At 32.6% G+C, this 71,312-nt stretch overlaps 9 protein-coding genes and 1 non-coding gene across 14 annotated transcripts; 2 read left to right on the top strand and 8 right to left on the bottom strand.

Annotated features, from left to right (window-relative positions):
• Positions 1-19: 19 nt before the first annotated feature.
• On the bottom strand, positions 20-113 carry LOC112997913 (small nucleolar RNA snoR126). Its single transcript, XR_003262965.1, has one exon. It is a non-coding gene; the product is annotated as a small nucleolar RNA snoR126 (small nucleolar RNA).
• Positions 114-1,685: 1,572 nt separating this feature from the next.
• LOC102667230 (basic leucine zipper 4) lies at positions 1,686-2,626 on the bottom strand. Its single transcript, XM_006573610.4, has one exon. The coding sequence runs from the start codon at positions 2,576-2,578 to the stop codon at positions 2,060-2,062; it is 519 nt and encodes a 172-aa protein (XP_006573673.1). The 5' UTR covers positions 2,579-2,626; the 3' UTR covers positions 1,686-2,059.
• A 10,865-nt stretch (positions 2,627-13,491) lies between these two features.
• Positions 13,492-15,704, bottom strand: LOC100811737 (protein PHLOEM PROTEIN 2-LIKE A10). Of its 3 annotated transcripts, none has more exons than XM_014776356.3 (2): positions 15,494-15,704; positions 13,492-15,259 (listed from the first exon to the last, which is right to left on the bottom strand). In XM_014776356.3, the coding sequence occupies exon 2, from the start codon at positions 15,094-15,096 to the stop codon at positions 13,876-13,878; it is 1,221 nt and encodes a 406-aa protein (XP_014631842.1). In that variant the 5' UTR covers positions 15,097-15,259; positions 15,494-15,704; the 3' UTR covers positions 13,492-13,875. The 3 variants fall into 3 exon arrangements, with proteins under 3 accessions (XP_014631842.1, XP_006573671.1, XP_006573672.1); XM_006573608.4 differs by having other exon boundaries at positions 13,492-15,217; XM_006573609.4 differs by having other exon boundaries at positions 13,492-15,139.
• Positions 15,705-15,885: 181 nt separating this feature from the next.
• Positions 15,886-20,287, top strand: LOC100781435 (ACT domain-containing protein ACR1). The gene is made up of 8 exons (XM_006573606.4): positions 15,886-16,278; positions 16,617-16,711; positions 16,837-16,882; positions 17,778-17,892; positions 18,131-18,198; positions 18,594-19,250; positions 19,397-19,504; positions 19,603-20,287. The coding sequence occupies exons 2-8, from the start codon at positions 16,641-16,643 to the stop codon at positions 19,978-19,980; spliced, it is 1,443 nt and encodes a 480-aa protein (XP_006573669.1). The 5' UTR covers positions 15,886-16,278; positions 16,617-16,640; the 3' UTR covers positions 19,981-20,287.
• A 1,874-nt stretch (positions 20,288-22,161) lies between these two features.
• Positions 22,162-24,461, bottom strand: LOC100780902 (uncharacterized). The gene is made up of 3 exons (XM_003517310.5): positions 23,795-24,461; positions 23,412-23,599; positions 22,162-22,986 (listed from the first exon to the last, which is right to left on the bottom strand). Exons 1-3 carry the CDS (start codon positions 24,333-24,335, stop codon positions 22,315-22,317), a joined length of 1,401 nt encoding a protein of 466 aa, XP_003517358.1. The 5' UTR covers positions 24,336-24,461; the 3' UTR covers positions 22,162-22,314.
• A 5,824-nt stretch (positions 24,462-30,285) lies between these two features.
• LOC100780361 (uncharacterized) lies at positions 30,286-31,387 on the bottom strand. The gene has a single exon (XM_003517309.5). The coding sequence runs from the start codon at positions 31,012-31,014 to the stop codon at positions 30,550-30,552; it is 465 nt and encodes a 154-aa protein (XP_003517357.1). The 5' UTR covers positions 31,015-31,387; the 3' UTR covers positions 30,286-30,549.
• Positions 31,388-38,940: 7,553 nt separating this feature from the next.
• LOC100779827 (U-box domain-containing protein 30) lies at positions 38,941-41,730 on the bottom strand. Its single transcript, XM_003517308.4, has one exon. The coding sequence runs from the start codon at positions 40,887-40,889 to the stop codon at positions 39,540-39,542; it is 1,350 nt and encodes a 449-aa protein (XP_003517356.1). The 5' UTR covers positions 40,890-41,730; the 3' UTR covers positions 38,941-39,539.
• Positions 41,731-56,084: 14,354 nt separating this feature from the next.
• LOC100779292 (uncharacterized) lies at positions 56,085-57,201 on the top strand. 2 transcript variants are annotated; one of them, XM_003517307.4, is made up of 4 exons: positions 56,085-56,334; positions 56,413-56,482; positions 56,563-56,771; positions 56,875-57,201. In XM_003517307.4, exons 1-4 carry the CDS (start codon positions 56,248-56,250, stop codon positions 56,902-56,904), a joined length of 396 nt encoding a protein of 131 aa, XP_003517355.1. In that variant the 5' UTR covers positions 56,085-56,247; the 3' UTR covers positions 56,905-57,201. The 2 variants fall into 2 exon arrangements, with proteins under 2 accessions (XP_003517355.1, XP_006573668.1); XM_006573605.3 differs by having other exon boundaries at positions 56,112-56,334; positions 56,422-56,482.
• A 3,542-nt stretch (positions 57,202-60,743) lies between these two features.
• LOC100778769 (galactomannan galactosyltransferase 1) lies at positions 60,744-62,799 on the bottom strand. Its single transcript, XM_003517306.5, has one exon. The coding sequence runs from the start codon at positions 62,144-62,146 to the stop codon at positions 60,797-60,799; it is 1,350 nt and encodes a 449-aa protein (XP_003517354.1). The 5' UTR covers positions 62,147-62,799; the 3' UTR covers positions 60,744-60,796.
• Positions 62,800-67,778: 4,979 nt separating this feature from the next.
• On the bottom strand, positions 67,779-70,892 carry LOC100778227 (ADIPOR-like receptor IZH1-like). Of its 2 annotated transcripts, none has more exon segments than NM_001255920.2 (3): positions 67,779-68,645; positions 69,094-69,370; positions 70,504-70,881. In NM_001255920.2, coding segments are annotated over 3 exon segments (1,143 nt in total). In that variant the 5' UTR covers positions 70,716-70,881; the 3' UTR covers positions 67,779-67,991.
• Between the last annotated feature and the right edge of the window lie 420 nt (positions 70,893-71,312).

The following is a 71,312-nucleotide window of genomic DNA, read 5'->3' as shown; positions in this document are numbered from 1 at the left end:
ATAAGTTGAAAGGAAATGGTAGGCTCAGACACGCACAAACACTATCATCGCATAGCTAACGACTTGCTTTGGTCCTTATCAGAATCGAGAAATGTTTTCGGTCACCATAGCCCTTGGTCATTATAAAATTTTAAAAAACAATAAAATCAGCATTAGAAGAACCTAATTCAAAATGTAAAGTTAAACAAACAAAAAAAATGCGCGCAACTAACAATAAGAATTGGCAAAAGATTTGCAAGAAATAAGACAGACATGTCCCGAGAAGGAAACGCACTATGGAGAGATAGGGAAGCAGAGCGATAGAGGGAGAGTAAAAAAAACTCATTCTAGATGATTTTCCCAATGGAACAAGTCCAAGCTTAAGGCCCATATTTCCCAATGGAGAAAACTATACTAATTAAAAATTTAAATGTTATAATTTTTACTATTAAATTTTAATGATGACATTATTGTTGGCTTTAAAAAATTTTCTGACCAACATTGTTCGAGATTATTTTTTGGTTGACATTAATTAGGATTTTTTTTTACGATGTCTGTTGAGATTATTTTTTGGTCAATGTCAAATAGATTTTTTGACCGACATCGATCAAAGTTTTTTGGGTCGACATCAGATAAGACTTTTTTTTTGTTAACACTAGGATTTTTTTGGCCGACATTGACCAACATCGGTAAAAAAAAAACCTAGCTAATTTTTGCCAAAATATTCCCCGAATTGACATTGATCAAAAAAAGCTTAGTTGATGTCAATAAAAAAATATCCCTAACCAACACCGACCAAAAGAAATAGTCATGATCGATGTTGACCAACAAACCCTAACTAAAGCCAATAAAAAAAATTTCAACTAGCATCAGCAAAAAAACCTAGTCAACATCGACCAAAATATAGTATCAACTGATGTTGGCAAAAAAATATTAATGATCGTCGTCAACCAAAAAAACCTTATCGATGTTGGCCAAAAAGACCCTAACCAACATTGACAAAAAATCAATCACGGTCAACACTGATTGAAAACCCCTACTCGATGTCAATCAAAAAATATTACTAATTGACATTGACTAAAAATCCTTGCCGAACTCAACTATAAAATAACTCTATATAAGATCGACCAAAAACATCCTTGACCGACGTCGACCGAAAGTGCACTTACAAACGTCAACTGGAAAAAAGTCCTAGTTGATGTCGGTCTAACAATGTCTAGGCCGATGTCAGCTCAAGTTGTCCTAATTGAGGTAGGCTGAAAATACCTAACCAAGATCGATTGAAAATAATTTTGATTGAGGTCAGTTGAAAATAGCTCTTAAATGGACCGATGCTAAGTTTTTACTTTTCAACATTTAATTACTAAATTTTGTAAAAAAATCTTTATAATATTTAAATCGATATAAATTGAATATGACTAAATCCATATCCACTTAAATGAATTGGATCTTAAATCTAAATTATTTTTAAAAAAATACAAATATAGATTTAAGATCCAATCCATTTAAGTAAATATGAATTACATTCTTAAAAATTCAATTCATCTTCACCGCTGTGATTACATGACGAACAACAAATTGTAGCTCAAGAAAGTGAATGGATATATGATAATAGGATATATTATCTGCATACATGATATTTTTATAATAACTTTTTATATTTCTCTTGGTCACAATAAATATTATATTTTCTTCTTATATTTCGCCAGTTAAAATATATAAATTATATCGTAATAATTTCCTATTAATATATATATTGAGCACCAAGCAACCACCAAAAGCAAGATTCACACCAGAATAACTGTAACACTAAGTAATAATTTACATTTTAATAACTATTAACCCTTCTGATTTTGAAAAAATAACAAGGATATATTTTCCAAAACCGTTACGGTTTTCTCAAAAAAAAAAAAAAGAAAAAGAAAAAGCACCGGTACACTTCCTTGCCCTACTTCACCTTTAACAACTCTTTTACACAGACATGAAACAACAAATTAACCTAAGTATTACTTCGTTTAGTTATTTAACGGAGGACGAATTGTGATTAGTTTACGTGGTTAATATAATGGTGATCAAAGGTTTATTCCGCCATGACAATATTGCAGGGCCATGCAGAGGAAAATGCTTGCAATTGTTGGAAAAGCAAAAGTTGATTTATGTTGGCCAGTTTTTGACGGAGCAGGGCTCGTTCGGACCGGAGCCACTCGTTTTCGGTTCGCAAGCGGTTACCGTGGTGAAGGAGAAACTGCAACCCATTGTTCAGTTCCCGGTTTTCAACCCTAAATAGGTTCACCTGATTCCGTAAGTTCTCTAGGTGTCTTTGTTTACGCACGCGTGACCTTCGGGCAGATTCCCGGTTCGATATCATTCGCCTCCGTTTTCGCTCCTCCATGATGGATGCAACGCGGTTCGACTCGTCCGAGGCCAGTTTTTCTTCGGCATGGGTTCGGTTTGGGTCGTCTGAACCGGAACTCGAAGTGACGTGGTTGGGGTCGGGGCTGGTGGGCTTGAAGCCCAAAGAGTGAAGCCCATCCCAAGGCGTGAAACCGTATTCCAACGCCGGGAATGGGTTTCCCTGAAAAGAAATAGCAGAAAGCATGGTAGGAAACTAGAGAGGGGAGAAAGGAAGGAAGGAGAAAGGGAAGAAATGCAGCGTAGGGGTTTCATATTTATTGACGTGTCGTAGGGATTGGACTACGTAATTGACGGCGTTTTGGAGGGGCATTTTGGGGGGAAAAAACTACTGGGAAACTACGTTCATACATCACTTAGCTTTTGAGTCAGTCAGCACTATAGGATGGTGGGGTTAAGGGTTATGCGCATTTTCTTTTTAATTTGGTGACGTCAGCGGACGGGTCCCAGGAAAATATTTGATTTTAAGCTTAGTGTTAACATCCACATTTTTCTATTATGAAAAAAATCATCTTTCACCAAGTATCAAGAAATAATCTTTTGATTGATTATTTTAAGCAAATGTTAAAATATAATCTTTTATTACTTGTACGTTAATAAAAGAAATGAATATTTAAATAGTAGTAAGATACTTGAATATATCAACCATAGAAGTTAAAAGATACACAATCAGTTAATTATTCAAAACACCAATACATTTATCATTGAAATTGACAAAAGTTGAATAGATCATTGTGTATATATTTAATTCTCAACTTTTACGGATTTATATATGTTTATTTTACTATACAATTTTAAATCCATAACTTTCTCCAATTTCTATTTCTTTGCAAAAAACTTAACTCTTTTAATTTCTATTTCTTATTATTATCAAAATTACTTACAAACTAATTATTGAATAGAAAACAATTTTATCAAAAGTTATTATATTATCTTATAAATTATAACCTTATTATAAATAAAATGGTTATGTTTATAGAAATTATTATCATAATTTGTATTAAATATTAAACATTTTTCTATTAAGTTAAGAATTATGAATTGTTTATTTAACGAAAAAAAACTCATAAACAAAAATAAATTTTATGTCTCACTTTTAAATATTTATTTATTAATAAAATCATTAAATGAATTTTTTTTTTACCATCTGAAAAAATGAAAGATATTTTCCTTTCGAAGAATAAATATAATTTTCACAGTCAACATTTAGTCATGAAGGAAACTTACCCCGTGGGGGCCATGCTTGACACGTGTGGGATTCCTTGAGTGTGTGAGTATGAGTGTCCAATGATTGGAAGGATTAATGACGTTGATCCACCGTTCTTAGCCAAGCCGGAGCTCGCACGTGTTATACTTATACATATTCAATAATAAGAGTGCTATAGCTATAATAATAGTGTGCACTGTGCAGTTGTGCACCACTCAACACAAGCTAATTGTTCATTGAATATCATGACATCAATGGTGAAAGCTCCGGTTAGCACTACGGGTAAGTGACGTCCAATTATTAACTTGTTTTATTTCAATATTCTTATAAATCGAATGCCAATAGGTTAATTTAAACACAAGTGGCCGGATTTCGTTGTAGGTCATCAGGCCGCATACACATATTGTGGAGTGAAAATAAAGTACTATCTCAGTATCTCTGTGTATATGATTTTTGTGAAGAATCGTGAATTTTATAGTTTGAGTTAAAGCTAGCTATTTTATTAGATCTATCCATTTGCCACTATGTTAAAGCCGCCAAAATCGTTAACAGCAACTGTCAAATTAATTAATATATGAATAGAAGTGGTTGACGAAATTCACGCTATTTTTCTTCTATTATACTCGGTGGAGGAGCTTCATGGGAGCCGGGGCAGTCATGAACTCATGGGCCATGGTCCCCCAATTTTTTTTCATCCCTTTTAGCAACTATAGAATTTCTTTATAAATGAACTGATTATACTCTTTGCTAACTCAGGATATGGATAACTTTTATTAAATAACATGCATGATATTTCCGTTGCACTATCACCTGTATGCTACCATACGCACGTATTAAATGAGACAGGCAATGCAGCTACGTATGCGAGACAGGAAGTTATGTTTTCTAATAAAGATTAACAATCAATAAAATTACTGATACATACTTTCCACTAATATCTTAGTGATAAAAAAAATATATAGGCTAAATTACAAGGGAGACGGCTTCACCTTTTGAATTCTTAGACTAGCTAGGCTACTTACGTGTATATATGAGTGGATGCATAATATTAAAGAATAATGATTATTATATACGTACGTATATTGTTTTTGTAAAAAAAATTATGGCTTAGTTTAAAGCTGTTTAGTAATTTTAAATTTCCTTTCCCGTCTATTTTTTTATGGATCGCTTACCCTGCTTCCCCGTCAAAGGAGGGCTTTTAATACCAAGCAGTCACTGGTGAGAATCACTTCATGATTATTATTATCAGGTATGTCAAAAAGTTAGGGCATTCCGCGCACGTAATTATATATTTAAGATTTTAAAACTATTTAATATATATGAGTAACATTCTAAGACAGAGTTTGTAAATGATAACTATAAAGCATTAAACCAAGGAGTCTAGCTAGCTCAGTTGCTTAAGCAAACAAAACTGTAAAGCATTAAAGCTGCAACATCCATTAAACAAAATGCCCTAGCAAATGGGCCATAGACCAGGCAACATTTTGAACCAATCTCCTCCACAGCTTAGTGGCTAATTCGAGCGACAAATATGGCAGTTTTTTTTTTCTTATTACGACCCCGTAATAGTGAAGAAGGAAACAAGTTGGTCATCGATTTCGAATGACTAATAAAACAAAGTGACCACATGAATACAGACTCACGTCAGTGGCATGGCTAAACAATATCTAAACAAGCTTCAAGAGACTTGGCCTCACATTGATAGTGTGGCTGGCTTTATATTTTGGCAAGGGTGAGAGTACAATAATTGCTGAAAATTATGGTAAAAGGAGGAACGCAGTAAGCAAACCATGTGAAACAGGAAGGAGATATAAAGTTGGGAAGGAAACAATTCATCAAAGAGGGGAAAAAAAGTAGCAAAGGACCAACAAGATATTTTGATGCAAAATAAAATAAAAAAGTGAAAAATTAACAAAGATGAAACTTATAGCAAAAAAGAGATAGATTTTCAAGGGATTACTTTAGCAACCTCTTTTGCTTTTGGCTCGGTAGCCCCGGTCCTATGATGTTTGAGGAATAGCATGAAGCACGAGGTTTTTCTTGAAATCGATTAGACCCCGCAAGTCCGTCACATTCACGTGGATGGACATGATGAATTATCTGTAAGGCATAAAATCATCGCGTGTCATCACCTAATAATTTGGATAAGGATCAAGAGTAACAAGGCTTGTATTTCTTCGGAACAGTGAGACTTTTAATTTATTGGTCTCTAATGGCAAAGGGACACTGGTGAGTGTTCTTGTAAATAAACATTTCAACTCATTCAATAAATATTAATAAGCATCAATTTTTTTTTTATAGAAATATTCAAAATAATGTATTTTTCAAAACGATCAAAGAACATATAATAGAGAATATGCTTACAATAAAGATAATTTTTTTTTTAAAAAAAAAGGCCTAAAGGTTACAAAATTGTCACTCATTGATTTCACATGCAACCAACCTCAATTTATAATTATATTTGGTATCTATTTTAATCATATTTTTTATGAAAAGAGGGAGGTATATTATGAAATGAGGGAGGTATAAATAATAATTGCCTTGTGTTAGCTGAGATTATGCGTATATATGCTTTTTTTTTCATTGGAATTGGTCCTGCAAGCAAGCTGAGTTTGTTTTGTCTTTGCTCGGAAGATGGGCTCTTATATTTTTTTATTTTTCTGTCGTCCTTGTACACTGGGCTGGAAAAAAATTGTCTCGATCGCACTAGACCCATCTGTATCCACGTTGAAAAATAATCCGGAAACTAACTCATTTAGATATGTAACTTTTGTTTATAACAAATATGTAATATTTAAAACCTTATAGAATTAAGAAACAAAAAGTCCCCCCCTACAATTTTGAACACATAAGCAACTCTTTCTTACAGCCTTATTACAATGGTTGAGCACAGATTATGTTGCTGTAAGCCTACAAGTACAAACTACTGTGGTAAATATGTTATTAGTTCATATAAAATGATTGGCTTAATTTTAGTCCTTATAAAAAACTTTTTTGATTTTTATCCTTCAAAAAAATAAGATACTTAGGAGTTAAGGTTGGCTTAGTGAGTGAAAAAAGGGAGAATTTTGAAATTTATTTCTTAAATCTCTCTCTAGGTTAATAATCTATAATAATTACTTTTATTCCATTGTTTGGTCAACGTTACGAAACAAAATTTAATTAATGATTATTTGTTTCTTTCACGTCCAAGAATAAGTATACATAACTGCTGACATCACAAGTCCTTTTCTATTGTTAGTTGAACATGTGATCAGTAAATTGGAATAGGCAGGATACGCTTGTCACGAGCGGTCTTAAATAAATATTGAATGAGAAATTGTATTTATGTATGAAATCTGTATAAGATATTACATAATAGTGCGCAAAAAAGAGATAAAAGAGAGCATAATTATGAAAAGAGAGACAGAAAAAGAAAAAAAATATATAATAAAAACTTGCAAATGACAATTTAGTTTCACCGAAAAAGTAACACACATGACACTCTTTTTTTTTGACAAATGAATTCAGAGGTACTACATAAGCATGAATGTTTTGGTTAATGGAAAAATTCCACGGTGACAGATAATCACAGGATCAAATTTCTGACCTTGGTTAAAAAATTCAAATACCAAATGACTTGTGCCACTAATGTTTGACTCTCTGTCGGGGAGTTTTATTTCTAGATTACATACAACTTTAGTTCATCTTTGCCGAAAGCTGTATCCTTAATTTGACATAACACATAAGGATATACGCTGACACTGAATGAGGATTTTAGTTTTAGATCCTTACGCGTTGGAATAGATTCTGTTTCTTTACACTTTTTATTTTTTGGTACAAGTATTTCGTGACATAATTTTCTAATACATGCCAAACACTCGCAGATACCAGAGCTAAGCCAAGTTCGATTCCATTCGTTAATTACTTGCATGTTAGTTTTCCTAGTTATATATGTTACTAATGACGCCAGTGAAATTTGTTATATATATATATGCATTAAGCAAATCAAGTATTATTTTTCTACCAGTTAAGACACTTAGTTTTAGAAACGAAAAAAGTGGCTAAAATTCACCTTGAAGAGATGCGCAAAGACAGCACTTATGATATAGACATAAACTAATTGTCCTTTGGTTATCATTTATGTATATCTATTTGCGGTCAATAGAGAATTAGGGATCATATTCCATTTTCAGTAACCTTGTCTAGTTTGTCAATACTTATCTCTCGTGCATGTACACTTCTATCTTACATGAACTTAGCAATTAGAAATCAGAGGCTTGATCGGTGCATATGATTGACAACTCATCATCACACGACGACAAGTTATGTGTACAAAAACGTTGAGGGTTACTTTGTAAAAATCTGTTTGCTCTTTAGATATTAGATTTTTTTTAAAGAGGCAAAATATCATATATTAGATATTATGTATGCAAAAATACTTGGCATCAGATGATGTAATTGTTATTAATAATTTTATAATTTTATTCCCATTATAGCAAAAACAGTGGTATTAGAGGCATGCGAAGAAATCATCACGACACGGGCATCCAATTAGTTGTCTTAAAAAAATACACGTGAAAAATAAAAACGAAAAATCTGTAATAAAATTATTGGTGTAATAAAAGAAAAAACCATTAATGTTATAAAAGATGTTATTAAAATTATTACATGAATAACATAACTCTCAATGATACAATTGTAGTAATCCAAATATATAATAATACCCATTCTTTTTTTTAAGCAAAATAATACCCACTATTATTATAAAGAAGACGATTTTTTCTGAAAGAAAAATGTTAGTAACATTATTTTTTTTATATATTCTTTTGAATATTTTATTATTATTGATTTAATTTTATTAAAAATTATAAAATTTCATAAGTTTTACTTTTTATTTAATGAGTCTAATTCATAGTTTTATATTTTTTTAACAAGTTTTAAGCAATAAAAAAAATGTATTACCACTTAATAGTAGTTTTTTGTGAGAAAAGGGAAAACAAAAACATATTATATAAGCTACTAAAATCTCTTACCAAACACATTGTATATCACCTATTAATAAATATTATTTGGAAAATTACAAATATAAATCAATAGATGATATTTGAATTGTCAATATTAAAAAAATGCACATATGAAAAATTATAAATATAAATGTCATATGGCTCAAATTTATAGTTCTTGTTTTTTTTTTTTTTACAATGAGAAGTGTTATCACTTGATACATCCTATACGAATAGGAAGAGTTCAACTTCGATTGCACTTCTGAATGAGGATATGCAGACTATGATCAATTTTATGACAATTTTTTTTAGATATGATAAAATAAATCATAAAAGAAAGATTAATCTTTTTATAGATTCATGTATGTTTTTTTAAAAGGAAAAAATCTTTAATAACAACAAATTTACATGAATAAACTTTCAAGTAAAAAAATACTATCATATCATATTCATCCATATATTTATGTCAAAACAAAGTTCATGATATTTCGCAATAATTCTGTTGTTTCGTTGTATGCTCAATTATTTCTTCTTCTTTTTTAAAGCACATCCATTATTATTTTTGGTAACTTTTACCAACTGAAGGTAGCTATTATAATTATTTTTTTTGACATAATTCCTGTACATTATAATCTTAAAAGACTATAAGGTCGATTACTACTTAGTTCAATGCACCTTATTGGTTTAATTGTTGAAAAGCAAGCCACTTGAAAGTAGAGCAGTATTATTCCCACTAGTATTTTATAACTCATTTTCTTTATTATTTTTCAGCACACCGGCCGTACACAACTTATTTATCTCTCCTAATTATAAAAAGATCATAAATTTACGAGTGAGAACAAAACTTTTTCTTAGATCACGTTCTAGCAACTGTTCATTAAGATTATCCATTGCAATAATTTTTAACTTTCTTTTATCTTAAAAATCTTGTTTGATTATTAAGTAAATAAATGTTTTTAATAATTTTTATCATTTTTTGAAACGTTATTTCACATGATATTTTTTAAAATGATAATGTCTAGTTTTTTATATATTTTTTATTTTTATCTTTAATATATTTATTTAATTTCTTAGTTATCTTTTTAAATAAAATATGATTTATTATTTTTCTTTTATTTTATATTTTTTAGTTTATTAATAACTAACTTTCCAGCTTCTAAATTAACTTTTCAACTAATTTTATTAAATATAACTAAATTTCACTTTTAAAAATATAAAATTTAACACCATATGTAATACTACTTCTACCTAATAGTACCCCTTGTTCATTTTTATCACTATACTTATTTCTTGTAAAAAGACAAAAAATAATACTAAATATAATTATTTCTATCTCATTTACGTATATACACATCTGAAAAATAAATCCAAAATTAAAGAGACATTTTTTTTTTGTTTTTCGAGAAAAGAGACCATTTCTTATTTGTCATTTTTGAGTTCAAGCAACATTTTAAGTGTGTGTTTGAATTAATAATGAATTCACTATGTTATCTATTTTTTTTTTTAAAACATGCATGTAATCTTGGCATAAATTTTATATGTTAACTAATCAAAATAGTGTTTAAAATTATTTTTAAAATAATTATTATAAAAATTAACAGATTTATTATGCATAATAATTTTTAATTAAATAATAATATAAAGAATCTATTCTGCTGTGTTCAGTGAAATCTTGTCTTGTTAAAAAATAGAAAAGCAACTGTGCAGTAAGTGGGGTGCTCTGTCCACGAGAAACATGCAAAATGAGAGCGATTAGTAACAAGTCATGCAGGAAAAAAATGCAAACATGGCATTACCTTTCGCCACTGCCACTGCCACTGCCAAACACGGCACATTGTTGCCTTATTCCTTCTACACTTTTCTCTCATGTAGGACACCTTTTCTGTTTCTCTCGTTAGCTAAAAACAGAGACAGACAAGTAATCCTACAAATAACAAAAAAATCCAGCAATTAATTATAAAGTGGGGAATTTCGAAGTTCGAACCTTTCTTTTCTTGTTGATTTGTTTTTCGGTTCATTACTTGTGGTTCTGCCTGCCTTTTGGTTCTGCTCAAAATTTCCCCACTATTGACATGACCGTTTATTTTTTTTCTTAAAAAAAGAAAAAGGAGAAAACTTTTTTTGGTTGTAGAAAATTTGATTACCACCTGCATTAAATAAATTCCCTCTTCACCTTCCAAGGTTCACACCTTCATTTTCCACCTTATCTCTCTGTATAAATTCCCAGCATCAATCCCTGCCTCCATTCAACTCACACAAACCCTCTCTCCTTTCTCTCACTAGCATAAAGCAAATATGAGCAAGGTCACGATCCTGTTCTTCACTGTTCTGTTCCTCTGCTGCATGATCACCCACTCCACACGCCCTGAACCAGCTTTATACAAGGAATCTTTGGTGTCTACACACCCTCAGGTTGGTTGAGTTTTATTTCTGTCGTTAGCTTTTACACTCTCTTTTTTCTTATTCTCAGTGGTTATGTTTAGTAAGGGTCTGATCCATATATTTTTCATGCGTCTAGGATGTTGAGGAAGTTGATGAAAGCTGTGAAGGATTTAAAGAAGAGGAATGTTTGATGAGGAGGACACTTACGGCACACATCGATTATATTTATACGCAGAAGCATAATAACCCTTGAAAGAATTTTCTCCCTTCTTGTATTGATGGTTGTTTAGTAATATTGTACATTAGGTTCTGGTAGCTTGTTTATTTGGACAAGGCTCGAGATGCTCTTTCCTTACTTTTATGCTTATATATTTAGAACTATATTTATATTATTACTGTATATGCTATGAAATTTAAACTACCATGGAAATACTTGTCTACCTGATAGTTGTGTGGTCATTTAAATCTCTTATATATCTTTGAAAAAAAAAACAAAACTGAAGAGGTAACACATAATAAGACCGTAATCCTTTTTTTTATCAGTTAAATTATGAGACAAATGAATAAAAAAAAAAAGAGTATGTGAGTATTGACTTGTAGAGGTAACCATAACTTTGAATTTAATGCAGGCTATAACTCTTCTCTGATTTCAGTATTCAATGTAATCAATAAGTTGTGTGCCTCTTTAGTCTGGAGGAGTAGTGATCATATTAGTTGACAGTTGAGCTTGATGATATAACTTCAGATATTATTTAAAACTTCCTACTACTACCATTTGAGTTGCATAGATAGAGAGGCCTCGAAGAAATAAGCTGCTGCTACTACTACTACTATACAGGAAAGTACTGTGCATGCCTTTGTTATATGTTACAGGCATTAACTTGCCATAATTCCTCAATAATTATGCTGCTGATGTTGTCTTCTCCAAGTAGCCTAAAGAAATCTAGCCATCTAGGCATACGTAGGAGAGAATCCATTCCGTGACTAACAAAGTAACGGGTACTAGTACTTAATAATTTTTTAATCAAGTTCGTCTATTTTTATCCCAACATAATGGTCACAGAGTATGAAATATTTTTAAATTTCTTAATTCGATTTATATTCTATTATCATATCTGTCCAAAAATCAGTTTAAATGAACTTCTCCAGAAACTTTTGAAAGAGAATAAAATAAGAAAAAAATAAAAAAAATCTTCCATAAATTTAAATTAGTTTAAACACAAGTAAATAAAAAATCACTTGGGAATAAGCTAATACAATTGAGTTTTTACCAATTAACTTACGCAAAGTTAATTTTAGGTCATGAAAAAGTTGTTTTTTCTTATTATTTTTCCCCCCAATAAATGTACTTTTCTCATAACCTCAAGAATTGATTTTTTTTAATCAATAATTATAATAACGTGTGGCAATGTTCCTATACCACGGGAGATTTTGTCCTCGAGGTCCATTGAAGCAATAGTTGGAGCTGTCTTTTTAGTTAATTAGTGATCACGGGTGAACTTTCCATCATAAATCGGAGCATGAAGCCTTCCTCGTGGCGTTTAATTTTAGGAAAATGTTTGGTCCAAGGACAGCTTGTTTACAGTTTATACACAAATAGATCCGTGTGATATGTTGTCATAACGGAAGAATTGAGCTTCACTCGTATAAACCGAGAGTGATGGGAGATAATTATTCATCACGCGTTCTTGCCGAACCGATATTTGCACTAGCATGTAAGGACTTGAGTATGAATAGTCTGATTTCACCAGTAACGTCGTCCTTCAATCTTTTATCCATCATGGTAAAGTTGGATCCAACCGATGAAAATTCTCAAATCATGTTCATCCAATTCATAAAAATACAAATAAGGAATGAGTGTTAGTTAATTTGGCACTCCCAGGTCCTTTTTTATAAATGAAACAACTAACTAGATAATAACTGACATAGCTAATCTAACGACAGATAGTGTTGCATTGCATGTTAATAAAGGTTTAGTTTTAGCTGATTTAAATGCTTACTAATATTAAGCTTGCAAACTATATACCAAACGTGCATAAGTGCAATTTCCTCTGCCATTGTTAGCCATATATAAACATTCCACTTCCACTGACGATGGAATGAATAATACGAAAAGAAGGATGTGCAGAGAATTTACGTGTGCAGGTTGGATGTCATGTTAGTTGCAATGCACTTTAAGCTCAAACACAGAATAGCTGAGGCTCAGTCAGTTAGTAATATGACAAATTTTCCAAACACAGATCAAGAAGTTTAACAGTAATTACAATTGAAGTATATGAAATGCCAGAAGAAGCATTGGCTTCGCCCCTCCAGCAGCAGTTTAAAAACATTATCCACGAGGGGAATGCTAGCCATAGTGAGCTAACAAGGCATTAGGAAATGTATTTAAAAAAAAAACAAAAAAACAAGGCATTAGGAAATCCCTCTCATTTAGTTTTGTCATGAAGCAGAGTTGTTATATCCAAAAAGGGGGGATGGGGAACAGAGTTCAAATGACCCGCGCATGTACCCCCAGCCAGTGGAAAATATCAAATCAATAACATATACAAACTGATGTGTTTACAATAAAATATTAAGATTCCAATTCAAGAATGGTTCTAAACTTCTAATCATGAATGATAACACCCAACACAGAAAGTACTGCTGTTTGCCCCATGAGTTTACATTGGTAAGAGAAGACACGACTTCCATGGTCACTGTACATTCTTTAATATTTCAGAATTTCAAATTCATTTAAAAAATTAATCGATGTATGTGTTATATATATATATATATATATATATATATATATATATATATATATATTATGATACAACTGCATGGCCAAGGAAGCAGCAACTACAGAAAACTTTTCAAGTTCAACTGCATGGCATTGACATCTATTTGGTGAATGAAAGTAGTCACAACTACTTAAGCTGTCACCAAAGCCCAACCTCCACCCATTATGTGCAGGCACAACGAGAGACATATTGTGACGATAACAGAGGATTTTGCTGCAACATATCTCACAATCTCAAGTACTGCCTCATGAACAATATGAGCACATCTTCTCACAGAAGCACAAAATATCTGCAAAACAAACTCCATGAACGACCTAACAGTCTCAAATGTCACCCTGCCGGTCACATCGAGAACAAGGCTCCTATTGCTGGGAACCGCCAACGTAGACGAAACCTTGCTCAGCCAACCACTCTTATTTTCATCATCACAAACATCCACTTTCGATTCAACCGACGACATTCCTACACCCAAGTCCTCATTTCTCACAGTTTCTCCGATAGATAAATATGAATCCGAACCAGAACCAACATCAGCATTTGAACTTGTTATCACTTGGTGAGATGTCTTGACGAGAGTCTCCACAGCGCCATTACAAACAGATAACAACATGTCCCTCACATTGGTCTCATGCTTTGGGTTAGTTAAGCCAGCAAAGAAATCATCATAGGTGTTGATATGCATGGTCTTGTCGAGATAAACCGCAACCGCGGTGCTCACAAACAATTGAACACAATTCCCAATTAGTTCCCCACACCTATCACCACAAACTACATCCACCCATGCTAGAACAGTTTCCGAATTGGAATTGCTCGAGTTAAATTCCCTACCTGAGTGGTTATGTTGGTCTGAATAGAAGGCAAGAACAAGGTTCCTAGCAAAGCTTCCAAGAACTACAGAAGCAAAACCTGACCCTGCTGATGTTAAAATTTTGTCAAGCACCCGGTCCACGACGGTTGAACCGGTTTGGTCACCACCGGTCCGGTTCATGGATTCATAGCCACGCAAGACTCCCACGGTCACAGCACGGGTGACGCTAACCAAAGACTCAGACAACTGTTCCGAGCGAGCTATCTTGGAAATCTGCTTCAAGCTGTTGGGGATTTGATCTGAATTGGATTCCAGAAAATCCTTAACGTCTCTGGAGACGATTCCAATGGTATCAGCAGATTCGGATACGGCTTCCGCTACGGAGACCAATGCACTGAGAAGATTCGAAAGCCTCTTTCTCTTGCGAGCTACGGAAGGCGCGTGATAGAGCTTGAAAGCGCTAAACCCACCCAAACCAACCGCACACAGAATCAAGATCCATTTCTTTTTTCTACGGAAATTATCAACTAACTGCACTTCCATTTATTACAATCGTAGCTGACCCACCCCAAATTGAGAGACGGACCTGGGAGAAGGTTTAAGGTAAAAAATTCAGAGTTCAAACTTTGCCTTTTTTGGTGGAAGCTATAGCCCCAACTGTCATCTTCAATTCAGCCGTCACGCCACATAAGAATCACAACCACCACTAAATATTTCTTTTTGTTAAGAAAAAAGAAGAAGATAAAACACAAGAGCAAACTACTACATCCAAATACATGTGGAAGGATCAACATTCAAGGTTGCTAATATTATTATGAGAAAAGTTGAAAGGAATATAACTGTTAGATAAAAATATAAGCTAGAGAATTGAATAAATTAAACTGAATCAACAAATTGAAAAAGAATACAGTTAAAAAGTCAAAATTGCTAATAATGTTACCTGAGGTTGTGACATGAGAATTTGAAGCGCGTGACTTGATGCTCGTATGAAAGGAAAACTAGAAGCTGCAAACAAGGTGTGATGCGTGGAATCCAAATCTCAGTTTAACGCAAATACGTGGATTCCGCTTGGAAGGGGGATATGATGAATGATGCCACCATAACATGTGTATTTTACTGCATGAGCAAGTCACCCAGAATACCAGAACTACCCACCTAGAAAACAAAAGACACGTGGCATTACCACAACAATAATTCTCCCTCCTAAGATCCTACCTATTTGGTTGGATGGAAGAAAAAAAAATAATTTTATTTTTATTTTTAGAAATTAACTTTTTTATTTTTATATTTTCTCAAACCAAATAGGGAAAAAAGTATCTATTTTTACTCTCGGGATGGATGGATCCATCCTAATTCCATTTCCGAAGCTATAGAAGCAACTCTCTTATTACTATGTCGTATCCCCAAAAGTCACGAACAAACATAGCTCCCAAGAAGTACAACAACATACCAAAGGGGGGAGAACCGAGATTTGCATTTTCAGTATTTTGGTCTCCAATATTGGATGCTATTCCATTTTGTTTAGGCTACGCGGGGTGTGTGAAAATTGAAAAAAGAAAACATTTGTATTCCTACCCAATAGAGCACGGAACACGCTGCCAAATATAGAAAATCAGGATTTGGCCCCGTTCTTTGTTCCTCTTCTCTCTCCAATTCTTTCTCAAACGTAAATCTCCACTCCATGCATTTTACATCTGCTGCTATTCCCTACACCCACCCGCACAGGTAACGTAACCGCCTTAGCTATCCTGTCTGTAATATTTTTCATGAATTTGCCCATACGCTTCTCTTTTTTTCTTTTTCCTTTTCCAAATCTCCCATAATGCTATTTTTTTATGATTTCCTTCAAAGTTTCAGTGCTTCAATGAGCGGAAAACCCTGCTCAATTTCCATACAACTTCCTTGTCTTTTTTAAGATAGAATTTTTTACGATAACTCACAATTTCTGTTTGGAAACAAGATATACGGCGCTCCATTATAGATATGCGCACTTTCTTTCACCGTTCATTCTTTCCGTTTAGAACATTTCAAAACTATACAGCGTGTGAATCTTTATTCTACAGATAGCAGCAAGGGTTCAGGGAATAATGGAAATATGTTACCATGCCCACATCGATCGCGAGATTGAATCGCTCATAGAAAGAATACATCCTCCCAGGTACTGCAGTACAATCTTCTTGTCGTCTTCTGATTCTTGTTTAATTAGATATCATTGTTTTCTTGCTTAGCTGATTCATCATAGATTAATTAATGGATTACACGTATTTAATTCTGCGCTGGCAGGGTCTGTATCGAAAATGATTCTTGCCCAGACTGCACTGTGGTGAAGGTTAGACACAATTCTCTACATACAAGTTGCACATGTTAAATAATCAATCTTGCCTTATTCATTGTGTGTTTGACTCATTAATTATGCTTGAATACGTGGAGTGTCCCCTACTTCGTCATTTATGGCTTTTCAGTGAACATCACCCATAGATTTTTAACCTGCAGGCATAGTACTATAAGTACTTTCATGAGATAAACCATTTAGTATATAGTAGGAAAATAATAATGGGAACAACATGATACATATTAGATTAATATCCATTGTGGACATTCCCACTTGGCGACTAAGTATATAGTAACTAATCATTGTCATTATATAATATTATATTATACAAGGTTCAAAGATATTTAGTTGTCAGTCTAACACTTAGTACCAAAAGCCAATGCAAATTGTGGTACGTGCTTGCTTTTTTAAGCATTATTACAAGGGGATGTGAATGAGAAAGGATAAAACAATTCTACTTTGTTGTCATCTTATAGGAAGAACCCAAGAAAAAAGTTCCTCTTAAAGAAAACCAAATTTTGAATTTGTTCTATCAAAATGACGTAACCGTTAGTAAAAAGTGTCTTTGCCTACATTTATATAATTTATTTGTTCAACAAAGAAAGATGTGTCGGATTAGAGCTAGAGAGAGGAAAAATAATATTATAGAAAGTATTATAAAATGTTTTGTATGAAATAGTATATAATCAAAAACAAGGACTCACAGAAATCAGAGGCAAAACCTGCATGCCGCACGCAACCAAAAAGAATAAAATGGTTAGGGCTTTCGGCTAAAATAGAGGTCTAAAACAACTACTAAGTACTAACGCGTGCGAATTATAAAAGTTCTAGTCTTCATCTCTTAAAAAACTTAAAGATTAAATTCAATAAAATGTGTGTTGTGGAAAAGCAGGTTGATAGTGCAAACAGGAAGGGCATATTATTGGAGATGGTCCAAGTGTTGACAGATCTTGACCTCATCATTTCCAAATCATACATTTCCTCTGATGGTGGATGGTGTATGGACGGTCAGTGTCTCCCTCTTGAGTCCCTTTTATATTCTCCAGCTTTCTACAATTTTCCAAATCCACCGAAATGGTGTAATTATTAAATACCTTATTAGTTTTTATATCATGTATATATGAGCTATGCATGAATCATATAACACCAAACCCCATAACTATCGCACTATCATCATCTGCAAACGTTAATGGCTCGGTTCTGATCCATGTCGTGTGGGTTTTTTTTCTTTATTACAAAATGCAGTGTTCCACGTGACTGATGAAGCTGGCAAGAAGCTCACAGACGAAACCCTCATGCTCCACATCCAGCAGGTCATTGTGTCTCTTTCTATTAGTATTATTTGCACTTAAAAATAATGACGTCATACTTCAAACTTACTTGTTAGAGAAATTAAAAAAAAAATGTGCTGAGACATGCACTTCATGTTTTATTTTGTAAATGCCAAAAACAGTGTTAATTTTGACTAATATAGCAAACACACATTTAAAGCATTACATTTCTCATAATTTGTCATGCTAGCTAAATTGATGTGATAAATTAATAAAAAGATGAACTTAGTTTAATAAATCAAAAGTGTTATTTTTTAAAAAGTGAAGAAACTAAATTGAAAAAAAAGAATGAAGCACCAAAATTATATTTTAACTATATCTAAGTTAATTATTCAAAAGAAATGGGTGATATGAAACTAAAAAGATTAGTGCTGCAGGAACTGTGCGCCACTAGAAGTAAAAGGGAGATTTCAAGGGATACAGAAATGGTTAGTCAGAAAGCACCACAGGCACAGCAACAAAACGTGCCAAAGGAGAACACAGCGTTGGAGATGAGTGTGACAGACCGACCGGGCCTACTATCAGAGCTATCAGCAGTGCTTGTTGAGTTGGGCTGCAGCGTTACCTCTGCTATGGCTTGGACCCACAATGACAGGGTGGCCTGCATTATATTCCTGGAAGACGCATCCTCACCTGGGCCCATAAGCGACCCAGAACGGTTGGGCCTAGTGGAGGAGCAGCTGGAGAATGTGGTTGCGGCTCACGGCGAAACCGGCCAGAAGAAGAGCGTGAGGGTGACGACGCTGGGCACCGGGCGCACCCACACGGAACGGCGGCTCCACCAGCTAATGTACGCCGACAGGGATTACGAGAGTTGCCGCGCTTGTGACGGGGACAGTAGCGGGGAGCACAAGAAGGGCTGTGATGGGACCCACGTCTCTGTTGGTCGATGCGAGGACAAAGGCTACTTGGTCGTCAACGTTAGGAGCAGAGACCGTCCTAAGCTCTTGTTCGACACCGTTTGCGTTCTAACGGACATGCAGTATGTGGTTTTTCATGCTGCCATTAGTTCCAAGAGATCCATGGCTCATCAGGTACCATGTAATCTACATCTACCAACCTACTTTCTTGTGGATTCAACTATTTTATTTTTTCAATTGAAAAACTAATAGTGTGAGAAATTCGAACCTATGACCTTTCCTACGCTAATACACTTCTTAATAATCTGTGTTGTTTACAGGAGTACTTCATAAGGAACTGCAAGGGTAGTTTAGCTCTTCCCAGTGAAAGGGAGAAGGAAGAACTCACCTTATGCTTAATCGCTGCAATTGAACGCAGAGTCTCGCATGTATGTATGCATGCTCTATATTAACCCAAAATAACAAAAAAGAATTGAAAGTAATGATTGATGTTGGGTTATTAATATGCATGTATGCACTGTTGCAGGGATTAATGGTAGATATTCGAACTGATAATAGAATGGGGCTTCTATCGAATGTGACCCGGGTGTTTCGTGAAAATGGACTATCCATATCAAGATTTGAGATTGGAACAGAGGGAGAAAAAGCGGTAGGATCATTCTTTGTCACGGATTCTTCAGGTGAAGAAGTGAACCCAGACATCGTGGAATTGGTAAGGCAAGCTTCCGGTGGATCTGTTGTTACTGATCACAAGTCGCCACATAGGGTGCATCAATCATCCTCCTCCTCGGATATAAATGAAACCATGGGCAGTATGGAACCTAAACCAAAATTCTCTCTAGGAAGCTTGCTATGGTCTCGATTAGAACGCCTTTCCGGTGGTTTTGGGCCCCTTAGATCCTGACAAGTTTATACCTCCGGAACTATTGTTCTACTTCAGTGAATGTCACTACCAAATATCTGTGTACATAAGATTTTTTTAGTTAATTAGCTTTTTTTTCCTTTCCCTCGTTTGATTTCCTTGTAGCTGATGTAGAAAGGTAACTGGGTAAGAGTGTTCTAGCTTGCATTTTTTATGGGCATTGTACATATTTTTTTTTTCTTCAATAGTTCGATAAAACTTACTGGCTCCATCTGGCTATCATCCTCCTACTCTTCTTACTGACACTAGAGGTATTGCTACGAAAATAAAATTGTATTCTAAATTTCTACTTGCATGTGCGGATAGAGTAATAAAGACAGAAGAGGACTACCAAAAAATGTTCAAAGGAGAAAAGGAAACAAATAAAGAGGCAAGATATTTTGACATGTTTACAACGATCAAAGTCTTTTCTACCGAGAAGAACGATGCAAGCATATTTATTTGTTACTTATAAAAATTCAAAACTCGTGTAAATTGAATACCACTAAATAAATAGGTCAAATTAAATAAAAGAAATCATTGACTGATAAATTTGGAAAATTCCACCCAATAATGAACAACACTTTAAAAATAGTGTTACAAATTTATTGTATATTTATAGCATTTCTCCTACTGATTAATGTCAAGCTGCACACTGATTTGCATACTTGTCTGACAGACTGACATAAAACAGCAACAGAATCAACAATGGACAAAACTTACATCAAGTAACAGGGACTGTACTGCCGTTACCACTATTCTCCAATGAAAATTGATACCACATTGCTTGCGTAATTGTTGCTTTCATCTCGATAACTAAAATTGGCAACAATTACGAAGCATTTAATTATTTTTTTTTTAAAAGTATACTGTTTTCATTTTTAATTACAAAATGCCACTTTTTATTTTATTTTTTTAAAAAAATAAACAAGAAACACAGGAGAAATAGAAAATAGAAAATAAAAACAAAAAATAATAAAATTATTTTTATTATTTTCTAGGTTGAATTAGTTTTTTAATCTTCTAATTTATATATATTTTAGATTCAATTTGATCTTTTAATTTATCTATTTATACAATCACAAAATGCACATTCTTCCAAAAAAATGGATCAATTTTAAAAATTAAAAGATCAAATTGAATTAAAAAAATTAAAAAATCAAAATGAATCAACTTTAAAAATTAGATAATCAAATTAAATCTAAAAAAAAATTAAAGGACCAAATTGAATCTAAATAATAAATTTGAGAAAAAAAACTAATTTAACATATTTTCTAATACAAACTTTTGAAAATAAACAAAATAAATCATGTATCATGTTTGTAATTAAAAACAAAAAATTGAAAATTGAAAACATTTTCTAAAATCAAACAGCTCCTCTTTACCTAAAGGTAATGTCAACTTTCATATTTATAGGAAAATAATACTAACATTATCTATGATACCTGTCCAATAACAATTAATCTAACATATGACTTAATGTTGTTTTCATGCCTTCTATTAATATTGGAAGGGTCAAATTAGTTATCATTACGGGCATGCGTACAAAACAATACGCAACTACCACTTTAGGATGCAACGTGTCAACAAACCTAATCCGGTAATTTACATCAAACGATAAAACGGAATTAATAACCAGGATAACTAAAGTAAATCAACAACCGCACTGGTCACTTTTCTTGTATTAACTATAATTTTTAAATTTAAAAAGAAAATAACACCAAGAAAAGTGTAAAGAACATGGAAGTTACAATTGCAAGACTGACGCGGCTTGATATCTATTTCAAATAGCAGGTTTCTTAACCCGAGAAGTGAGTTCCAAAAATAGTATTGAGCAGAAACTACTTAACATATCTGACTTTTAGGCACAACAGCTATGTTAATGCCTGTAATTATAGTGGTCAAAGTCAGTTCTTTGGTTTAGTGGTTAATCCTCAAGAGATACATCTAGGTAGCCCTAGTAAGGTTATGCATCACATGCTTAGAAATTTTGCAAACACCTGCCCTATAAGTTCATTGAGTGTAGTTGTCCTCACTATCTTATAAATAAATATTCATCATGACCGTTCAAGATCGTTTAAAACAAGTTAGGTCAGTTAAAAGTATTAATAACCTCAAATAACTTGGAATTCAGATATCAAATAGAAGATTTAGTTTATGTACGGTGCAATAAATAACCATACATAGCACAATGCCCAGTGGAGACTGGTTTTATTTACAGAAACACATTCTTCAGAATGTCAATCGTAGAGTACAGACTATATGCAGATATTCACAAAATATAAGAGAATCATAATAATAAAAAAACTTACCTCTAGGACATATTCCAAGGCATTATCATATTACATCAATATCATCAACATTAAGCCAATCATTGGAATCCTTGGTCACAGAATTACGAGCACTTGAATGCTGGGAGCCAACATGTTTGCCTTCAACAGAGTTTATATCCTTATCAGAGTTAGGCGAACTTCTACCTAACTGAACCCAATCTCGAGAGTCTTTTGTTGAAGAATCAGAGCCTGATCTAGTTTTTTTATAACTTTCATGTACATCACCATCATCCTCCTCAAGATCACTGAATGACACATCCTCGTCATTCCCGGTGTGAACTGAAGTTCCACTGGGACCAACCATTTCAGAAGTATCCTCTTCTTTCAACCAATCATCAGCATCATCGTCATAGGTTTCATCCAAAAATCTATTGGTTGAACCAGATGATGATTGTTCTGCAGATGAAATTACTGGTGCTTCTTTAACCACAGACTTGTCAATAATCTCCGGAACAACATGTTTCTCCATCTCAACATCAGAAACAACCACAGATGGGGCAGCTTCAGCAGCAGATGTCTGGAGAGGTACTGGTTCAAGTTGAGCATTGCTTGGCACAAAGAGATGCTGTTCCTCCTCTTTTGAGGGAATATTCCCTCCTGCAGATAAGTCAGATTCTTTCTTTTCCTTACTTCTTTTGTCTAAAGCCTGAGTCAACATCGCTCTAGCTTCCATTATCTGCACACATACCATGAATTGCTGATAATACTTGCAACCACAATAACAAATAATACCAAAAGTACCAGGCAGGTAGTCAACATCAAATGTGACAAGCATGACAAAGTTTATTTGGAAGCATGCAGGACACATTTCTGGAGTGATACAGAAGGATCACCAATAACTTGCAACTTCACAATGGACTTTCATTATAAGATTTGATCATATAAGCAGAGTTACACATGATTCTATTAAGATCACTTTACAAGATTCGGATGCCAGGTTTAATCCGTGAACAATGAAAAACCTTAATTGTCTCTGTTTCAATCATTAGTTTCACATGATTAAAGTTAAAACAAACAAACAAACAAACCAAAATAAATTAGACAAAAACAACACAAGTGCATCTATGAAAGAAAACCAATGCCGATTAAAATTTAACTCACTTGTGGAGTGGATAAAATAGCAGCATCAGTTTTGCTAAGTCTAGGGTGCACGAGTACAAAGTATATCTTCCAAAAGTTACCATCACTCATGTATCCGGGGCACAGCTCCATTCTAAGAGCAGCTAAGCTTGGTGCCAGATGTTCAACAGCTAGAGCATGTTCTTGTTGTGCATCGGACAAATCAAAATCTAAAGGACAACAAAATTTCAGAGATAGTGAAATACCAGGCACAATAAAATATCATACAAAATACACACATAGATAACTGCCACCTACGAAGTAACAAATTAATCACCTCGAAATCTCGGTGAAACGGTAACAAGAATTTGCATATTCAACGCAACCATATGGCAAAATGAATAAGAGTGATAGAATCGATATACCATCAGAATCCTCATCATCGGGAAGGGGAAAATCGAGCCAAGTTTCTGGATGCAAAGCTACGCTTCTGGCGAAGGCAACCACATCCTCTGTAACTCCGAGGACACCGTCGAGATCGTGTTCCTCTTCGGATCCAAGCTGAAGGAAACTGGAAGCGATCTTGGTGAATTCGGATACCGTCTTATTACCGGAGATTTTGAAGATCCCGTTCTTGAACTTGCCACTAATCTCCGCGAAATCGTTTCGGATACCTGCAATTACGTCTTCTTCTTCTTCGTCGGTGGGAATGGGATTGGGATCGGCGACGGGATTTTCAGATAGGGGATCGGGCGGCGGGGCGAGGAAGGAGGCGACGCCCCAGAGCTGGCGGGAAAAGGATTTGGTGAGCTCGGAGAAATCCTCTTTGACGCCGCGCGCGGTAGGACTGGGGGTGGATACGGAATCGGGTTTCTTCGGAGGGGATTTTAGGTCACTGCCATTGTGGTCGTCGTCGTCGTCGTCGAGTCTGAGTGAGTTTGCGATTGTCCTTGCAAACCACGACATCGTTGTTCGTTGGTTGATTAAAGCCTCTTACCAGATTTCGATCGTCACTTCCTCCTAAGTGAAGAGTCGGTCCTTAACCAGATAAGACCATTCCCTGCGACGCCGTTTAAGGGTGCACAAACTACGAAATTATATTACTTATCTAGGTTTAATTGTAATCTTAATAGAATTTCACTATTAATTTTTTATTTAAAACTCCTGAACTCTTTTTTTTCTTTTAAAATCTTTATGAACACAATTTATTAAAACATAATCCATTCAAAATTTAGTAATTAAAATATTGTTTTTACTCTAAATTAAAAAAATCTAAAATATCTTTTTTTATTTCTGAAACCTTTAGGACTTTGATTGGTAAGATAGAAATACATGAAAATTTAAAAGGAAAGAGTGAAAATAGAGAGATGATAAAAAACATAGTTTTTGGTATACATGAAAGAAGAGTGATATAAACAGTTTTTAATATATTCTTTCAAACACGTAGTTAAAATTTATTGAGATATAATCATTAAATATAAATATAATGTGGGATCTAATAAATTTTTTCATTTTTAATAAATTTTAACTAATAAAAAAAGTGTTAAAAAAATAATGTGTTTGTAAAATTTTTATATCACTATCTAAAAAAGCTAGGAATACATGAGAAGTGGAGGGGAGAGTGAAAATAGAGAGGAGCACTTTCTAACACACTCTCGACATATTTTTTAATTGGGTAAAATTTATTAAAAATTATAAAATTAAGAGATAAAATTAATAAGAATGATGTGGGACCTAGTGAGTTTTTTCATTTTTGATAAATTTCATCCAATTAAAAAAAGAGCGTGTTCAAACGGATATATTTTTAGCTTTTTTCTAGGTGAAGAATTAGCAAGGAGGAAAAATAAAAGGTAATAAGTAACTATTCAAAAAAAAAAAAAAACCTCCAAGGACATGAGAAATACGGTAGAAATAGACACATACCTTACATTCCTAAATAACCTTTTGCTCGTTTCTTCCTCGTGGTCTCTTTCATTTCTCCCTCACATACAATCACTGCTTCAATGTGTCGTTGTCAAGTTCATCCCAAAAGCCAAGATTTATTTTAAATCTTGTTTTCAGAAGATCATCACATAATCAATTTTTGTTTTTGATTTTAAGTCCACAAAGTTTCTGTGATGAATAATTTGATTGGTTTAATTTGAACTGTATATGACCATTAATGTTGTGAGATGAGCGAAGAGAAGATAATGAGGGCTTTGATTGAACATAAAAAAATGTAAGAAAAGACAATCGATTAAAATGACAATGATAATCAATTAAGTAGGTGAATATTTAATTATTGGCCAATGTTGTGAAATTTTTCTCACTGGAGTGCCAAAATAATCGACTATCTACATATAACAATCAATTATCTTGACTATGATAATTAATTCCTTAAGTTATGATAGTCGTTTTATAAATTATTAATGGTACTACTGGATCATTTATATGAGACGTGTTAAACTTTGTATATAAATGTTAAATGGTATTTTTTTTTTATTTCTAATGTAATTTCTCTCCTCTCCCTTCATCCAAACCAAATAACCTTTGTACTTTATAAATATTTTCTAATGTAATCTAAAAAAAAAAAATCAATATCCTTTCTATTACTCTCTTCTTCATTTATACTTTTTTCCTATTTCCATCTATTTCATGTTTTCCTCACTTTCAAATAATAACTTTACTCGCATGTGGTTAAATATTTTAAATTTAATTACCTTTTTTTCCGTTTTAAAGTTACTAAAATCATAAATCAATTTTTTTGGTATTACTCATACATCAATTCAACACACATTAAGTGACAATTAATGTATGCATTGGATAGTGGGATAATGTATCTGTTACATAAAGTATCAATTAAATTTTTTTATCAACAAAAGAAATACATACGTTAGATAATGGATGTTACATCCTAACGTTGTACTAAACTTAAAATGTGACATCTTTATATTACAAGTTTTTTATCCATAGCTAATGATTTGTCATCTATACGGAAAAGGCATAAGTAGAACTTTTCACTTTAGCATCTAATATCATAAATTTCACCAAATCAAACACATATTCACCATTAGGTACTTCATTTTTTAAGATTATATATGTAGCCAAAAATACTAAAAAGTAACAAGCCATATAAACAGCAAAGTGCATTCATTTTCTTTCCACAATATCAAACATTATGTTGCAAAAAAAAAAATGTTCACTTGGATCGCTAGGCAATGTCTCCTGAATAATCATGCATTAAACTTTGGCAATAATCATGCATTAAACTGCTCTTTTGATGCATTATCATCTTCAAACTCATCTAAATAACAACTTTTCTTATAGGATTCTAATTGGATGAGATTATAATATTGGAAATACAAAAAATTACATTTTATTTCTTGGGTATAACGTGTACTGAATTATGATATCTTGATAATAATTAAAAAAAATGTCTTATAAAAAAGTTTGGCACGTCAAATGTAACATTTATAAAAAGTCTTCAGCTTTGCATTTCAAGTTGGTATTACTTTTTTGTGTTTGCACCATATATGACTAATTTTTGTTTCCATGTTAAAGATTTTAGGAATTGCTCATGTACAAAACTGCCAATGTTTCAAATTTTTGAGTTGGATGTACAAAATTTCACATCAGTTGAAATTTAATAGGATAGTTGAAGTTAAAGAAGCATGGAACAATGAAAATGAATATTTGGAGAACAATATTTTAATGATCCCAAAAACAGCAGCAGCATCATAATTCATTGGTTGAGTGGATTTATGGCAAAATCAAGAACTGAAATGAAAAGTTGTTAATTCTCCACAGTCATTTGAGATGATTTGAAATCACTTATGTATGGTATTAGGTGTTTGGCTTGTAGTATGTTATTTGCAAATTATGCATTCACAATTAAAAACTTTGGTGCATATTCAACCTTGAAAACTAGAGCATGATTAAATATTTAGGTCCTTGACGATTTAAGTTCGAGGGCATGCAATTGTGGAAGGAATGATTGCCTACACAATTTGAGGCTAAATTTTTTTTATACAACTTCATTTGTGTACAATTTAGAGCTGAAACAGTTCACGTACAATTTAGCAAGACCTAATTTAGGTAAACCAGAAGCTCTTCAATATTGACTTTTTTTGTGAGTGCGACTAATGGATCTAATATTAGTGAGTTCGGCAAGCTTCCAAAGTTTTATTATTCACTCTCAGTTATGAATTTGCAAGAAATGATTGACGTTCGTTCGTGATGATTTCTAGGAAAGCATTAAGAGTTAAAAAAACATTCTGTGAGCTTAAGATTCAAATGAACAATAGTGAATAAGACACATACTATGGCAAATGTTTTTTAAATGTTTTAGTCATATGAATATTTGTAAAGGCTCAAGATCAATAACTTTGGTGGTTTATTTCTCAATTGGTTGGAAAATTCTTTATTATCTAACTTAGTGTTACTAAATTTTAATGGGTATATATATTTCCAAATTACATAAACTTCATTTTGCCTTTGAACTACCACTGAATAAGAGACAAAACAATGTCACAGGCTACTGCACAACAAATTTTTTTAAAAAAAAATTAGAACCAAATACAGTATATACAACTACACACCCATCGTGACGAATTGAATCAACCATCTTTATTATTCATTGGATTCTTACCATCCAAGATAGAAAGAAAGAGATTATACTTTTGTCAATGAAGTGCTAACATTGTATCAGATAGCATAGTATATCATTTGTATCAAACATCAAAGAGCTAGTTACAATAAACAAAACAATGAGAAATAGCATTTTTACGAGCAACCTATGCTCTTGCGGCATCTAACTAGTGTATTAGTAGAATATTACGAGAATGAACAGCAGGACATATGGTACATCTTTGAGTTAATTGTCTTTCCTTTTAAAATTATGTTTAAAGGATAAAATTGACATAAACCAGTTGAAGAGTTTTACTACAATGCAAATTGTAGCAACTTTGACCTACAGTAATATCCATATATCTACTATTTAGAGAAATTGTAGCTTGTTTACAAATTCAAGTGTGTAGTACAACTTAAATCTTATTCAGTAATATTTAGATTATTCAAAATGTATTTTTAAAAAAAAATATTAATTTTACTCGATATTTTATATTGAAAAATCAACACTATTTCATAAATATTATGGCTTTAAAAATAGTCTAGTGGATAACATTTAAAAAAATTGCATGAAGTTGTTTAGTGACATTGGGCGAGAATGTCATGTATAGCTACATATATCAATAGTTTTTTCAATTTGTAAGATGAACTTGGAATAAGTCATTGGAATAACAATCATTTGTTGATGTGTGGGGGTGTGAGTGAATACCCGTGAAACCATCAAATATACATTGAAAGGGAAAAAAGGATGCAGAACTCATGTCCTATGTTGCACAAATTATACAAAAAGATTAAAAAAAAAAAACTTTCACTAGTCCAATAGGGATAGTGAGGAGATGTCGAAGGATTGTCATCATCGCCAGTTAGGAAGCAACCTCTACTAGCTTCTCTTCGTCGTTCATGCTCCATCATCTTAAACTCCTTGTGCAGACGATTTTGTCACAATTTTTTCCTATAATAATGAATTATCACCATCATGACATTCATGCACATACAATAGACAATCAAGGATAAGCTAACTAAAATAATGGCAGTCACGTAGAAAATTTTTATATTTATCGTCAACATATAAGACTGATAATTCTTTACATAACAAGTAAAAGAAACAAGCACACTACACTTGAAATCAGATCAATCTATCTTCAACATATAACAACATTGATTAATGCAATAACAACTACTCCATGAAGATTCCTTAGCGAGTGATTGATTAGACATATCTCTTAATCATGGTGAACAACAACGAATCCTGTCATGGGTAACAACTAACAACATCGGCATGTGTCCTTAGCTTCATCTGCTCTCTTCCAAAAACTTCATCCTAAAGGCATTGGCAGATGCATCTTATCTGCTATGGGGGCAATTCCCCCACCAATTTTTATTTATTTATTAATGTATATAAAAAAATTTATCCCCATAAAAAATTATATATTGTCCCTATTAGATTTTTTTAACTCAAATGGAGACTCTCCCTTGGAGATTCTCAAATTAATTACAAAACATCGGTGTTAGTATGAAACAAACCAAAAGGATCAATTTCAGTTAGATTACACACTTAAAAGGACTGAAACAAGTATTTTAAAACATAGACAAATAATAATCAATGCTCTTACAAAAGGACATTGGTCAAAAAAACTTAAAATATAAATATTTTTATTGGAAGCCAGAAAATTGAAATATTCATAATTATTTTTGTGCTTACTTATAATTTTTATAATATATTTTTTTAATTATATAATCAATGTCCTAATAGCATTTATTAGTAAGACCTATAACATATAGGATAAAAATGTTTTTTTTTTTACTGAAAACATAACAGATCAAAAGAATATTTATATATTCCTTGTTCCATCTTGATATCCGACAATTTTTTTCTTCCGTTTAACACCAATGACATGAATGTGCATATTTTGTGCAAAAAGTTTTCCAATGTACCCTTACTGTTTTATCAAACATTTATACTATTTTTACTATTCGGATTCAACAAGTTTTCATATTTGATGACCGATCCAGTACTCTACTCAAATTTCAAAGAATCTGGCAAGTCCAATTAAGGTAAGAAAGAAACTTTATTTTTTATTAGAAAAATAAACATATCCCCAAATACTGAAATTTATTTATTATATATCAAAGGTAAGATAATATCATTTGTTTCCTATTTACATTATGTTACGAAAAAAATTGAAACTTTATCATATTTCAACTTCATTACAACCTATATTATAATATTTACAACTTGAGTGTGGAGTGTTTTCACACGTATACATCATGTTCATGGAGGAATTCACTTTGGAACAATGACTTGAGAAAGTTTTACCAAATCTGAAAAGAACACTTTTTATTTATTATTGAAAAGTTTTACTTGAATATTTTTCATCTATACTAAAGAGTACATGTTAACTAATACATTATTAAAAAACGGTGTAACTAGCAGCAGCCGGAGCCCAGATCTAGATGTCGTACGCTCCGAAGTCCAAACGAAACAAACTGTGCACAGAAGCTATATACACCGAACGAAATAAATTAAACATATATAAGTAAGGGAGATAAATTTTTAAAAAAATATTATATATAACTAGAGAACTCGACCCGTTTCCAAGCTGGTCATGTTTCCTTGGCTCATACGAGAGACAGAAAACCAGTTATTATAAGAGGGTGATGATAAATTCAATTCCAATGCTTCAGATTGTGCCCCCTGGTGCCAGTTAGTGGAGGGCATTGTTGATGATGCTGCAATATTGTCTTTGCTCGACAACATTTGCTTCGGGGGCGTATTTACAAGGGAGGTAGCAGCAATAGGTGCGACTGCGACACTTTGGAAAAGTTGATGATGTTCCTGATCAGGCTTGAACTCCGGTGCACCCGTAAGCTGCTGAACAAGGTCACGGAAGTTGATAGCGTCCACCTTGTACACTCTGATCGGTGTCGGTGCCGGTGGTGCCACTGGCGCCTTCTTCCACGATTTAACTTGTGTCTTCCGCACGGTGTGAAGCAGAGAATGAGACTTGGACGCAGGGTAAGAACCAGAATAAGCTTCCATTTAGATTTTTTGGTTTTTGCGGCAATGATAATTAAAATTAGATAACAATTGGTGGCAGCTGGGTAAGAAGAGAGTAGTACGTTGTTTGTGTGCTTTTTACGACTATTTATAGATTGTCGTGACTCGTGTGCAAGAAGAGGGTAAGGTGCATGCGTGCATTGTTGCATGGATTAATGTCAATAAAAGCCAACGACTTGAGAATGGGGCAGCTCAGGTTTCAAAAAAACGTGGTTTTTGTCTTGACCGTCGGCGGAATGTATTATTATTGTGTAAGTAGTGTGACATATGCCAATCCTGTGGTCAAAATAATGTAGTTGGATGGATCAGCATCTTAATTATATTGTATAAAATATTTCCTTTAAGTTTGTCTTCATCTTCATTCGAATCGAAGTTATGTTTGAATCATGTGATTTTTTTGTTATAAAAAAGAATGGCTCATATATGTATGAATCATGTGATTTTTTTTGTTATATATTTGTGTTAAAATATATTTGTCGTTTTAAAAGTTTAATTTTGCATTAAATTATTTATCACTAGAAAAAAAATGTTCATATTTACATTTTGTAAATTGAAAGCAATGTATTAAGATAGAGTGAAAAGACAGTTTCATTTAACGTTGTTATATAAATTAAGGATATCAAATGACTTTTTTAAAAAATTATGTGCAAAGCCGTAACAATCTTGAAACGAACGGAGTCATAATTTGACTGACTGAGTGAATGAAATAAGCCATAACATATTTGATTTTTCTGATTGTTATTGATGAACAAATGTGGAATTTTAATTTTTTATAAAAAAATCAATGAATTACGTACACTTTAACAATGTCATCATAATTATTTATTTGTATGTTTTTTTCATTATAATCTTAATTGTCACTTTTATTTTTTTAGAATAAATGCTACACTCGTAATTGGAGTCAACTTCTAACTAGCCGCCTCTCACTTTCACTGGTTAGAGGGTCTTAATCAAAGGGTTCTTGCATAGTATATAATCATTCAGGATAGCATCAGGCACATGCCCATTTATTATTTGTGGTTATGGCCTTATGGGGCTAATGATATCTTCATTTGACCAAATTCTTTAACTTGACCCAATAAACGGTGTGGCTTTTCTTTAGGGAAATGCCTTCCCCATTCCATTCCTTTCATTTTTGGTAAAATAACACTGGATAACATAGCAGTCACTAAGTCCCACGAGTCCTTATTCTTTTTTTGGATTTTTCCTGCCCTCTAATTTCCTGCAATCATATACTCTAAAGTTTAACTTGAGGATAGTTGTTGTCTTTTTATTCCCCTTCATGGGTGCTTTTAACATGCACTAATTGATTAATATCCAATATAAGGAGAATAACACAAAATACATATTTTTCTCATCCCATTTTGACTAATTTTTAAGTTTTTTTTTACGGATAGTTAATATATATATATATTCCAACACAATAATTGTTTATTAGCGGTTAATTTTATAAAAAAAAAAATCCATATTCTCTTTCTTAATTTTAATAAATATATTATTAATAATTTCAAGATAATGATATTTATTATACGAAAAATTATAAAAATTATTTTAATATTTGATTACAAGCTGAAAGCATCAATTAATATCATTTTTAATGCTAAAATATCAATCAATTTAGAATGAAGGAAATATACTACATATAATATAAAAATATATTATATATACCTATTATTATATTATATGAGAAGAGATTAAATTATATCAACTTAATTTTGACAACTTTGACAATTATTATATTATTTTATAACTTTCAACTAAACAATATTTTCTTAAAATTTACTATTAAATTAAAAGTTATTTTCACATATGTATGAATTTTTATATTAATTCAAAATCATTTGTTTCTTTGTTTATATAAATTTAAATCAACGTAATATAAATATTTTAAAGTATATTAAAATATAGATCATTTGATTTTTTTTATTGTTCAATTTTGATACAAATAATTTTGATAATATATAAATATAATTTAACTTGTTATATCAACAAAAAAAACATATTCTATATTATTATAAAAATTATATAATAGTTATCATGGATGTAATTTGATAACTATTATATCCTTTTGTTACATATAACAACCAAAGAAGGTGCATGGTGAGAGGTATTAGGAGTGAAAACATGTCAAAAAAGATCAATAAATTAGACTTTTCATGTAATAGGTAAGGGAAAAAAGTTATCCTTTGATTTTGTTAGTTACATTTTTTTATCTTATTATTTAATTTTTTGACACTTCTTTAATTAATTTTGTCAGGTATATGACAATTTTTATAATTAAACATGTAATACATTTTAGCAAATCAAATCAAATGTACACTATATCATTTTTCTTAATTGAATAAATGATCATTTTAGTCTTTTATTTTATTTTTTATTTAAGGTGATCATTTAAATTTTAAAAAATTTCATTTTAATCCTTTATTTTCTTTAAAAAGTTCAAAATGGTAATTTATCTTTTGAAATGTTCACTTTGTATCCTATCTTATTCAAGAGGTTCAAAATAATCTTTCAACTATTTAAATATATTCTCATGTAAAAAAACTATTTAAATATATTTAACTTTATCCTTTGAATATCACTCAAATAAATGACCATTTTAAATATAGTTAAACAATTGAAGGATCATTTTGAATCTTTTAAATAAGATAAATGATCAAAATGAACTTTTTAAAAGATAAATAATTAAACTGAATAGAAAAAAATAAGATGAAAGACTAAAATAATCATTTAACCATATTAATTTGTGTGTGAGCAAATAAAAATAATTAGAAAAAGAATGAAAATCATTTTGGCCATATTTATATTAAATTTATGTGGAGAAATTTTTGAATAATTTTTTCATGATTTATTAAAATCAAAGATGAAAAGTTTCTTTTACACACATATATATAAGAGTAAATAATTACGAGATCAGATGATCCAATGAAAGTGTGAACGCATGGAAGAAAACAAAATCACTAGTGAGTGGACAAATAAATAGCTTTAACTTTGAGAATGACCCAATCCTATTTGAATCAAATTCTATTAGCTGCTGTCTTGTTCATATTGGCAAGTATATAAATAATAAAGACACAGATTTTATGAATAAAATAGACAAATGAGTATAAGAATTTTTTAAAAGAATATTATTTAAGATTCCCATATAGCACATTATTTAAGTAAATAGATCGAACAATTATACCATATTATTGAAACAATATTCCCTTAAAGAAAACAATTTTTCTCAAGCAATATGTTTTTGTTTTTTCATGCGATGGCAAGAACCCTTTAATAGCAAGTACATGGTAGCTCAAATTCACGGATCAAAAGTGTTGTAAATGGAGAAAATAGGATCACCAGTGATACGGATCTAAGAATCTAAGTTAAAATGGATAATCAATTAAAGAAATGAGAATTAATGATTATTAATATGAAAAAAATGAAAAATTAGGAACAAGAGATTCAAATGTACAAATTTAAAGGGATCAGAAAATCAACAAAATATACATATTTAGTTATTTGTTATACTTATATGTAAAGAAAAATATACATATTCACCGGTTGTAATGTGGATCTGCCACTGGGGATCAGTGGATCATGATTTCTTTTCACCCCGCAAGGTGTCCGGCACTGCGTCAGTCACGAAATTTGGCACACGTCTTATTCCGTAAAGAATTTAAGGTGTTTCACACTTTCACCGACAATAACAATGTAACTAGCTGCTAGTTCATGACTTCTTTAATTTGAAAAATGACTTCCATATTCTCCCCTGGTTTCCTAGTTCTCTAGTTTCCTGCTTGAAAATTTTAGCTAGATCATTTAGGCTATGTTTAGATGATAGAATGGGATGAAATACAATAGAATGTTATCAAATTATTGAAAGTTCCATGATTTCAATTATTTGAAATTTAATAAATAAAAAAACAGTATGAAACACGACGAAATTAATTTCAACTTATTCATCTAATATTTTATTTTTTTTCTTTTCTTTAATTTGGGATTATGTGATAGAAAAAGTTTCTTTTTCTTCATTTTACTATTAAAATTTCTAAACAATGAAATAGTAATTTTTTTTTGTTAATTGTACAATATAGTAAATTGATTTGGTTTTGTATTCTTTTCTATTTTAATTTGCTCTACTCTCCATTAAATATCCAAACATAACTTAAACTTATCTATCATGGATATTGGTTGGTTTGAATTTCATATAGAAAAATGTCTAATTTAATTAATTATATTCAAGCTGAGTTAACGTATAATTTTGGACTTACTTGACTTAAGTCAAATCTAATTCAATTCAAGCCATGCACTGGTATACGTAGGATAACAAAGGCTCATTTTTAGACTCTACTTTTCTGAGTGGTAAAAAAAATATTTAGTATTAGATGTACATATTTAAAAATGATACTATGTTAGGAATAATTTTATAAAGATATGCTATTGATTCTATAAAAAATGATATGTTATAAAGGCTTGATTAATTATATATGATTAAAAATTTAAATGGTTAGAGTTGATTGAATTTAATACGTACATGAACTACTGGTATTCGACCCAAGAACATTTGAAGTGTATTGTACGTTTTTTATTAGCTTATTTGAACTAATATGTACTTTTTGTAGTTAATTGGTCATATTGATCATAAGTCTGAGTTAGAGCTGTGATCACCCTTAAATAGTTGGCATTTGAAGCAGCAAAATTCTTCAGCTGATACGCAATTAGCTAGTTGAGTCTGAACCCGACTCTAAACTCAGACAAAACCTGGGCAGTGGGATGTTGACTTTGACTTGGTCCGTGTTAGGTAAAAAAGAAATGGATATCATCAACTCACATCAAATACCTACAACCAGCCGTTTTTTTTTCAAATGGGGACAAATTTTTTTTTACTTTTTTTCATTTCGGGTTGGTTTTAAATTATTATAAAAAATGGGAAAAATGCTAATATATATTATAATTTTTGAGTTAAAAGTCACCATATATTTTACTATTTCAGTTTTTTTTTTATTTACGACATAAGATGTATATATTATTTTTCCATCTCATAACTTTAAAGTTGTGAGATTAATTTTTTTTCATATATTTTAGGACCTTGAAATCTTTTTTCTTTTTTCTTTTAAGTTTAAAGTTTTTTGTTTTAGGATTTTTTATTTAGTTGTATTTTCTTTTCAATTTTTAATATAAATAATTTTATTTATTTATTTATTAAATAAATATATTTATTTTTACTTGTTATTAGTTTTATTTAATATATTGTATATATTTTTTATATGGTTTCATTTAATATGTTATATTTTTTAATATTATTTTATTTAAAATATTTTATATAATTTATGAATATTTATTTATTTATTATATTTTGTATATTTAGAAATTAGATAATTTTTTAATAATATTAATGAATTTTATTTGTTTTATAAATGAAATAAATAATATAAAATACTTAAATTTTAAAAACTAAAATTTAAAACACTTTAATTTAATAAGTTTTTTTTAAAATTATGTTCTTCAAATAATTCTACACTGATTACTTAAATCAATCTAACCTTTGATTTCGTTCAGCGTAATCCTGTTTCTGAACCTTGAAAAGGCTAGAATCCTGCTTAAGCTGTATGGTAATTGGTTAAATACTTCAGTCACGGATCATCTTCGTCTTCATTAATAAAAAATTTAAATATTCCAAAAACCATGTTTTTGACCACTTGTTTCTTAGTCATCATCCTATAAACGTTGGGGGATTTAGAAACATATGTTCGTTATTAAATACACTTTCACTAATGAAATTATCACTGAGCAACCGGGTCCACTCCATTCGATATCTTTACACTCTCAACTCAAGATTTGGACTATTGTAGATGCAGTTGGCCCAGAAACATGTATAACTTGTTGTAAAAGAAAAATAAAGAAACAGAAAAAATTAGGTCTTGAACACCTTCAGTCCTTTACTAATACCCCTGCCTCTCATTCTTTTATAGGAGGATACCGTCAGTTGTATGTACCCTCAAACTTAATGTGTATATCTACCAAAAAATAAAGATCAAAACATTTTTTTTACATTATTATTTCATTTGAAACTTAGTTATTCTATAGATGATGAGTTTAAGCTTCAAGTTCCTCTTGACCAGGGATGGATTCAGAAACCTAATAAAAGAGGATTGATTTTTTTTTCTTTTTTTATAATTATTTAATGTCTAACTTTTAATAAATAATTTTAAAAAAACTTATTATTTTTACACAAAATTAAAACAAATTTTTATATTAAATGATGATTATTTTGATTGTTATTGTAATAACAACAAACATACCACTAATTTTAACAATTTTATACTAGTTATCACTTTAATCAGTAGAATAAAGCAATAAACATAATTAATTTTACATAATTTTGTATTAATTAATATTAATCATTATTATAATAACAACATAGAAATTATTTTTATATAAAAATTTTAAGGGAGGATGAACTCGAACTCCTATTTACCCCCTATAGATCAGTCCTTGAATTCTTGACACCCTCTCCAATGGTGATTGTGACACCATCTAGTATTCAAAATTTTATATGTGCCTTTAGTTTTGATTTTAATAGATGCAATTTAATTAATTAGTATAATTCAAACGTGTGCGGAAATTTATCTCAAACACATTTTACATTAAATGAGTGTTTTGGTTGGGCATTTAGCGTGACGTGCATCAACTCTTGAGCTAGAAATACTAGCTTCTGTGTCATTTTTTAAACTTGGACGTGGATCTGCTGCATAACGTGGATCAATGACTCCACCAAACACACTAAAAAAATTTATGGCAGTGAGAAAAATTGATTTTGATTGATATCCAAACAGGCCTAAGCCTCTAAAGATCCTTTGGTTCGGTCAAAAATTCGTTTTGAAGGCAAGAAAAGTACTTGGGGAGAAAGTCACTTGCGTTCCTGCCGTGGATTGCATTTTATTGGCAACTTTTGTTCTCTGGCTAAGAGTTCAATTAACAACTTTATAAACAGCAGGAAGACGCATATCATGTATGAATAAGATTGCACAACCCAAAACATAATAAAGGAGAATCTACTCATCCGTTCACCAAAATTTATAAATAAGGTACCTATTTTGATTAAACAATACAATTTGATCATAACAGATGTTACTTGCATTACTTTGATGTAAATTTACGAAGAACAGTTACCTGTTTCGATAAGTTTTTGTTTATACAAATGGATTGTGGAAGGAAGGAATAAGCTGGGTCAGCTGAATTACTAAAAACAAATAAGTAGCTTTAAAAATCAATTTACAAGTGATTTTCAAGAAACAAATTGTATCCTTACCGTGCGCTATGCATCTAAACAAATTAGTAGTCACCTTGATATAAAAGTGACCAGATACTGATCTAAGCTATCAAACTTAATTGCATTTTTTTCACCAAATAAATCTTAATGCACTTACCCTTAAGCGTGCGTCTATGACTATAATAAAAGCAACGCTGCGTGGCTATTTTTTTAGGGTGTGGCTTTATTCGTGCATAGTAACACTGTTTGCGTAGGCAAATAGACTTTATAGACAATGCTGTTCTCTGATTTATAGGTATTCCTAAAGCCAAACTGCAATTCAACGTTCCTATTCAGTGAAAGCTAAGATTTCTTATCTTTCTTTTTCAATCAGCCAGTGATTCAGTGAGTAGTTATATTGAGTCTTGTCCTCAAATCCTACCACAAAAGGATAAATAAAAGTGTGCACTCACCCGGTTGTCTAGTCATCCATAAATTACTGTAAAACTTGGCACATCTGGTGAAGGAGTACACCTGCCATCTCTCTACTATTTCACTCTGTTCCCTTCCCTGATAGGTCATTTCCATGGCAGCAAACCAATAATAATAATAATGCATATAAAATAATTAATAAGATAGACATCACAAATTAGAAGTTGAATTGAACTGCAGAATTAACATGAAAAATTGCTTCCATTGTACACATAAAAATTGACGGTCACAGGCTCTCCAGTCTCTCTACACGTTTGAGATCAAAAAGCAAAATTCCCAATATTTTTAATGGAAAATTCGAGGCCTCTAAAAGATCCAGAGAGGAAGAAGATACAATAAAAAAGTAAGGCATGAAGCATGGCAACTCCTCAAAATTACAATTGAAATTGCATGCTCCTCCGTCATCGCTGTGTGATCACTCTCCTAAGAAGTATCTTTTATCCAACAACAGCATGATTTCTACATCCATATATAATAACCCCAAAGCAGTATAAAAAAATTTCAGTATCTTCTTGATGGGGCTTATTGAAAATAAACATTGGACAAAAAGTAACCCGCACTGATGTGCCAATGTCCACATTAAGATTCTTCTTCATTCAAATCAATTGTTGGAATCAAAATATAAGGTATATATACAGGAGAGACTTGCACCTCAACCCCATGATCATTGTCTTGGGGTTTATTAGAGTTCGGTGGTCTTGAGATGCAACTGATCTTCTTTACTACTCTTGCCCCACAAATTTACAAATTGTTGGCGCCACCAGATTGATGTAGTCCATGATCATTGGATGGTTCTGGTAAGCTTGCACTTGGAAATAAAGATAGTATCTGAATAATTTAAACTACACAGCTTCAAAAGCTCAGCAGACTGTTGTTTCAATATAGGATTGCAACCACTCTGAATCACGAGCAGGAGTTTCGCAGCAAGCCCTGCATCAACCGCAATCGACGAGCACTCATCAGGTGAAAGCTTGCACACGGACCATAGAATCGACAAAGCATACTGAGTGCAGTTTTCTGAGATCCTCATCAACAGCTTCACCATGATGGGTATGGTGTTAGAGCAATCCTTCAAAGCCACTCTACCTTCGGGGACCGACGCCAACGCATCCAAAACACAAAGGGCCAATTCCGTACAATCAGGCTCCATGCCAGACAACAATTCAACCAACTGAGAAACAGCCCCAATGCTCACAAGCAAATTCCTAACTTCCTTATGCAAACAAATTGTTCTGAGGAGACTCAACCCAGGACACACTCCATTGCTGTGCCGCTTATCCTTAACAAGCCTCATCAACCCAACCAAGAGACTATGACTCGATATAACCTCCGATCGAAAATCCTTCTCCTCAATCAACGATTCAATCAGCCGGGTGCAATTGATCTTCGTCTCAATGGAACCCTCATTCAAGATGTCCACCATCAAGGAAACCTTAGCAGGCTGCAAGAGATTCTTCCTAGATTCCGAATCAAGGGTCAAAGTCACAAGAATACCAATAACCTCAGAGCCAACGGCATGGGAAGTAAAAGGACCAAGCAAAGAAGACACAACAGAAACTCCACCTTCATCAATCACAGCCTTTCGCGCAGTGGCATGAGAAGCCACTAATTGGTGAATCTCCTTGAGGGCCTGAACCCGAGCCTGACCCTTCACCTTCTTCAGTGTCTCGAGAAGTTCAGAAGCCCTTCCCTGAACATCCTCAGACCTCTTCTTCATGAGCAAGTACTTCTGCGAGAACCACGTGTGTATGAGCCTGTAAAGGGTGGTGTTCGGAGTGACGGAATCGTCCCAGAGCTCCTGCATCGTGGTGGGGCAGGTGAAATGCCCCAAGTTGAACCATTTAAGAATGTTGGACCTCTCGTAGGTTTGGCCTGTGCAGAGGGTAATAGGGTCTTGCATTGGTTCCAAAGAGATTGGGCAAATGAACACACTCGGCACTTCACATAACTCAAGCTCCTCAATCATCTTCCCCAGATCCACCTTCTCACCAACCCCGCCTCCCACAACGCCGCCCTCCACGCCGCCCAAAACGCCGTCTTTCACGGCGGTGTCCAGATCTAGAATCTGGCCATCGGCACCACCCTCGTACCCAGTAACCATGTCCTTCCGACAAGGCTGAAACATCGGCATTTTCGAAACCCCTTTTGAGAAAAAAAAAACACAAAAAAATGCCAGGCAGAGATAGAGAGAGGGAAGGAAACCAAGAAAACAAACCCCCTAAAGATCAGTGCAATGAGAAAGAGAAGAAGTGAGTCTTGAAGGGGGAAAAGAGGGGTTTACTGTGGAAATTCGCTTTATGTGTGGTAAAAAAAAAAATTAATAAGGATCACATTTGACACTCACATCATGAACATATAATCGAGCTTCTTTCACTTGGTACTGGGAGCTTCAAAAGGGGGGGTTAAATCAAGCAAACAATGAAGACCCCAAAAAAGAATCTAGACCAATCAAAGACCAAACAGTGCGGACCACTACAACTACGACTACGACTACTTGAAACAAACTACTACAAAATCAGTGGCAGTAGTAAAAAAAAGCCTGACAAAGAGTTGAAGAAAATGGGTGGGTGGGTGGGTTGAAGAGAAATAATTGAGAAGGGAGATCAGAGAATAATGATGGAAAACAGCAAGAAGGCTTGGAAGTTAAAAGAGGTGAAGATGGTGAACCAAAAGGACCGTACCACCATGGGCTACACTACAGAGTGGGAAGAGAAGAAGTAGTAGCATAGAAGACCCATCCCTCTCGCTCTGCTCTGCCAAACGCTCCTTCACCTCTTCTTTTTGGGCACTTCCCAAACTGTGCAAAAATAATTAAATAATTCCATGTTTTACATTAATTAATTTTTGTTTTCTTTTAGTAATTTTTACATTACCGCCATTAGCCGGTCTCGGCCCGAGCACCACACGTGCACTCCTCTAATGTGTCGCCGTTAACTCTCCCTTTTCTTTCTTTTTAGTTTACTACTACACTTTATAACAACAATTATTAAAATTATACTAATTATTACATACGTTTTGCGAAGGTCTCTATCGTTATCATTCATGTAAGTATACCAAATAAAAATTACGTTAATATCCCTTTTAATCGTTCATCGCCTCATGGATAATTTTTTTGTTTTCTCACTATCCTTTTTGTTTTCGTTCACACCCGAAAGTTATTTCCCTTTTTATTTCTCATTTTTCATTTTGTATAGCGTTGTTTTTATTCACTTTCAGTTTTTTTTTGTACTATTATTGATATTCAGCAAGAGTTTGTGTTATTACTACGGTGGTGGTTGTAAATACTTGTACACTATAAATGGAGATTTTTAATGCAATTAGATTAAATATATTCATAAATGATATCATTATATTTATCTTACACACAGGTAAAAACTTTTATAGCATGAATGAATGGTTTCATTTCATTTAGAGAAGGTAGTTGGAGAGCGTAAAATTTTGAACAAACATTTTTCTTTGGCCCTTTCAACAGCAAAATTCGAACAAACGCACAAGGTATCATAATCATTTCATTCATGCGTATAGAATTAAAAATTAAAAATTATAGTAAGCTATATTGAAAATATTATATGTTATATTTTTTATAGTAAATTTTCTATTAAAATATAATGTTATAAAGTCTTTCTTTCCCGTGGCATGGTAAAGGTATCAAGGGTATATTGGTCATTGAAGAGAGTAAATAAAGAAATAGTTATAGTTTAGGTCGCACGAAGCAAGAAAGGCAATGGAGTTTCCCAAAAGTTCAGGGAAAACCCCACGGGACGAATGAATAACCGGTGCAGCCCACGATGGGTCCAATGTAAAAACTAAATACTTTTTTTTTAACTAAAATAAATAGTGGACCCCTCTAATCTCTATGGCAAACACAAAAATAAAATAAAATAAATAAAAGGAGCTTCTGGTGCTCAATGGCACATCTCGTTTTAGCAAATCGAATATCTTATATAGATGCCTTTTTTTTTTTTCAAAAAAGAAAACTAATACTGTATGAATTTATGCTTTAAAAATAGAAAAACGACAACTCTTGGTCGCAAAAAAATCCAAACATGGATTTAGAATTATAAAACGGGAGTGAGAGAGCGACCAAAAGGGTTGCTTTTGTTATTTTAAGGGTAAAATGCCAGCAAAGCATTAGACTGTGACAGTTTTTGCTTTGACTGTACGCATCGGTTTGCTTATCCGGTCTTTGCTTTGACTACCTTTGCCAATGCAAATGGCCAGTGCAGTTCAGTCCCACACACACTTTCTCTCTCCTTTCTTGTTTTTTTCACCCTTTACCTTCCATCTCACCCAACTGGACACTGACACGTGACTCTGCCTACTCTGTCTCCATACCACCCTATGTCACTGTTTTTTATGGCTAACCTTGTACATTTACACACATTTAATATTCCTCTAATTCTACTTTCATTATCATCTTATACTACTTTCTTCACCAGTCATCAAGAAAGACCACATTTTAAACTACAAACCTTCTTATTTTATGTTGAGAGGGTGGGTAGTAATTTCTAGTACTAATTAGATTAGATAGATAACTACAATAAAAAAATTGGGTGGGTTTGGTTTTCTTTGATGGGTAAAGGTGCAGTATTAATAGTATTACGTAGCAGATTGGATCGTTTTTCTTTGTTGAAATTGAATATGGTGCCGAGAGTATTGTTATGTGTACAGACTGGATGGATCTTTATAGGTTGGATTCAATTCTTTACTCTAGTTGGAGTTGGGACTTGGAAGTGCAGATATTTTTTTAATTATGTTATTATTAAATAATTTTGAATGAACTTCGATCTAGAGGTGAGGAAAGCCGGGTGATGTGAGTGAAATTTCAATTTTAAAATCCAAGGTCATAGAAATAGACCAAATCTATTATCGGGGATTCAACTTTCAGACACTGTGGGAGTCACATGATCTAGCACAACAATATTTTTATAATGCACCGTGTCACATGATCCACTTAGTTACTTGTACATAACAGCCATTACGAGGATCACTATTCTCTATTTCAATATCAGCATTTTTAGACTACGAAGTTTAACAACACTCACCCATTCAATGTTGCTTTTACCTCGGATAATCTTTTCTATTAAGGATCGGATATTCTTTCACCCTGCTATGGGTGCACCCCCAACGTACATTGTCCTCTTTATTCATTTCTTTACATGTCTGGTTCCAACAGGATTTTTGTATCTGATTAATTGCAATTTGCAAAACCCTTTTCTGCGTCGATTTGTCATAAAGTTAAATTTTGATGTATCGAATGTGAACCTAAATACCCAGTAGAAATGTATATTGATCAATAGCCTGAGCTCATTTAGGAATTATTCCAGTCTTTGCATATTGACATTGGGCGTCCATATGTGAGAATCGCACAACTCAAGAAAATAGTTATAAGATAGGTTGGATGGTTAAGGGAGAAAAAAAGAAATATTGTAAGCTTAATTTTTCATGTTAACAAAAACTAACATTCTAACGATTAACATTTACCGATAAAAAAACATTCTTAAGCCCGTGAAGACATTCTTTAAAATTCAATGATTTAGGAGTAATTCAAGTGTAATTAAATAGATAATAATTAAATATTATTATTTTAATCTTTAAGAAAATATATTATATTAAGGACTCATTTGATATTCAGAATATGATACAATAAGATAAAACAATAATAACATGATAAGTTAATATTTATTATTTGGTAGACACCATGATAAGAATCAATGATTGGTGTGAGATATAAGGTTAGTTTTATGGTTGAAAAGGGGAATTTAAGGGTGAAGGGAGAAAGGAAGGAAAATATCACGAGTTCGAATCCCTTTCACTTATATTTCTAACAAAACTAATATTTGTCAATAAAAAAAGTGATCAATGATTGGCGGTGATCACTATTGTCGAAAGTCTTCACTTTCCATGATGGTTCGATAAAAAAAATATTTTAAAAAGGACACTTTCTAATACAATTTTTAAAAGAACTGTCTTAGAATCATTTTAAAAAAAAAATAAAAATTAGTGAGGATTCTAAGACGGTAAAAATACAAAGTTGAACTTATATAGATGATAGTGAGATAATTGATTTTCAAGCACAAGTTGAACGCCAAACTATAAGACAAATCTTTACTTTTCTCTCCTATTGAATCGTTTTTAGCATCCTACAATATTTAAGACAAATCAGCCAGATAAAAACTAGAAACAAAACTGATGTAAGAGAAGTGTACTTCTTTATCTTGTACAGGAACTCCATCTGCAGAACCTAGAGTATCTTGAGCTTCATTGCTAACATCATTCCTACAATATTTACCACACTCAATGAAAATGACATGCCACTATACAAATGAAATAAAGACTCAAAAAGAAACTAGTAGAATCAATTCTTCGATATTTTATAAAAGAAGCAATTCTCTTATATTTTATAAAAGTTGGACTTCATACTACAGTTTCAACTATGACTTTCATACAAAGCTTCACTCCATCCATTCTATAAACCCAACTTCGAAATGAGTATCTGACAGCAAGAAAAGTTGTTGTTGTTGCCAGATAGAATTGGGAAACGGGAAGTTATCTTGTTCAGGAAGAAGTAAGAACCATTGTTTTCTATACATAACCTATAGATAGCAGGCATTAATCAACCATATCTGTTGAATGCTCAAAAAATAATGATCATAAATATGGTTATGAACATATGCTATGATCAAAAGGGGTGTGGTGGTAGGGGAAGTAGGTAGGTAAAAGTGTTGAGAATTTATGAAGTTTGCTTAAAATCAGTATCAGTTGAGGCTTGGTCAAAAATGTCAAGACAAGACTCCCAATTCTCCTTTTCCCTAGTCTCCCAGTACCCTCCAACATAATGGTAAGAGTTGTTGCCTTTTTCCTTGGCAAACCACCGTGGTTTCCAACCTTTCTCTTTCATCTTTTGTGCCTGCAATTATGGTGAGTCTTTTGTTAAATTAATGAATGAGAGCATATTAACCAGCAATAGCATAATACATTTCATTATATTATAAGACAGGTCCAATTAAATTTCAAAAACAACAATTGTACCTGCCACTAACTTTGTTCCAGTCGCAATTGTTCAGAATTGGCCATTTCATGTTATCCATTATCCAAACACCTTTGATCAAGTCTTGGTCTTGAATCTATTGGAGGCAACTTCTCCTACTTGTTAACTTAAATTGTCAGTACTAAGTACTAACCAAACCACATAGGATTTAGTGTGTTTGAATGAACATTTGCAATAATTGATTTTGAATAAATTTGATTCTACAAAATTGATTTTGATTAGCATTGATTTTGAAGTGAACCAATTTTATATTTGGATGTTTCAGTGAGCATGCACAAAATTGATTTTGATTCAAACTGATTTAAAAGTAAAATGTGTTATATATGTTTGAATTTATTTACTCTAAAATAGCAAGTCAGGGGTAGAATTCAGTATAATTTTTTTTTATTCAACACGGCTTAAAGTTATTTCAATTCAAAACTTGTACCTAGAATCAATTTTTCAAAGTAAAATCAACTATGTAAACATTTTCTTAAAATCACATCAATTGGTATTTCAACGTGATTTTGGATGAGTGAGCATGAAAGGAAAATGCATGCTCTCAGGGTTTAGTGAAAGGTGGGGTTAAAAGAAAAACAATTGAATCAATACTCACCTTTAATCTAGGTGTGATTTCATATAGTGTAATAGAAAATTGTGTGACGTTATATCTTGTTTGGTACTCTGGTGTTAGGCTTCGCTTCCCAAAATTCCCTCCAATTACGTAATGCAAGCTCTCATCCCATTTCTCAAATAGAGTTGCCACTGTTGTACCTTTCTTATCTTCCACTACACCGTGAATCTACAACAAAACTTAAATTACAGAGCATAAGTTACATAATATGTCTATGGACTATACTCAACAGAAAATACCATGCAACTCATATTGTAATCTTATATCTCTATAGTTAATGAAAATAGTAAAGTTAGCATCCATTATTCCATTATCATATTTAAATTGGTCTGAATTCATTTGATACAACAACATAAAAGAGATGTTGAAGAAGCTATTACATAGGTTTCATGTGAAGTGATAAAAAATGATAGTGACATTTCATAACCATAAAGCCTATAAAACTTAAGAAAGCCAACAACTTTAAGAAACTTGAATTGGCCTACACATCACCGTAACATCTCACTAGAGACCTTATATGCTAACTTTGGCATTGGAATCCTTTTTTGTGTTGCAACATAATTGTTTCCTACACATCACTATAAAATCTCACTAGAGACCTTGATCGTGCATTTGCGTGCCTTATATGACTCACTTAACTCTAAAGGATTTAGCTAAAGTTATTGCTAGTATATATAAAGGGAGAATGTCTGCAGCGTTACCTACTTAATTGCTACATAACTTAATGAAGTGGAGGTGGAATGGGAGATAACTTGACCTATAGCTAGTGATCACTATAATGCATATGAGAATTAATCAATATAAGTCAGAATAAATGAGTCACAGAGATATTGGGTGCATATGGTGTAAGTGTTGATGGACAAAAGCTGTTGGTTTGTGGTTTCATGTTCTTTGCCTTCACTCTAGCTTCAAGATGTTCTATTAGTTCTTGGTATATGGGATCAAACTTCACTCCTGCGCGCAAGCCTAGTCAGCCATGTAGCCTCTAAGGAAAATTCAAGTGAAAAATCAAAATTAAAGTTAAAAAGAGAAAGAGAGATAAAAGGAACAAGAAGAATAATACATGGGAAAGAGAAAATAGAGTGAAGTAGCAACCTTTAATTAAAAAAATATAATACTCAAACTTTAGCTATAGCATAAAATTAAAAAGGGGAAACCCCATCAAATGAATTGCACAAGCTAGAGTCCAAGAACAAAACAGCCACAATTAAGCATACTAATAATATGGTTATACTTTTTTTTCTTGTGTATGACATGAATCTTGTTCATATTGTCAAAGGCTTTTGATTTTGAGTGAAGGAAAGAATATTATTGAGATATTTTTCCGTACCAGCTTCCCTTGAAACTTGTGTTTGCAACCGAGGCACTGCTTGGATCCATAAAACTGATGCTCTTCAAGCTTGGCATTTATGAGATCAGAACTACTTACAAAACTCAAGTTGATGATCTTTCTCATCACCGTGACACATGCGCATGTACTATCTCTGTTGATGAAACCATATGCCTTCAATTATTGTTTCAACTCCCTTTTTAAGGAACAGTCCACAACTGAGCATGTCGGAGGTTGTTCTCTATATTACAAGAGTCGATTGAAATCCATCAAAACATAAAACTCTCCAAAATGACCAACAAATTAAGGAACTTGGATGGAAAAGGCCAGAATAACAATAATAATATGGGTAATAATTTTTCCTAACCTTTTAAGAACTATATACGTATTAAGAAATTAATTAAATATATATACTTGAGCAGATGCTGATCCGGTTGAGGAACTAGCTATACAACAATATATGTGAACAAACTGAAAAATATCTTGAATATAGACAAAAAAAATAATGATGGAAAATAGTAACCTCCTAGCATATACACAACTATTGAAGAGAGGAAAATCATTCCTAAAGAGAAAATATCAATCCTAATGATGGGATCTTTGGTGGACTCCTAATCAAAATCAAAACAAGCAATTTAATCAACCAACATAATGAATCGAATATCTAAGAACCAAAACAAATTACAATATTAACACTTCACTTGTTGATGAAAGTGGATGCATTAGAGCACAAGAACAATGCCGCCATAGCAAGGATCAGGAAGTGACAAACCAAAGTGAGGGTTAAGAAGGAATCGATCCCAAATTAAAAGCCTCAACGAAACTAATAATAAAGTGATATGGTGAGGGCAAACAAATTAGTGGGGAACATGAAGATATATAGGTATATGATTGTGAGTATTTGGTGGTGAGTCCCAAACAGAGAAAGCACTATAAGAGTTTAATCACTTGTGTGTCATTTTAGGGTAGTGACGATCAATAACATCCTTCAGGCTTTTAGTTGTTTTCACCCATTTCAGTCTCTTCTTGTATATGTCTCTTCATTAAAGTTGTTTGTGAAGAACTTGTCAGCTTCTAACCTCCTGCAAACGTGCAAAAGTTCTTATTCATTACCATAATTTGCTTTACAAAATCACTTCACACAAGCTCAAAGATCTTAGGCTATATCACACCCAATGTATCATTTAGAATTAAGAACTAAAATGGAAGATCTATTTTTTTATTTTTTTTATTTGTATTAAAGAAACAATTTATAACCTATTGTGTAGTATTTTGTTTAGCCCACCATGAAATACTATAAAATAAAATTTTTCACATTTTTCCCACTGATCCTTTTATACCCTGTTCAATTAAGCTCCACTGCTAATTATGTCTTCAACATTTCTATTACTAGTAAAACTTACAACATAGAAGTGATATGATTTGTTGGAAGCATTCAACTTTGCCAGATGTATAAACATAAGTTAGAAAAAAAGGTGCTTTTAAGTTTTAATTGCTTTTACCTGGTTGCCATGAGTTGGAATATTACATAAGTTGTCTCACTGATTGCAAAACCCTTTATTTTCTTCTCTGCCATCAGGCCTACTAGCACTTCAAGCTCTTCAACGTCATCATCGTATACCTCTTCCAATACTTGAATTGCTTCCTTGTCATCTTTTAAATCTTTCCACTTGGAGATAGGTATCAACAACAATGCCCTCATGAATTGGTTGAGAAGGAATTGGTCCCAAATTAAGAGCCTCAATGAAACAACCTCGTTTGGAGGAGAAATAGGAATTAGGGTTTGAATTAGAGAGTATGAAAAGAAAGAGTCTCATTCTAATAGGTTTTAGGTTAGGGTGATAGAGTCTATCGTATTCGTGCATCATGTGTTCGAGGTCGTTGTCGTTGGTGACAAAGATGAGGGCATCGAGGTCTTTGTCGGAGAGCCGATACTTAAAGGTGAGGCGGGGAGTCATAGAGGGCGACGACCTTGGAGAGGAAGGCGGGGAACTTAATGGAGCGGTCGACGGTGAAGATCTTGGTATCATCGCCGACGTAGGAAAGTTGATTGTCGTGTTTTGGTTCTCTTGCTCATCCCGCAGTGAGAGGTTCTCGAAGTTGATCTCGCGTGAGCGCGAGGAGTAGTCAGAGTTAGGGTACCATGAGAACAAGAGAGGTTTAAGGATTTAGGGATTTTGGCATGAGATCAAGCTCGAGTTTCATAAACGTGAGAACTGGAGGAGTGCTTCAGTCGATTTTTTAAATTTTACAGCACAACAACGATGGTTTTAGTAAAAACCGTCTTTAAAATTTGTTCCAACTAAGACGGTTTCCACCAAACCGTTTTAAATTTAAAAAATTAAAAATTAAAAATAAATTTTATTTATAGATATTGTTATTGATAACTTATAACATGCAAGGTAAATGTTACCCGGGCCCTTGGACATTAATTAAAGAATTAAAAATGAATTTTTATTTATTTATTGTGATGCCTAATATTCAACTATCTATCATTTTAGTTTGTTAATCAATATACTAAACACACTGATTAGAAATACCAACATATAATATACATAATTAAACATAAAACTAAATCAAGTTTTTCATAGCATTTAAATGCAACAACGCATATTAACAACTATAATTAAAAATTAAATAAGCATGGGCGACATAAGTATTAATCATCATTTTTTATTTGAATTGTACAATTATAATATTGAGTTAATTTAGTTAAATGTTTTTTTCCAGCGAAACGATTTTGATCACTTTGTCTAGTTTTAAAACCATTCCCACAGAGTTTACGTTGATTATTTATCATATCGACTTTCAGAGTTGATAAACCGGTTAAGTGACCAAATCCCTATTGAATTGTATACTCTAGTCTGATTTTTACATCTGTTAAAGAAGACTAATGGTAAGGCTATATTGACGAAATCATTAATTAATACTATCATATAAAACTTAGACATTTCACATCTCAAATACGTATTTTGATTTGAATTTATTTTTCAAGATTAAATATGAATTGTTAAATTTTTATCTAATGATTCCGATTAAATGAGTGGATGAATTTAACAAACATTTCAATGTAGAAAATAATAATGTATTTATTTTAAACTTGTTTCACCTTTTTAAATGTAATTAGAGTTGAAAGAAAAAAAAAATTAGTTAGCGTTGAACAAAATTTTAAAAATGAAAACAAATAAAATTTATGTCATCTGACTCAAAAACTGTAAACATCAATTGTGTATAATATTTTAAAAAAGTACAACTACTTTTTTTTATATAGAATTGTTATCTATAAGGTCCAAATAGTGAAGATTTAGATGTCTATATGAGTTCATAAGTCTAAATCTCATTATATCTATTATATACCAAAAATCATATCACCTTATGAAAATAAATTTATTAAATTTATCAATTATAATATAACTTCAAGAGTGATAAAAATTTACTGAATAAATAATTAAGTGTACTGTTTATCCAAATATGTCGTCAAACGTACCAAATCCATTATCTAGCTGGCTAATATCAAGTCCTCGTTGTCCTACGACTTGACCAATGAGTTGTACTTCCATCTTATTTACCATGTAAAGCAAAAACTAACAAAGCATGGTATAATATGTAGATGATGAAATCGCGAACAAAGTTTGATTATTAATCGCGTGTAATAGAAAATATTAAAATAAAAAATTATTTTATTAATTTTTAAATTTGGGAAGGGATTACTTTTAACTGCAAACAAATACTCAATGCACACTTACACACAGAATTATTATTATTATTATGAGAGAGAAAGAGAAGATTACGTGAATGAGTTGTTCCGACATTACAAGCGTGTGACATTTATCACAGCTCACAAAATGTCCAGCGGCATGTATATTCTAAAGTCTAAATTAATTAATGCCTAATACAGCTATTCGTTATAAAATTTAAAGCATTAAATTTGTATAAAGTTTTTGAGCGATATCAATGTTTCAGGCCCCATATGCCTTGTTGATAGTTGATACAAGGATGCAAATGAACATATAAGATTTACATGAGACTAGGTTTTAATGTACATATTTTAATTAAATTTTATATAAAATGTGTGAGTTATCATAAATTTTTTTATACGAATTTCGATTTCTGGATATAAACAAACAAAAACACTCTATATGTGCATAGGCTAATTTTCTGTCCCAAGGCTAGCGTGTGGTTAAATCAATTTATTTTAAAAAGATTAAAATATATTTTTGATTTTTAATGAATACTTAAATTTTATATTTGCTTCCTAATAATCTTTTTTTCATTAAGTCTCTATTAAAACAAAAGTTTTATTTTTAATCATTGACACTTTTTAATCCCTGTTAAATTATAAAATTTATTATTTGCTTCGTGATAAAAAATTTCATATATTATTAGTTTTTTTCAAAAGGGAATAAAAATAATAATTTTTTTTTATCAAGAATCAAATACAAAAATTTACCAATTTATAAGAGATTAAAAAAATATCAAGTACCAAAAATATTTCTTTTAACAAGGAGAAAAAAAAGAAAAAATTATTAAGTAACAAATAAAAAATTTAAATATTTATTAGAAATCACACATATTTTAGTCGAAACAAAATAATTATTTTATAGTTTAAGCCTTCTCAGTTCTCAGATAAATGCCTAAATAAAATATGAACGAAATTTCAATTTTGATTATCAGCTCTGGACGCGGAGTCATTGCATAAATAAGCATTTGAGGCTTGCGTTGTTAATCTGCCAATTGTAAAATAATTATACAAATTACTGTAAGTCTGTAAGTAATAAGTGAAGGGAGCTCCTATATCCACTTATCCTCTTTTCAATTTATTTTCTAAAAATGTTTTCTTTAAAAAAGATACATTCCTCTATCGCCGCGGCATGGTTTTGCATATTCACCATCGAACGCCGCTGATGACAACGGAGTTGAAGAGAAGGAGAAAGAACGTCACGGCGTCGGAGGAGGATGGAAATTGTTCTCAGCGTTGTAATAAGACCACAATAACAAACTCCATTTTTTGTGAAGCTTGGGTGGTAATGTGTAGTGCTGCTACTTGAAGAAAGTTCTTGCTTCTATCTATGGGTTTCTTTCTTTTATGGGATATAGTTTTTTCCGTGTGCTCGGGTCATGCAAAGTGTGGCGCATCTTGACGTGGGAGTGTTTCTAAAGAGAGAATGATGTAAGTATATTTGGGAGTGTATTTTTTTTTTTTTTTGAAAAAAAAAAGAGGGAATAAGCTAAGATGAAAACTGGATACAATAACTGCCCTAATTGAATACACATTTTGTCCCGAAGCCCTTCCCAAGCAATGAGTGTGTGTTTAGATATGTTTTTGTAGAATTGGTTTTAAATTAACATGATTATAGATAATTAATTTTAAGTAAATGTAAGTTTATTGTAACGTAATTTTTTTTGGATAATATATATTAAAAAAATTAATTTTATCACATAAAATTGTTTGAAAACTTTCATTCAAAATTGATTTTGGGTGTATAATTACCCACGTGTGTTTTAATATTCATACATATTTTTTATTTAGTCCTTTTTGTATTGTAATTTATATATATATATATATATATATATATATATATATATATATATATATATAATTTAATATTAAATAGCTTGGTTTTTCTTTACATAAAATTAATTCATTATTATCTATCTTATAAAAAATTAATCATTTAGGTTTGAAAAATAATAATTATTTACGTAATAATTTAACTTAATCCATGATTTTCAACTTCGTCTGTCATTTATTCACGGACCCCTAGAGCGTTTTAAAAGTTATTTAAAGAACACAAACAATATAACATTAACTTAATCATTACATTGTTGTAAAAGAAAAAATACTTAACCACTACAATTCACAAGTAATTATCACAATAGAGTTTCTATGTTACCCTAAGAAAATTTGAGAGTTTTGATACTGATGATTTTTTAATCAATAAAATTATCATGTTATTTGGCTTCTCATTAATTAAAGAAACTTTTGTTTTTTTTCAAATTAATCATTGATTAATTAAAATATTGCTTTTAAAAAAATAAAATTACAACTATTTTAAATTAAAAATGTAATTAAACGTAAGTTTAGAAGTTTGATCCCTAATCTTCAACATCTTATAAACCACACTAGTTCCTTTAGAGTGATTACTACGCTCAAGAGAAATAGAATTGTGAATGTATTAATTTTGTGTATATGGAACTAATCTTTGCTCACTATAAAATTTCTCATAAAATTGTGATTTCATTTCAAAAATATAATTGTATTGAAGAAAGACGAAGCTTCCGTCTCTTTTAGATGTTCTTATTAGGATTACTATTAGGCACACTTTCACTACAACTAGAACCATCAAATCTCTACTCAAGTTTAAGTTTTTCTCGACCAACCAAGATTCAAATGGAGACGAGCATGATGATGCTTTTTCATGTTCTTGTCATTTTTCTTCTCCTATCATATCGTGAATGCAAGTTACGAAGAGACAAAATCATAATTCTACTTCTCTTGAACGTAACAGCTGCTCTATAGGAATTAATTATTAAATCAATTGATTTATCGGGTGAAGGATATTAAGGTTTAGAATTTTAAACTTGTGTTTAATAAGATTTTTTTGATTTAAAATAGTTATAATTTTATTTTTTTATAAATAATGAATCGAGGACTAATTTGAAATAAATAAAAATTTCTTTAATTAATGAGAAGATAAATGACATGACAATTTTATTGGTTAAAAAATCAACAATATCAAAATCCCCTAATTTTTTGGTGATACCATAAAAACTCTCATTATCACAAATCATATTTTAAAGAAGAATAGAATTGCTGCAAAGGAAAGTTATTCATCATTAATTAGCAATTCGCAAGGGAAGAAAATTACTATCTTCAAGTTTAAATTAGCTCATGACTATCTTCTTGATAAATCATTTGAATGGCAACAACTAATTGCTATCAATAGTAGTACAAATGAACATGGGAACATGGTTGGGTTTGGTTTGAAAGGAAAGGATAAACTTGGGAAAATAACATGTCTTCAAGAGAGAATCAATTTTAATTGACACAAAAGCCACTCCCATGTAGCTTCCTTCAGATTTGGATCCGAACCACATAATCAAGTCTTCAACATAATACCAAACATCATGGTCAAAGGAAAAATCAAGTTTGACCACCATTAAACTCACATTGAAGGCATTTGGACGTGGAACCAAACATGCTCTGAGATGCTAAGTTCAACAAAAATATACAAAAAAGAGAGGTCCCATATATGGAGTGTTCCAGCGGCGATAGGCGCAGCGTTTCCATTTTTTGAAATGTTTGTGGTGCGTCAATTGTTTACAAGTCATTCTTCTAAACACATGATGAATGTTTGAAAAATTAAACTTTGAAATAAAAAGGGACATATATTAACAAAATATGGAGGAATTTAATTTTGATTTGAGGATATTTTTGAAGAAAAAAAAAGGAATAACATTAACAAGATAAGGAGGTCTAAATAATAATTGCCAACAAGAGACCACGAGGGTCCAAAGAAAGGCCCAAAATCAACAATACACATGACTTAAGCATAGACCAGGGCTACATCGCCTGCATGCTGTGGATACAGGCTGTGTGTCTTTGATTATTTGCCTGGCTACATTTCCGTGTTATTTTTGGGTCCTTGTGTGGCTACATTTCTCAATTGCTTAGCTGGGCTTCTCACGTTGGGCTGTATTCTTTTTGCTAACCTTTCTCAAGTTTGTTTGAAAGGAAAGAAAAAAAAATGAATTTTTGTTTATAAGGGTCAGTTTGGTAAAATAATAAAGTTAAATGAAAAAATGTGTAATATAGTAAAAATAACTACTAGGTTTCACAACTTTACATTTCTGTGTTTTAAATTTCGGTTGGACCAGCTAGTCCAGTATCTTGAATGTTTAACCGATTTTTAAGTTTGTTATATTTTTTACCTTGTCAATGCAGTAAGGATGTTGATGAAAATTGAGCACAGTATTATAAAAGCTTATTTACTAATAAATTAAAATTACTGGACAGTAATTAATGTATTGAAATTTAAGTTGAATTATTCTGATAATATCCGAATCTAATCCTTGACAGAAATAATTATTGATGAGAATTTATTTATCTTTTCGTCCATTTTCCATAATTAGTAAGATTTTTATCTTCTAATGAATTGGATGATTAAGAGAAAAAAAATTGAAATTATTTATTAATATTCTATATGACAAATATATTTATATAATATCTTTATAATAAGTATTTTTTGACAGAATCTTTATATAAAAAAATCTTTATAATAACTGTTTTAAAAAATAACATATATACTATATTTTATGCTGTTCAATTAGTAACCAAACACTAACGTATTATACCGTTTGAATCAGGTTTGAAAGAGCTTAAAGTATAATCTATCTGGACAATGTGTATAAAAGATGCATTTCTGTTTCAGATCCTGAGCAGAAAATTAGTAATATTGCCCTTGCACAAGTGTTAATTTTTTACGCTTACTTTCATGAACCCAGATGGCAGAAAACGAAGGTTCAACGAAGCCATCGTTAATATGCTATATCCCTCTCCCGATTCTCCTCCTCAACCACAAGTACTATCTTTCTGCCTTTCCTTCTTCAACTTTGTTTTTTTTTAATTCGATGGTTAATATAATGTTATCATCGTCTAGCGCGAACAGGAGTTGGAACCTGTGGAAGCAGCTTTTATCGACGACGGGTCTGGTTCTGACATCATTTCAGGTACGATTTTGGACAGCAAGGAGCATACTTTAACAATCGCAAAAATTGAAACAATTTCGGTATTTGCGTTGAAAATGCAGACAATTTGGACGATTGCGACAACAACGCCTCCACGAGCGGCAACGAAGAACATGATGACTCTGAGACGACGGAGAAGCTCACAAGGGTTCAACGAAAGAAAATCCGTAAGAAGAAGCTGAATGAAGAAGCCATTCATCGCGGAAAACTAATTGGGCCGTTGTTGCCACCTCCGATGCTCCAGCTGTTCGATCAAATGCTCCTGAAGAAGGTTCTGTTCTGGAACTGAAGAACACGTTGAATATCCCTTATTTGTTATGTTATTTATCCAAAACTAATTTATGGCCACGTTATGTATGTTGTTGTCTCTGAAGGTTATGCCACGCACAACTTTGTTTAGGTGATGATGTGGCGGCTTGTGCTAAATCAGTGAAAGTGAAGCAACGGAGAATGGCAAAAAGGCTCGCCAAAGAAAAGCAAAATGCCACTACTTCGGAGAACGCCAATCAAAGTTCCACTGTAGATATCAAAGAAACCCATTTATAAGTATATGCCGGCAACAATCACAAAATAGAGCATGCAATTTATCAGATTACAGTTCAGCGTTTACCTCGTGATTTGATTGTTTGAAGTAGTTTAGATTGGATGGATGTATTAAAACGATTATGCGTATTGTTAACTCTAGAAATTTTCTTGGTTAACGACATGACTATGTGATTGCGAGTTTCTTCAGAATTTCATTTATTTTCCCCCCAATTTATATGGGGAATGTATAAATTAGATGACGAGAGGAGTATGGAAAAGGAGGAGGACGAAGTGGTATACCCATTTAATGGATTCGCACTTGACAGTGTTTCTCGCCACTAGCTCTAGGGGATGAAAATTGAAAAATCCTGTAATGCTAGTTCCTTAAAGTAACCTGAGCATTCTTTATGACATGCAGTTTCTTGACTCCTATGGTATTAATTATTAATTATTAAGTTGTAAACCTCATTTTTTTTCATCTTCGCACTTCCATGTTGCGCAGTTTCTCTCAATTTTTCATTCTCACTTTTTTTCATCTCCATGTCATGTACTGACTAATCAATTACTGAAATCCTAGAGAATGTTTTGAACGGACCTCAATGGATTTGAGATGCTAATATAATGTCACACCCCTACACTATTAGGGATGACAAAATGAATCAACCCAACTCCACTTAGATAAACCAACTTTCAATTCGCTAAAAATTTGGTTGGGTTAAGTTGAATCTATTTTGATAGCGGGTTGAAAATCTCATTCTAACCCAATCGTAATCGTAAGTGACTTGCATGTTGGACTGGATTGATCTGCTGTAATTTATAAAAAAGAAAGATAGGTAATAGAAGAGTAACTATGGATTAATCTACGTACAAAACATAAATCTTCAAAAAATGGATTCAAACCAAACACACTTTGATCAGGTTAAATGGACCAATTTCAATGGATTCAATTCACTTTATCATCCCTCTCTGCTGCAACAATTAGTGTAGAACCACCTCACACCGTAAATGAATTATTGCCTATTTATTTAAATTCCACCCATTGGAAATTTGGGGACTTAGATTATGTGGTCAAAATTAACTAAAAAGTTAGTTGTAAGTTGAAAAGTTAGTTAGTAGTTGGAACCTAAAAAGCTAGTTTATTAAATTATAAGATTATGTTCGACAAAACGAGTTAAAAAGCTAGTTGGAAGCTAGAAAGTTAACTGAAAGCCAAAAAAATAATTTATTAAATTATAAGTGTTCAATAAAATTAGCTGTTAAAATAGCTGAAAAATATAAAATGACTTAAAGATAATAAAATCATGATTTACTTGAAAATGGTAACTAGAATAAAAATGAAAAAAAAATAAAGTTAGAAACTAGTATTTTAAAAAATATTATTTCAAGTAGTATTTCAAAAAATGTTAGAGACTACTAAGAAGTTACTAAAAAAACTTATTTACCGAACAATCAAATGATTTTTTTGCTAGTAAAAAAGGTGTAAGGTAAAGCTAGTTATTGAAATAGCTGAAAACTGTAAAATAACATAAAAATGATAAAATCATGATTTATTAAAAAAAGATAATAAGGAAATTAAATAAATGTATTCATGATAAAAATGGAAGAAAATATAAAAATTTAAAAGTTAGAAGCTAGTGTTTTAAAAATTATTACTTCAAGTAGTATTTCAAAAAAAAGAATGCTAAAAGCTACTAAGAAGTTACTAAAAGATCTTGTTTACCGAACAATTAAATAAGCTGTTCAACTAGTAAAAATAACTAAAAATGAGCTGAAATGCTTTGTCAAACATAGTCTATGTGTTCGGTAAAATTAACTATTAAAATAGCTGAAAAGTATAAAATGACATAAAAATAATAAAATCATAATTTATTAAAAAAATAAAGAAATTGAATAAATATATTATAGATGAAAATAAAAAATATAAAAAAACTAAAAACTAAAAATTAATGTATTAAAAAATACTACTTTAAATAATCGTTAAAAACTATTAAGTTAGTATAAACTCATATCGGAATGCACGTCACAACTCACATGTACACCACAAGTTTATTGAGCCATCTTAATGTTGGGTACACTAGAACATTTGTCATAACAACGTCATAAAGCTTAACCCTGCTATTTTGCTATGCTTCTATACATGTAACATTTCCAGCCAGGAGAGGTAAAAAAACAAACAAAGGGTAGGTAGATGCAACTAGAATGGGCGAAGGTATCTGTTTACTGTAGCAAGTAACGTATTAACATGTCTTAATGTTGGGTATGCTACTATGTGAGCATGACCCCACAAGAAGCCCGATGATAATACAGGTCCATGATGGTTCTGTACGCAACCACATGCTTCATCTATCCATCTTAAATAGTGGGCCTATCCAAACTCAGCGGGTCATTCACACTGCAGGTCCAAAATAATGCATTTATTAGATCCACGATAAAATGTTTCCGCAACGAACAACAAAACAAGGTATGGTCGTTAGAGAATCTTGGCAGCATATATATAATGTTAAGATTTTATTTTTTCTTATCTTTTCTTTTTAATCATCTTCCTCACTTCAAATATCTCAAAATTTATAAAAGAGAAATTATATCACTGCGTATGCGCGGACTTGTGCAAATTATCAGTAACAAGTAAACAAGTTAGTTAGCCTGCCATATGGAAAGTGCTCTTTCAAGTTTTAGCCAATCCCATGATTGTCAGAACCAATACTGCAGGAAATAATAATAATAACAATAAACATGCTTGGGTTTGGGTAGATTGACTTTCGTGGATTCAAATAATTTGAAGATCATGGTGGTTGAGCGACAATCAACAAGGTATCTGCGCCCCCTAACCGCATGTTGTAATAATATAAGGTATCATTTCATTCAATTACCCGAAAGCATATAATACTGAAATCGTGTCAGTGTGCACAAATCACACTTCCTTCATCTGTTCAGCGGTTCCTATTCGTCTTTATTGACATTTTCGCTACTGTTTTGTTATGGTAAGTGTAAAATCATGGTGAGTTCACCATAAAAATAACTATTTATTGTTTAAAAAATCACGGTGAATTCAACCTATCACCAATACAAGCACACTCAGTAACAGTGAATGTTTGCATCATAGCGACACCTCCTTAGGGCACACCTTATAAAACTCTGAATAGTAATACACTTTTTTTTTTATATCCATAGTAACACACTTTTTAAATTCAAAGCTTTGGTTCAATGATTCCAATTAGCGCTAAGACTACTTTTATTTCAAATATAATTTCAATCATAAATGTTGTTTAGTAACGAAAAAGTTAGGCCTAATGTATCTAAAAAAAAGAAGTTTGGTCAAAATCGTGATACAAAACGCTACTATCTTAATTTCCAACAATGACGAATTATTAAATTGTATTACAAAATATACTAACTTGGGTACTTTTATTGTTTTAAATTAAAATTAATATTTTATATCAAACATTCATATTTTTTTCAAAGTTACTCATGAAGTAAATACACTAGTAAAACTTGTAGATATATAGAGGATTTCACTTGATGCTTTTAGCGGTGGTTTGAGAGGGGATATTTGAGCATGCTCCATTTTGAATTAGGGAAAACATGTTGTGATTTTCAAGGCATTCAGCAAGAGATAAAAAAGAAGAATTGTTTAGTAAAAAAACAAGGCAGGCATTTAGGGATTGGGGTAGAATGAAATTATCCCTCCAAACCCCTCCAGTGCAGGAGAAAAGATACCTTAAACTGGGAATAAAATATTATAGATAGGGAATCTGAGTGGACATTGGTGAATCAATGACGGGGATAATCAAAAGGGAGAGGGGAAACGGCGTTATCCAGTAGACTGTAACCAAATTTACGCATGACTTGGTTATCGGCAAAATTGAGAGCATTGTGCATTGCGTTCCAGCAATCATGGGCTGAATACATGGCATTATACTTTCCACTACAAGGTTGACAGCCGGTGAAGTGCGTAATGAAGGGTCTCCTCCAACTCCCTTTAGCGTTCCCAGCATCCTTCAAATACTCTTCCCTCATCTCCCCGTATGTTTCACTCACCTTCTCCGCGTGACGCCTCCTTAACCTCTGCACCCCTTTTTCCATCTCCTTGTATTTTTCCGTTATGTTCTTGAACGTTCCCTGAATTTCTTCCCAGTACCCTTCGAAGTAGTACTCGCTCTCTAGGTAAATCCTCTCCGCCCATTTATCCTTCTCCATGGCGATTAAGTATGCCAGGCCCGTCTGATCGTCTGACTCCGGGAAGAACTTGTCCTTGAAAGTTGACCTCAGCGTCTGGCCCCACTTTTCGTAATTGGGGCTCTGTGGGCCCATGCTGGCCCACGCTTCCATGAAGTCCAACGACCACTGGCAGTTCCTGATGAGGAACACGCCGGCGTTGAGGCCCGTCCAGCTCCGCTTCTCGTGTATGAGGTGGGCCCAGCCGTGAACCACGAGATTGTGCTCCCTGTAACGCTCAAGGGGGAGCTTGAACTCCATGTCGGTGAACAGCGCGTCCGAGTCAACCCACCAGATCCACTCGGCCTCCGGGTGGGCCACCATCGCGGCCCGCACCGCTGGGTACTTTGCCCAGTACGCGAACATCTTCGGTTCCAACAGCGCGTTGTTGTAGAAAATGTCGCACCCGTGGAGCCGACAGTAGTCCACTTTGTTTTTAAAGAACCGCAGGAGAAGGTGGTCGCCTGTAGGGTTCCGGCACGGCTTCGGCTGAGAACCGGTCACCATGAAAACCCTTTCTCTCGCTCCGGCGGCGAAGGAAGGGTGGAGTTTCAGCCACTCCTCGCGCTTCTCGTCCCAGTTGCGAACTTTCTTGTCCATGGTGTAACCCATTTGCGGGTCGTCGTAGAATGTTCTGTCGGGTGGGTCGAAGTTGAAATCGGGAGCGATGTGGTGCGAAGCGGCGTCGTTTTTTGAAAGAGATTCGAAGTTGGGGGTGTCGTTAGGGATGGTGGTGGTGAAGGAGGAGAAACCCCAGACGAGGATGAGAGCGGAGAATGCTCCTCCGAGGAAGAGACATCCATCGGAGAGAAATAAAGAGGAGCTTTTGTTTCTGTGGGGCTTCGCCATCATCATGGGAGACTTGTTGTTGTTGTGGTAGTGATTGGAGAGTTCAGATTTAACCATGTTAAGAAGAAAACGTGGAAGCGGTGCTGGCTTTGTTTGCTGGTGTCTTTCGGCCTAAGTGTCGCTCGTCGGATTGCGCAGAATTCTGGCCATTTTTTTTTACAAATTAGAAGAGGTGAGGCTCAAGGCAGAAAGAAAGAGTAACGCATAAACATCTCAAATTGCTGAGATTCTAACGTTGGAAACTCTAGAGGGGCTATCTTGATGCGCATTGTTGTTTATATCAAAGAAGGGACAGCACCATCTACGTTACGAACTGGGGAAAAGAATAAAAACACTTGATTTCGGGCTTTTAGACTTGGGGTTTTATAATAAAAAATTATAATTAAATAACTTATTTTAACATTATTTCCCAGATTGTGTTTTGCTTTATTTAATTTAATGTGAGGCATTTAGTTTGTTATTCTGTCTTTTTTTAATATAAAAAACAATTCAGAAACTTGACTTTCTAATTATTCTTTACTGATGAAACTGTTTCAATATTCAAGCATGGACAGTGATGGATGATGAAAGAAAAGATAGGAAGACCATGTGAAGGGGCAACTTTGAAATCATGTACACTACTAATTTGGCTAAAACGTTGCATGATTTTATCGATAAATGTCGTGATTGAAGCTGCTGACTTGAAAAGAGACTATGGGATTGGAAAGCCATTTTACCCAAGCCAAGTATATATGGCACAGGAAGAAGCTAGAAAGAATTGTGGCACCGACTCATGTAAAATCAGAAAATGCAATTAATAGAAAAATTCTATAACTTGTTTCTTTCTTTATATGCTCAATTAATCTTTCATCATTAATTTGATAGTAGTAACTTAAAATCATTCTTTTGATGAAGAAAGATACTATAAAACTATACTTTTACATTATTTATTTCGCCATATCGCTCTGCTGCTGATATTTCAAAGGGAATTACCGAAGTAGGGTAGACTTACATTTACTTTCTTTCGTTGCAATTCACATGCCTTTCATGCTTTTATAGACGTGTAATGTGACCGACAGTTGGCCCAGCCAAACCCCTTCAAGTTCATTTCAACTTTCCCTGTCCCAGTATTCCTCACTCTCTAACCACCGCACTGTCAAATGTATTCACAAAGAAAAGTGCATAAATTATCTAGTATTATTTTCAATTTTGTACAGTTTTCAATATAATTATCACCTGTAAAGTAATAAAGTATTTTATAAAAAATAAATTCAATAGTATTGGAATTTTTTATTCCATTAATGAATGTGATATAAGATTATAAGATAAATATATTAATTATTTATTATTAATGAGTTTATTTCATGTGATCAAATTAAGTTAGTTTATTTGAGAATTAAATAATATAATATGAATTTAAATGAATAGAAGTGAATTCATTATGGAATAATAAAAATCATATTAGGTTATTGTTGTAAAAAGACTTTCTAATATATCGAATGTTACACATAATTTTTTCATCCCGTCTAAAAAATTATTAAAGTCTCAATAAAAAATAAAAATAATTTTGTTAAGAAAAAATCATAATATTATTATTCGTGATCAAGATGGATAGTCAGAAAGATCTTATAACAAATGTTAAAAAATTATTAGATCAAAAACCAACTACAAATTCATATATTTTATCTAATCCTTAATAATTAAACATTTTATAGATCCTAAAATTTTATATATATTATTCTAGATTATAAACCCATGAATTTTTAATTTTTACATAAAAGAAATAAACATTAGAGATATTCTAACGAATAGAGCAATATTTTGGAATCTATCCTAACTTTTCATAAAGCTGATCCCGTAAACTAATCAAGTTACTCGATAATTTGTGGATCTTTCGGCTCCTCCCTTTTGAAAGCTTCAACAACATAATATAGTGTGATGAAAAGAGAAAAAGACCAGTAAAACGGTGCCAAATTTATCATATACTCAAGTTATGTGATGAGCAAGAATGTTTACTGGTTATGTACCTATACAGCATAAACGTTTTGCTGCACTGCTCCGTATCTTCAACGAGTAAAATAACTAATAAGAATATAAATGATCATCAACGTGAAATTGTTTTCGTCGGTTTTCTCTTTTTGTTTACCATGCAAGTTAGGGGGGAACAAAATTTAAATCTTTTCAGAATTCTGAGTGGGATGAAATCAACTATTAACCTGTGGTCCAAGTATTTCCAATCAATTAATTCATGAATTTCTGCTCTGGGCAAGACTGTTAGTTATTTAATTGACTCCTTACTGTTGAAGAGATTGATCTCTCAAGTCGTCACATGTGTGATTCCAGAGTCAATTGGACTAAAAGATCTAGTTATAAAATTAACCAAGGTGTTCACCACACACTCATCTAAACCAACATGTCGTGTGTCGTAAATAGTTTAAAATACCAAAGAGGTGGCTGAAAGTGATGTTGTGACTCCGGGACCTTAAATTTAAGAGTTAATTAGACTTACGGTTATGTTACGGCCATTGCCGTTTAATGTTGACCGGTTACAGTTGAAACAGTACACTTTCACATGTTGATGCGGTTGCAGCAGGGGAATTTGCAATATAATTTTCACTGCGAGATCAAATTATAAAAGAGATGTAACCAAAAAAATTATGAGAGTTATATTCGGTATAATTTTTTTTGTGATGCTGCAAGTTTATCTTTTGTGATGCCATTAATAACTAGATGCCTCCGGAATTTCGCCAAGACTTAAACTTTTACAAGGCAACAATAATTTTTATACAAAAAGATAGAATCAATGCCAAAAAAAGTTGTGCAGAAAGTGGTAGACTATCCTGGAAAACTAGCAGGAAGAGCAATTCATATATCTGGATGCCGCGATATAACAGATGGACCATAGTCAAGAAATGTCTAATTGCTTACATATATATAGAAACCACTAAATATAAACTTAAGATGCATGTGTATTAATGAATCCACCGCGTTAGGCTTAAAGTGCATAAATACAGATCTTATTGTTGTCGCTTCTCAGTGAGGTCCAAAACAAGTAAACGGTGACGCGGTTGCCTTCAACTTGAGGGAGACTGTGCTGCATTTCAGTAATTGCATTTTTCTTTCCCATTCCTTTTAATGGAAAGAATGTACCTATGTGGTGGCTGAGAGTCAAAATGTTTGACACGTAACAGTTTATAGGCCGACTAAATGACTTTTATGCATAAGTATTGCCTTCATTCAATCATGCACTAATTAAAGTCCCCCTTAAAGCCCTTTTATGCGCTTTTCAAGGACCCATAACAAAATTAACAAATGAGAATATAGGCTAAGGGACAAAATAATTAATGCTTAATCATTAATTGCTTAATAAATTCAATCCTTACCAAAATTACACAAATGAAAATAGGGGGCTTTGTTTAATTTCAAAACACATTTTTCTATAGAAACTGGTAAGAAAATCATCTTATTTTCATTTTATATTTTATTTAGGCTTTCATTCTTGTTAAATGAAAATATATGTTTTAGAAGATAAAGTGTGACTATAGTAATTAATTAGAAAAATAATAAGTAAAATTTTGATAAAATACATTCACATTTATAATTGTCCGCATTAGAGTACCTTACCTACTTAGAAGTTCTAAAGCTAGATTGGACTCCCGAAACCTTAGTGAACCTTACTCATGTGTGACCTAGTGTGGTGGTGATAACCCCACACTTATTTATATTTGGGTTTCCTATTGGTATGCCTAGTTGTCCTCTGTGGTATATGTTTTTACACCATTGTTATGCCTTAGAAGAACATGGAAGACAACATACAAATTAGAAAGACATGTGCTTCTCTGCGTTAAGATAGGCAAAATAAGCTATGAATAATCTTAAAACAAAAATGACACTAGCAAACTAAATATTTTGTAACCAATTTTGTATGAGACATAACTAACATGGGCTAAATATAATGTTTGAAAATCTCCTAAAATAAAAGTATATTCTAAAGAATAAATTGAAAATTAGAGTTTATGTAAAAACTAAATACAAGAACTAGGCAAAATGAAGCTCATAAAATGTTGGCTTAATTATATTTTTAGTCCCAAAATTAAATTTACTTTTTTTAGTCCTTGAATTTCAAGGATTGTTCTTTTTAGTGTCTCTCCATAGTGTGTAAGAAAAAAGGAATTATGGATTCTTAATTTGACATTTTTTACCACTAGAATTTAACTTTGACCTAAATATATTATTGTTGTTGTCTTGGTGAAAACAAGCTTTATGCAAGTAAAAACAAAAGTCCCTCCAAAACGAAAACAAATTTGCTGAGGAATTTAACCTCGACATTATATGAGCCACGTGACTTTGTCCAATATTTACCTATTGAATTATGAAAAAAAAATTGTGATGCACAGTGTTTGTTTCTTTGTTTTAATAAGATTATGGTGTCAATTATGATTGATTATCTTTTATTCGTACATAATAATGGCCCATCAGTGGGCCATGAAGTTGTGGTCCATGTACGTGCCTATACTTGAGACATTTGTTTTCTACTCTCTTATTGTATCTTGTATCTTTTCATAGTCCATCTTGAAATGTAAATTTTTATTTTGAAATAGACTTTTTAAAATATAATGAAAGATGCAAAATACAATAATAGAAATGCAGGATGTAATAGCCTATACTTGAACATCCTATCCAGCCACCAAATCTACTTCTGATGGGCCATCATGGCCCATAGTACCAGTGAAATGTTGACCGAAAAAGAGTCCATCTTTCGATTTACTTTGTGAGGAGCGTAAAGTGCAAATGCATTAATCACCACACAAGGATGAGCATTAAGAAGAAGAAGAAAAACATAGCTGTCGATTCTTAATTGGAGATTTTCATAACAGTTAGGCAAATAAATAAGCAATTTTCCACAGCTTTTGTCCTACATCATTATGTTTCAATTGGATTTTTATTTATTCCTTTCACAAACGGCAGTAAAATTTTGTAAAATCTTTCGCCGCTAGTATATTGCTTACCTGTAGCTTGGAGTAATGCTATGATGATACTTGTAGAGAAAAAAAATATGATAAAATATATTTTTTTATTTAGAAAAAAGGAGACAATTTTGTTGAAGTCAGAAACATTTACAATATTGGTGAAGTTATTTCTATTAGCGAGAACTTTTTTCATATATCATACTCAAATATCAAGTATCATTTTTGGACGAAAAAAAATATGCCTCACTTCAATCAACTAGTAGGTACAGAAAACATAATTTCATCCTCAAACGCCAGTGAAATGTAACCAAACTTGAATGAAAATAATGCCATAACACAACTGGAATTTGTGCCAAAACAAATTAATTGAAAAAACAACTAGAACGCTTCTTTTTTTCTTTTTTGCATTTTTTTAAAAGTTAGAAGTTTATTTTCAATTTCTTTTTAACTGTACTTTTCACCTCCATGTATCAAATTAAGTATAGCAAAATTTAACATAATTTGTATAATTGTTTACATCCAATTTAATAGTTAATGAAGTGGAGCTAAATTTGGATAAAGTCCACATGATTTTTCATTAAAAATAAAAAGTCTAAAAGACACAATTTTGTTGCAGGAATGAGAGGGCAATCCATGGGACTGTAATCTTAAGAACTGAAAAGCCACTTCGGCTTCCAAAATAGTATCCCCACTTCCGGAGCAAATAACACAACTTGAATAGCGCAGGCAGAAGAAAAATGTTTCTAGTATGTCACGGTAGACCAAATGAAATTTTTATTGCTGACTAGTGATTTGTGCTAAGGGTTCTAAGTGTGTACATAATCCCTATGGCTGCAGAAACATCCCCTGCTGGAATCACAAATTCACACCAGTTAGAGGAGTGTATACTAACACATACTAGTTACATAACAGCAGAGTATTCAACCACTGTTTGCTCATAGATGCATATTAAATCAACAACCTTGAAGGTCACGCCACCTGAGATAAACTAACCCTGCCCGATAATGAGCGTATGCCCCCGCCACCACCAATATATGAAACAATTGGTGACTGTGTCCGGCAATGTCAAATTTCCCGGGCATCCATCGTTCTGGAATCCTAGTGGCATAAACCAATGCTCCAATTCCATAGAGAACACCCATCAGAATCTCGTAAGCAGTTGTGTGAAACACTTCTGGCTGGCCCCAGAATAGATAAAGCTTGTGCAGAATAGGTGCTGCACCAGACAAACCCATTCCAAAGAAGAGAGATGCTCGGATGGTGCGGAATTCTGGATTTTGGAACACTGGGAGAAGAGAAAACAAGATGGTTGCGATGCCCAATACAGTGATAAATCCCAAGTATAGGTTACAGAAAAATGGGTCACACATAAAAGAGTAATATACTGGAGGATAGAAAGAGGTAGATATCAGGGCTGCAATTCCAGCATAGTCGAGCCTGAGCATAATGTATGCCATGCGTGCAGAGTGACAAGAGAGGAGATGGCAAATACTGCTAGCTAGCAAGCAAAACATGGCACCCCCTAAAAATGCGAAAAAAGGCCACCTCGTAATTGGTCTAATCATAAGTGGTGCTATTATGTTCGCCAGGTCATCTTTTACACTAAGCTGCACATAATCAACAAAGAAATAAGCAATGTTGCATTGGCTTCCAAAACCTAGTCAATCATCAATATAAACATAGCTGGTAAGAAAAAATGGTGCAGCAAAACTTTCCTATGGAGAAACAAAAGAAACATCGCAACAGGGAGTTTTGGAAGAATTAGCATCTTCAATCCATCATTCAGTATTTTTCCTCTAAAAAGTCTAACTCTAGGATTTTTATTTTTATTTTATGAAATTTCCCCAACCATATGATTAAAAATTGTACTCTGGCATATTGGTTATTAATCATTATTGTGGATACCTATAAAAAGGAATTTATCTTTAAGTAAGCAAAAACATTGTTATACCGTACTGATATATCAACCAGAGAGCTAGTTTAACACCTCACTGCCTCTCCAGCCACAAAGGAAATAAGAGACTTGAAACAAGTATTCAGTTGTAAAGCAATTACCAGAACACATGCATCAGTATGATTGCTACTGGAAAATCTTACTGGCAAACAATTGTACAGATATTCTTTAATATGCCAACTTGAGATTTCATCCCTGAGTCTGTGCAAATCAGGCATGGAAGGGAGACACGTCAAGATTTCTGATTGTAATTTGTGCAGGTCGGCCTTCTTGAGCATGTCAGGAAAATGCTGTAGCGAATTAAGATCTACAACCTTCGGAATTTTCATGGCAGTGTATATGGTCAATGCCAGAAATATGAAGAACCCGATCAAATGCCTTCAAGCAATAACATTTTGTCATTTAATGATTGAGAACAATAAAATTAGGAAGTAAATAAAAAGCATATTTCCTTGATCCAATTAAGCATGGTCAGTTATGCCATTCTAGTGGCATATCCTTACAGAAGAGACAAAGAACGAAAAAAAATATATAAAATCAAAATCTATAAAGCAATAGACATATTATTTAACTCCATCAAATGAGGGACAGGGGACAGACAAGAAAAACGAAACAGATAGAGAAAAGACAGAGATAACTGAAAATTATTCACTTATAGACAACCTTGATCTAAAACTTTTTTTTGAAGGTTTGACAGATTTATTTACATGATATACCCTTCTCAAAACGAAGAGCAAATAAGTGGTTGAATATAAAAGGGACATGATTGATATTTATGGTCTGTGAACCGTTGATCATGGGTTCTGATTGCAAAAGCTGTCTTTCTCCTCACAAGGCTAAGAAGGGTGAGAGCCATGCGCATTAAGCTTCCTTCTTATAAAACAGTCAAAATTGAACTATGCTCTTCCAGTCATAGTCCCTTACTTCATTGATGATCACTAATAGTGCTTATTTGCGCCAGAACCATATCAGAAACCAAAGCTGACTGGTGACTATGACTTGCTGGCTGCACATTCTCCTTATTTGTTCTTCATTTACCTTTATATAAATGTCTAGCTATCACTGTCTGAAAGGTAATTACAACGTAGATACTGTAACCTTTTTCTCTCTTGAGGGAAAATGAACCAGAGTTATAGTAATTATATTCATCCATCTACTTCCTCTCCTATATCACTTCCAGGTTCCACCCTATTTTTTTTCATCTCTCTCATTTCTCATCACATATCTATCTTTCTTTATGTTCTCTCTCTATCTCCCTTTTTCCTTCCACCCATATAATTCATCATTTTCCTATAAAATAATGGATTATTTATATGATGTCGTGATATTATCCAGCAACACAGATCCCCAGAACGAAAACAAAAGCAGAAGCAGCGCATATAGAAAACTAAGAATAAGAAATCCTGTGAATTGAGTTTGAAACTAGAAAATTCCCACTCCCCAGAAAGACAACAAATTGGCGAATAAAACAGTAAACAAGAAGCGCAAGGTGATGAAATGCAAAGGCTTACGTCCAAACGTTGAGGGTTTCGTTGTGGATGGTGAAAGCGCTCAACAAAACCTGCTTGATTGGCCATTCGGATCGATAGTGAGCGAGAATGTACTCGTTGTCTCTCAAATAACCGGGCAAGGAGTGGTACTCCACCAGCTGGTACTTCACCTTCTTCCACAGCCTCCTCCCTTTCCTTTCGTTCTCCATCAAACTCAATTCCTCACCACCCATCCTCTGTGAAATTTAATATTGGAAGAAGAAGAAGGAGGAGGTAGCGATAATTGGAATGGAAGAAAAACAAAAATGTTGCGGGGAAATCTAACGAAGGTGGATGAAGAAATCATAAACGATTAGGAATAGGAAGATTCTTCAACGTGATGCCAAGATGCCAACCAGTAGCGACAGCGTTTCCGGTAAAAATTAAATACTTAATTACCTCCAAAAATATCTTCACATTTTATTATTATTATTATTAAATAAATACTTTTGCCGTTTTTTTGGTTATTTACTTTGTTGATCTAAAACATTTCTCTCTTCCTTTTTTTCACATGCTTCTTTGGTGAGGGAAGGGAAGTGTACACGTTTCACTAATTACTATTGATGATGCTTTTAAAGGACCCCAATAGTTTTTCTTTGGTACATCTCTATCTCTTTTTGGTAAATGGAGTGTACATTTTCTTGGGTACATCGATTCACCAATTATTATTATTAGGGATGTAAGTTAGCTAAGTCGATGAATAATTGAAATTTTGGTTTGATTTGTGGGAAAAGAAATAGGTGATTGGAATTTGACTTTTTTATTTTATGCGTATTTCACTTATTTATCTA

This window comes from Glycine max, chromosome 1 (genome assembly GCF_000004515.6).
Source record: "Glycine max cultivar Williams 82 chromosome 1, Glycine_max_v4.0, whole genome shotgun sequence".
NCBI classification, from domain to species: Eukaryota; Viridiplantae; Streptophyta; class Magnoliopsida; order Fabales; family Fabaceae; genus Glycine; species Glycine max.
This window is presented reverse-complemented; position numbering and strand designations above follow the sequence as displayed.

What these genes read in the sequence shown, in the direction of transcription:
- LOC100811737 (XM_014776356.3), bottom strand. Translation starts at nt 15,096, where the DNA reads ATGGAAGTGCAGTTAGTTGATAATTTCCGTAGAAAAAAGAAATGGATC.
- LOC100781435 (XM_006573606.4), top strand. Translation starts at nt 16,641, where the DNA reads ATGGAAATATGTTACCATGCCCACATCGATCGCGAGATTGAATCGCTC. An exon ending in GAAAGAATACATCCTCCCAG is followed by an intron (nt 16,712 to 16,836) that starts GTACTGCAGTAC and finishes CTGCGCTGGCAG; the next exon opens with GGTCTGTATCGAAAATGATT. An exon ending in TTGAACGCAGAGTCTCGCAT is followed by an intron (nt 19,505 to 19,602) that starts GTATGTATGCAT and finishes GCACTGTTGCAG; the next exon opens with GGATTAATGGTAGATATTCG.
- LOC100778227 (XM_006572785.4), bottom strand. Translation starts at nt 70,715, where the DNA reads ATGGGTGGTGAGGAATTGAGTTTGATGGAGAACGAAAGGAAAGGGAGG. An exon ending in GAAACCCTCAACGTTTGGAC is followed by an intron (nt 69,371 to 70,503) that starts GTAAGCCTTTGC and finishes TATTGCTTGAAG; the next exon opens with GCATTTGATCGGGTTCTTCA. An exon ending in ATCTGTACAATTGTTTGCCA is followed by an intron (nt 68,646 to 69,135) that starts GTAAGATTTTCC and finishes GATTATGTGCAG; the next exon opens with CTTAGTGTAAAAGATGACCT.
- LOC100778769 (XM_003517306.5), bottom strand. Translation starts at nt 62,146, where the DNA reads ATGGTTAAATCTGAACTCTCCAATCACTACCACAACAACAACAAGTCT.
- LOC102667230 (XM_006573610.4), bottom strand. Translation starts at nt 2,578, where the DNA reads ATGCTTTCTGCTATTTCTTTTCAGGGAAACCCATTCCCGGCGTTGGAA.
- LOC100780902 (XM_003517310.5), bottom strand. Translation starts at nt 24,335, where the DNA reads ATGTCGTGGTTTGCAAGGACAATCGCAAACTCACTCAGACTCGACGAC. An exon ending in CGATGATGAGGATTCTGATG is followed by an intron (nt 23,600 to 23,794) that starts GTATATCGATTC and finishes GTTGTCCTTTAG; the next exon opens with ATTTTGATTTGTCCGATGCA. An exon ending in CTATTTTATCCACTCCACAA is followed by an intron (nt 22,987 to 23,411) that starts GTGAGTTAAATT and finishes GTATGTGTGCAG; the next exon opens with ATAATGGAAGCTAGAGCGAT.
- LOC100779292 (XM_003517307.4), top strand. Translation starts at nt 56,248, where the DNA reads ATGAACCCAGATGGCAGAAAACGAAGGTTCAACGAAGCCATCGTTAAT. An exon ending in ATTCTCCTCCTCAACCACAA is followed by an intron (nt 56,335 to 56,412) that starts GTACTATCTTTC and finishes ATCATCGTCTAG; the next exon opens with CGCGAACAGGAGTTGGAACC. An exon ending in TGGTTCTGACATCATTTCAG is followed by an intron (nt 56,483 to 56,562) that starts GTACGATTTTGG and finishes TTGAAAATGCAG; the next exon opens with ACAATTTGGACGATTGCGAC.
- LOC100780361 (XM_003517309.5), bottom strand. Translation starts at nt 31,014, where the DNA reads ATGGAAGCTTATTCTGGTTCTTACCCTGCGTCCAAGTCTCATTCTCTG.
- LOC100779827 (XM_003517308.4), bottom strand. Translation starts at nt 40,889, where the DNA reads ATGCCGATGTTTCAGCCTTGTCGGAAGGACATGGTTACTGGGTACGAG.